Source organism: Papaver somniferum, chromosome 3 (genome assembly GCF_003573695.1).
Source record: "Papaver somniferum cultivar HN1 chromosome 3, ASM357369v1, whole genome shotgun sequence".
In the NCBI taxonomy this organism is placed as follows: domain Eukaryota; kingdom Viridiplantae; phylum Streptophyta; class Magnoliopsida; order Ranunculales; family Papaveraceae; genus Papaver; species Papaver somniferum.
Genome location: NC_039360.1, coordinates 225,185,609 through 225,257,697, shown reverse-complemented (window position 1 = coordinate 225,257,697; position 72,089 = coordinate 225,185,609). Strand labels below are relative to the sequence as shown.

General features: G+C 35.9%; 2 protein-coding genes and 1 long non-coding RNA gene across 3 annotated transcripts; 1 reads left to right on the top strand and 2 right to left on the bottom strand.

Annotated features, from left to right (window-relative positions):
• Positions 1-4,520: 4,520 nt before the first annotated feature.
• Positions 4,521-8,616, bottom strand: LOC113360739. The gene is made up of 6 exons (XM_026604209.1): positions 8,588-8,616; positions 6,793-8,485; positions 5,989-6,614; positions 5,582-5,866; positions 5,400-5,505; positions 4,521-5,171 (listed from the first exon to the last, which is right to left on the bottom strand). The coding sequence occupies exons 1-6, from the start codon at positions 8,614-8,616 to the stop codon at positions 4,521-4,523; spliced, it is 3,390 nt and encodes a 1,129-aa protein (XP_026459994.1).
• A 24,345-nt stretch (positions 8,617-32,961) lies between these two features.
• Positions 32,962-34,073, top strand: LOC113362183. The gene is made up of 2 exons (XR_003365594.1): positions 32,962-33,018; positions 33,583-34,073. It is a non-coding gene; the product is annotated as an uncharacterized LOC113362183 (long non-coding RNA).
• A 12,690-nt stretch (positions 34,074-46,763) lies between these two features.
• On the bottom strand, positions 46,764-48,066 carry LOC113362182 (probable carboxylesterase 15). Its single transcript, XM_026605143.1, has 2 exons — positions 47,284-48,066; positions 46,764-47,211 (listed from the first exon to the last, which is right to left on the bottom strand). The coding sequence occupies exons 1-2, from the start codon at positions 47,940-47,942 to the stop codon at positions 46,902-46,904; spliced, it is 969 nt and encodes a 322-aa protein (XP_026460928.1). The 5' UTR covers positions 47,943-48,066; the 3' UTR covers positions 46,764-46,901.
• Between the last annotated feature and the right edge of the window lie 24,023 nt (positions 48,067-72,089).

Genomic DNA, 72,089 nt, shown 5'->3' with positions numbered 1-72,089 from the left:
CCCAAAATTTGGTGTCAACAACCAAAGTTGATCAATTTCCTTTGTTGACACAATAAGTAAAAAAATACTCCAACTTTTTTGGGCCAACAATGGAAGTTGATCCCAGTGAATGGATCAACAACAGTAATTGATCACATAAAAATGGTGTCAACAACATGAGTTGATCTATTTATTGGATCAACAACAATAGTTGATCCCATAAAAATGGTCAACATTAAAAGTTGATCTCATAAATAGTTGATATCATGCATTGTTGGTGATTTTAGTACCTGGTATATACATAATCCTAAATGTAGTAGTCCCCAAATATACATAATCCCAATGTAGTAGTCCCCAAATCTGCCCGTGAAGCTAAAATAGTTGCAAAATAAGGCACCACCAGCACCTTCACAACATACCACCACCATCATCTCACTACAAAATCATCCATCACCACATCAAAAACTACCACCACGACATCCACCGAATGCAACATCCAAAAACTAAAAAAATTCACCGTATGCCGACATATAATCAGAAACCAGACTATTTTTAGATTAACAAGAATTAATCATGTACATACATCCTCCACCACCGTCGCCACCAGAACCACCACCGTCACCAACATTATCATCATTACTCCCCTCTTCATAATTCCATATATATTCTCTGTAATTCCTACACATTCATCTAATCATTTTAATCACAATCCATTAGAAGCTTCAGATTCGAACACGCCCATTACTTCTCAGCAACAACAGGTTCATCATCTCCAACATATCCTATTGATTCACACAACATAACCATCTCGAAATTCAATTGACCTCGCCTGCATCTCTATGTATTAGTTTTGGCTACGATTTGTTTCTCTAGTTCTACTTCAATCTTCAATCACTCGCACCACAACAATACCCATTCTGTTTTCTTCTTTCTCTTTCGATTCTGCCAAAAATCTTGAGCAATCACCCATCAGACCCACCTCCAATTCCTTCGAAAATCAACCATCCAAGGTTATAACAAGTTCATTCCCATATCAATTTCTTCAACTGAATTCCATCTTCTTGAACTTAATCGCCCACTAAACCCATCTTTACACTGTCTCGGATCAATTTTATCGTAGCATCTCTCAGATCCCCTTTTCTTAATCGAATCGAATCACATCACCATATTCAATGCCAACAGCAACCACCAATCATTCACATACTTTGCTCAAAACTTGATTTTAAAACTTAAAAAATTCAGATCTGGATTTCTTTGGATATGATTTTAAAAATCGATTGTAGAAGAAGAAGAAGGTTTCATATGTTACTGATACTTCTCGATTGTCCGCGACGAATTTGGGAGTATTTGCAGAGGTGGTGACGATGGAGATGCTGGTGTTGGTGATGGAGCGATGGAGATTGATGGTTCGCTGCTAATTAGAAATGAAGAAGAAGGGGAAGTAAGTAGGGATAGATAAAAACGATAGTAGGCAAATTTGGAATAAATAGAACCTTAATGGACCCTTGATGGGCTTGGGGATGGATAGGGGTATTTTATTGTAGGATAAGGGTATTTGTGAAGCCCGTGAAAAGGAGGGACATTTATATAATTACCACTTTTGTAAAAGCTTTTCAAAAAAGAAAAAATCTTTTGTAAGGCAGCCAAACACACCGAGCCTTTTCCCTGAGCAGACCCAGTCTATTCCTCACAATACTTTTATTTTTCTTCATTTGTAACTTGGTATCCGGCTAGACCTATTCCCAGGCAGCCGAATCCACCGAGCTTTTTCCCCTTAGTAGACCCAATCCATTCTCCATAATAAAGTTACAAATATTTACATAAAAGGAATATTTCATGGGATCTCCGATTTTTTGAGCGAAGATTCGATCCGTTAATATCCTACTTGAGAGTCAAGCTCCTGGCCAAGTAGGTTAACTCTAGATGGTTACTATACAGTGCCTTGTATAAAAATCAATTGCTCTGCGTTTTCAAAGAAACATTAACAATAATCAAAGCATGCACTACTAAATTCAAAATAGATAGCCAAAGAAAATAAGTGGAAAGAGAGAATGCTTGGTATACCTGTGTGTTTTATAAAAGCTTTTTTTTTTGTTTGATAATTATAAATTAACAGGTAAAGCAGATAAAATGTAGTCAAATTGTATATGTTAAAATTGTTGCACAAATGAAAGTATCACATGTAGATAATTGATGCATTTTGATTTTTATGTATTGTATTTTTTTATAAAAAACTTATTTTAAAAGCTATTAAAAGGAAAAAGGAAAAAAACGGAAACAAAAAAGTAAAAGATAGAGACCACCAAAATATCTAGAGTGATCCGGTGATGGACATGCATGTGTTGTCTCATTAAAACCTTGACAAGGAAAACTCATAGAAGCAAAACCTTGAAAAGGAAAAAGTACAACGCGATTAGTTCGAAAATAAAAATAATACTCAAACATGTTTCAGTAAAATCTAAACAAAAGTGAGTCTTCAATAAACTAAAAAGTTTCAGTTTTTCTTCTGAGCTCAATGAAAAATCTTTTAATGCTGACTTTTAATGCTGGCAGTATTTACTAGTCATCTGCAAACAAGTTGTGGAACATGAGCGCTTTAGCTCGCGATAGAATTATCAATATGGGTTTCTGCGCCCTTCTAATCACCTCATGAGTGGTAGAAGTGTGGCGACAACATATATAAGAAGGGAGAGTCCTGCCGATGATTGCGGATGGCAGAATTCATTGTCACAATTGAGGATTCGTTTGCTGAGTTTAGAGTTTTTTTTGCAAATAGAACTTATACTTACAATTACTCACTAGGTTTTTTGTGTTTTAAAACCCTGTACCATTAACCTCGTTATTTTATGATTTATTCTAAGTGCTTAGGTGGTATGGACTATGGAACTTGGAAATAAGATCTCCATCATAAGATCTTATATATGCAAAAATCGATCTTGAATTTACGGTGTCCCGGAACGAAATGGAAATGCGACCTTTATATTTGTAAACTCATCATTTGGTAGCAAGGTTATATGTAAAGATCTGAAGAAAAATTAATTTTCAAGCCATCTTATTTCTTAGATGGATGATGAAGACAAATAATTCAATAACTAATCTTATATTGATGAATATGTCGGGTTATAAGCTCATCATTAGTACAATTTTAATACTTAAATGGGTTGTAGGGAACAAAAATTATGGTTACTAAGACCCGGAAAAATTCATGTTTTTCCTATCAAAACTAGTCATAAAAACCTAAGGTGACCAAACTTGTGGTATAAAAACCCCACTCAAATGTTGGGATTTATTAAAACTCCATCGTAAACAAAATTGATACAAAAATTCCAAATTTTTAAAAATTGATACAAAAACCCAAAATTTTAATACTGGTTTCATCAAATTTTATGATAAAACCAATTTAAAATTTGAGATTTTTGTGTTACTTTTGTTTTTTTGGGGTTTTTGTGTTACTTTTGTTTTCATGGGTTTTTTGTGGATGGATACACTACGGGAAAAATATACATCTACAACTGGAGATTTACAACACTTCGCTATACATCGTAGAAAGTCCTATGTTTTACAACTGGTTTCAAAGGAAGAGTTGTCGTATATCATCACTACCAACGCTTAGGAACAAGGGGTTGTGCTAAGAAAACAAACGACAACTCCTTTAGCAAAACTATTGTGACGACATTTAGGTATAACAACTTTGTTTCATAAGTGTAGTGACTTAGTTTATCACAATTCTCACAAGTGTTGTTGAAGAACACAAAAATATGATAATGAAAAATACGTTAGAGGGGAGATTCGAACATGAACCTAATGCATGGATGTATAGCTCATCAACCATCCTTACAGTTTACAAGTTTGGGTTTTTTTTTTTTTAATAGAAACGTATGACGACACTTATAAGTGTTGTTGAAGTTAAAATATAGAATGTAGGAACAAATTAGGTTTGGGGGATTCGACCCTGAGCCTCCTATATGGAAGTCTACACCACTAACCATACCTACACTATCACAAGTTCTGTAAAGTTGGTGGTTCTTTAATATACTATTATGACAACCCTTCATAAGCGTTGTAAAACAAAATATAATGCTCAAAGCCGACTGAGCCGCAAAGAGCGCGAAGCATTCTCTGTAACCATATACATTCTTCTCTGTAAATAATAACATACATTCTATAAGACCACCCGCTTTAAGCAAAGCATGCAACTGGGGAATTATGGCAAAAGTATACCATCAAACAAACAAATATTCTGAAAAACATTACCATCTCCAAACCGATATTCACACACAAATGATGATAACAAAAGCAGCCCTGAATTACCAACAATAGAACATAGAGTTTGATAAGTGATAAATACACAAGCCAATACAGAACTACACACTCAGCTGTAGCAAGAAACTTGAGAATAGCAGGAAACTCATACAGAACTACACACTCAGTTGTAGCAAGAAATTTGAGAATAGCAGTTGAAGTAGATTACTGAGAAGGCAAATAACACCAAATATTGCTAAAGTAAGAATACAATACCGTAAAAATAATAAACTACTAATCTAACTTGTGAACTTCTTTTTCTTCTTCTTTTTGTTCTTCTTCTTTGTCGGAACCACTATGGTATATTCCCCATCTTCTCTTAAGTAACTCTCGTTCTCGTCATCCATTTGGAAACCAAGAGTTGAAGTATCCACTGGTTGGAAATTTGTGTCATGCTTTTCATTGTATTCCTCTAATTCATGGAAACCCCTGGGCGGTGGTTTCACCATCACATACCAGTTAGATGTATTTGACTCTCGAGAATAGAAAACTTGTCGCGCTTGCTCTGCTAAAATGAATGGATCGTTACAGTATTGGTTCTTATGCTGCTTTAAATTGACTAATGTAAATCCATCTTCTACCTTCACACCAAAATTGGTGTGAGCCCAATCACATTTGAATATTGGAATTTGAAACATATGATTGTAGTCCAACAATAGAATTTCTTCTAAAACACCGTAGAACCCACTAGTTTCTGACAATCCTGCAACTAAGGTTGTTGATTCAATTGAAACTCCACTGTTTTGTGTGACTCTCTTAACATCCTTCGTAATAAACCTAGTGTTATTGATAAGCAAGCCTTTATATGATATGCAGTTTTCCAACGGCCCATATGACAACCATTCTACCGTGTGTGATATTGGCATCCCTTGTTCAATTTGCATCTTAACCTACAAATGTATAATCTCAGGACATAAGAATATAACTAAATTTGTTATCTAAGCATAAGAATTTAGATTTATATGATGGTGTGCCGAACATGGATTGTTCCATGTGATAGAATGAAACAAAATCACACGCATTTGTGTTTTTTGTAGTAGTTTTCCACAGCAGCAAAATGTCCAAGTGTCTAAACTATACTAAGATGCATAATCTGACTAAGAGTGGACTAAACATACCTTTTGTTGAAACCAATCTGCAAATGTGTCAGACTGTATGGAATTGAGTTGTTCTTCACTAGTAATTGCCCTCCCAGCAGGAGATTTTAACTCGTCCATATGCATTCTAAGACAAAATTAAAATTAGAAAATGAAGTATTAATTGACATACCATTTTTAATAAACGTGAACATCATACTTACATCATATATGGGTCAATTTCGGGTGTGTTAAAAAGCACATATCTGTGAGCTATCTTTAACTTCTCACTATCCATACGCACTTGGACACCTTTAGAAAGAGGACGTGCTGCCGGTGTGGAACCATTTTGAGTGTTTTCGTTACGCCTTTGCTCTACTCCTATTTCAGCTGCTTGGGCCTTACGAATATCAAAATACCTAACACACTCCATTCCAAGATAACACTCGGCTATACAAGCTTCAGGTTGTGCATAATTCTTTACATATTCTTTGAATGTCTTCATATACCTAGGAAAGTCGAGTATGCAACAGTTACTATTTAATTAAATATTAGTATCTCTAAGATACAAAGGGCATAACTTTCTACACGAAACCAAAAAACAGAAGTAATATAAATTAAATTGGCATACCTTTCAAATGGATACATCCAACGATATTGTACAGGTCCACATAATCGCACTTCTCGAGCTAGGTGAATTTTCAAGTGCATCATGACATCAAAAAGTGACGGAGGGAAGTACCTCTCCAACATACACAAAGTCTCAGAAACTTCTACTTCAAGTTCTATTAATCTATGGAGATCAACTGCCCTTTGGCATATTTCGTGAAAATAAGAACATAACCTGAAAATTGCCTCCCTTGGCCCTACAGGTAAAAGTCCTTGCAAAGCAACGGGTAATATTTGTTGCATAAGAACATGGTAATCATGAGCCTTAAGAACACCTAAGAAACCATCTTTTGAGAAATGCTTTCTAAGATCAGAACTAAAACCATATGGAACCTTTAAATTTCTCATCATATTATACAATATAGCCTTTTCCTTGTCATTTAAACAGTATGGTGCTGGTGGAAGGATCGTTTTTCCATTTATCTCTACTGGATGTAATTCTGGTCTTATTCCCATACTCTTCAGATCATTGCGGGACTTTAGACCGTTTTTTGTTTTGGACTTTATATTCAATATGGTACCAATAATACTCTCGCAAACATTTTTTTCTGTATGCATAACATCAATATTGTGCCGTAGTAATAAATCCTAGGAAGATGGAAAAACCCAACATTAGTAATTAATTCTATAAAGAAATAAAAGATCAGACATTTAATCTATGAAAAAACCCAACATTGATAATGTGAAGTTTAGAGGCTAACATGGTGCAAAGCAGAAGAACCCATAGCCAAATATTAACAAGTAAGTTTGAAGTTATGGAACTAACCTTCCAGTAAGGCAAGTCGAAGAATATTGACCGTTTGTTAAACACCCGAAGTTCAGTTTCATCATCATTTGCACCAGAAATAGCCGCATCAGCAACAACATCCCTTTTCCGCTTCCCACATTTAGAATTACCCACATTTGCACTTGCTGCCGCACTACTCTTGCCCTTATTCTTCTTCTTTTGCTCTTTATTTTTCCTTATCTCCTCCTCGTTCTTCTCCGCTTTCCCAAAATCATTTGTAATACTATTCTGACATTCAAGTGCCGCAGCACCAGACATAACAGGTGGCTTTTCCTTCCTCTCAATCTCTCCATTAAACCAATCTTTTTTCTGCCGAAGAGGATGATTATGACGAAGAAATCTTCTATGATTCAAGTAGACAGTTTTACGACTAAATACCAACCAGTTTGAAAGTGTATTTTCACCGCAAAGAGGACAGGCTACCTTCCCTTTATACGTACATCCAGATAAATTACCATATGCAGGGAAATCGTTTATTGTCCACATTAATAACGCCTTCAAGTTAAAATCTGTTTTAGTAAACGAATCATATACCTGCACCCCTTTCTCCCACAACTCAAAAAGATCATCAATCAAGGGCTGCAAGTATACATCAATGTCATTACCCGGTTTTTTTTTTCCTGGAATCAGCATGCTCAGAATTATGTTGTCACCTTGCATACACAACTGAGGAGGCAAATTATTAACCACGAGCATCACTGGCCAACAACTGTGGGCTGCGGAAAGATCACCAAATGGATTAAATCCATCAGCAGCAAGCCCAAGACGCAAATTACGGGGATCTGAAGCAAACTCGGGATACTTTTTGTCTATGTGCTTCCAAGCCAAAGAATCTGTTGGATGACGCATCTTCCCATCCTTACTCTTGTTCGTCGCGTGCCATATCAACTGCTCATCCAGTGCTGCTGATTGAAACAATCTTCTCAATCTCGGCACAATGGGGAAGTACCTAAGCACCTTCACCGGTATCTTCTTTTGCGGCTTGTCTATCATTTCAGCATCGTCCATGTTAGATGTGTCTGCCTTCCACCTAGAATAATGACATTTAGGACACTCGTCTGCATCTTTCAAATCTTTTCTAAACAAACAACAATCATTAATACAAGCATGTATTTTCTGGTAAGTCAATTGATAAGATTTCAGCAGCTTTTTCACTTCATATGTTGAGCAAGGAAGACAATGATCTGTCGGCAACAAGGAACCGATTGTCTTGAGAAGTTCGTCAAAAGATTTCCTAGATAAACCATTTACTGTCTTGTGCCTATACAATTCAACAATGATGGATAACTTTGTGTGTGTTTTACAATTAGGATATAACGGTGTGTCCGCCTCTTCCACATGGTTTTCCAAACCCTCATCTTGCACAGGTTCATGTCCCTGATCGATATGTGCATCAGCTTCAACAGCAGCATCTATATGATATGATCCCCTTGTTGCTCCCTCTTGGTGTACATCAGTAGAAGTGTGTATAGTCTCCCCGTGAAAAACCCACTCAGTGTATGTAGGATCCCAACCTCGTTTCAGTAAGTGAATATGCACTTCTTGCGGAGGAAGTGGGAAAGTGAGATTCTTACAAACAACACAAGGACAACTGAATTCAGAAGGATTTCCAAGTCTCTGACAAACGGTATCTATGAAATTCTTTAAGGCCTCCTGATATGGAAGATCACCCCTACATGAAAGAACGACGAAATAATTAATCACGGAATAACACAATAAAAGAGGGAAAACCAATGTAAAGAATGTAATATTCTACAGTGAACAACATATTAACCTTGGCCAATGAACCCAATCTTTATTCATAATTTTGAATGACTTGAATCTGCAAATCTGTTCAGTTCTTCAATCCAGTTAAAAAAAACCTTTCAATTTCCCTTCTCAACCAACACCTGGGGTATGATATGGCACCTAGCGCAATCAAAATATGATAACCAACATAAGTAACCACACATTGATGCAATGATGCAAAAAAAAGATTGGAGCAGTAATTCTCTCATATTATCTGGGTGGTAACTTCTTAAATTACATTGATGCAATGATGCATCATTCATTTCATTGATGCACGAATCACTGGCCGTATGAAAATTATATTTAAACTTTTTTCTAATGGGGTGCAACCGGCAGGTCCATATCGTACTGCCTACTTCAATGAAAACCACACATTGATATCTATAATATACATGTGCATCAAACATGTAAGCAAAACAATTGATATCTATAATACACAAATGAAGCAATTGAAAACTCCCTAGAATCATGAAACCTCTTTTCTTCATTACTGTCATGCAAATAAGAAAGGAACAAAAACCTAATTCAAATTTTAATGCAAAAAAGTCACTGAAAAAAACCTAATTCAAAAATCAAAAAAACAATATACCCTAATTGAGCTTTGGTTACAGATCGATCTTCAACTTCGGGAAATTGGTGGAGGTGGTTAGTCGAGATATGGGTTACAGATCGATCTTCAACATTGTGTGGTGATGATGAAGTTGGTGAAGTAATCTCCTGAGATCGATGAAGTTAAAAACGATGGTAATGAACGGAGCTGTTGGAGTCGTTGACGATGAAGTTACCAGTGGTTTGAGTGATGGAGGTGCTGTTGTACCAAAGTGGTTTGAGTGATGGTGGTTTGAGTAATGGTGGTTTGAGGTGAAGTTTCTCCGTCGAACACACTGGGGAGATGCAGTTGGGGGAAAAAAAGAAAAGGATGAGGAAGGAATAGATATGAGAATGATGTTAAACAAAAAAAAAAAAAAATTAACGGCTGTAGATGAAATAGAATTAAAAATTAAATGAATGGGTGGTTATGATGTGATGATATACATAGAATATTCCAAAGGAATATTCCCAGTATATGGTTAGATTCATCGTTCTTATGAAGTCTCTGAGTTAGAGTAGTCCACTCACCGCCAGGTTTCGATCTCGGAGCCATGTTATGTCTCGAAGTTGCCAAAACCGGTCATGTTTAAGGGTTGGAGGAATATTATGAAAGCATGTTACCTATGAATCGACAGATTCATCGTTCTTATGAAGTCTCCGAGTTAGAGCATTCCACTCACCGCCAGGTTTCGATCTCGGAGCCATGTTATGTCTCGAAGTTGCCAAAACCGGTCAGGTTTAAGGGTTGGAGGAATATTATGAAAGCATCTTACCTATGAATCGACAGATTCATCGTTCTTATGAAGTTTCCGAGTTAGAGTAGTCCACTCACCGCCAGGTTTCGATCTCGGAGCCATGTTATGTCTCAATTTGCCAAAACCGGTCAGGTTACGAAGTCTCTGACTTAGAATAGTCCACTTACCAGTTACCGCCAGGTTTTGAGCTCGGAGTCAGGTTATATCTATGTTACTTAGAGCGTCCACAATGGACGACTAAACCCAAGTATAGTGTCCAGTGGATAGGCGCAGTGGGACGGACCATCGATCAAAATTTGATCAAAGACTAAAATCCAGACCAAATTTGGTCGGCGACCAAGATCAAATCCAAATATAGTCGGGCGTTTATATAGTCCACGCCCCATAACCAGGCGGACGTATAGTCCAAGTCCCACCCCAGACGGACATATATAGTCCACGCCCCACACCAGGCGAACGTATAATGCACGCCCGTCTTTTTTTTTTCTTTTTTTTTGTGTGGGGCGGGCTTAATACCTCCGCCCCACTCTTTACAAACTTCAAATGCATGGGGCGGGGATAATACCTCCGCCCCAATTTTTGTTCTTTTTTTTTTCTTTTTTTTTTCTTTTTTTTTTCCTACACCGGGCGATCGTATACTCCCCGCCCCACACCAGGCGTTGGTATATTTTACGCCCCACAAAAGGCGTTCGTATAATGTCCGTCTAACCACTGCAGTTGCTCTTAGAGTGTTACCACGAATTTTTTTTTTTGTAATTTTGTCTAATCCAACGTACCAAAGTTAGGGAAGCAACTGCTACTAAATCTAACGGTGGGAATCTTGTGTTTGTTTGTCAAAAATTGTGTTTCTTTTCCAATCCGTATGCTTTTGCTTAGACCAATCAGAAAATTCCACTTTCCCGCCCCAGATCCCGCCCAAATTTGGTCACGTGTCTGCCCAAGAAATTTTCAGACAATATTTAATGTTTGACCACTGCAACGTGTCCTATCCCATGTTAATTCCCCCCAGTATTTTCACAACGCGCCCAAAATCATTATTCTCTTCACTCTTCACAAAAATAAGAAAACTCTCTCACCAGAAAAAAAGAAAAAAATCTCTCACCTATCGCCATGTCTGCAACTGTGAAGCTCTAACCCTAACAATCTCTTATCGGAAAACCCTAACAATCTCTCATCAGAAAACCCTAAAAATCTCTCATCAGGAAACCCTAACAATCTCTCAATCACTCAAACTCTTCAGAAAACCATAACTATCTATTAATCTCAGAGCTCTTCAACTTCGAAGAAAACCCTAACAAATTTTCAAGAAATGGATTTCACGAAGGGGTAATCTCTCATACTCTCAAATCTTAAGAAAATAAATCTCTTTGTTCCTGTTTTCTATTTTAGTAATTTTGAGTTTTTTTTTTCTTCACATAAATGTTCAGATCTTCACATGCAATTTAGGATTTGTTGTTTCCATGATGAAATTGGTATTGGGTCCTATTTAATTTAGGGAATTTTCGATTTTAGGTCTTTTTATGATGATTTTCATTTCAATGATTATCTCTGCAGCTCATGTTCTAGTTTTTTAGGTCTTTGTTCTGTGTTATAACAAAAAATACCCCCTTTGTTCGATGCATGAAGTATAATTTAGAATTCATAAGAATTTGTGATTTGATAGGTGTAGCCTTATTCTCTTTAGGTGTATGATTTGATTATATTTGTGCCAAAGCATGAAGTTTAGCCACTGTGATTATATTTTTGCAAGGCATAACTGCAATAATGAAGACTAACAAGGAAACAATAAAGAAAAAGCTGGTCAGGGAGTTGTCCATAAAGGTAAAGGATTCTTATCTCAATTTCAGTGTAAATAAATTTATTCACCATATCATTTTAACTAACCTATATGCATTGTTGTTGCAGATGAAAAACAAACAGTCCAAAACTGATAAAGGTTCTCCATCTGCAGAACCATCCCTTCCACCTGAAAGTAGGCGATCATCACCAAGGAACAAGAAGTTTGTGATAAAGGTAATGACTTTTCATCTCAATTTCACAACAAACTACTTACCTTCTCATTTTGACTAAGCTACACTTTTTGCAGATGAAAAATAAGCAGAACACTCAACAGTCCCCAACTGAAAGTGCTTCACTCACTTCAAAGCTGCAAACCCCGACTCAAACCAAGTCTGCAGAACCATCCCTTCCACCTGAAAGTAGGCGATCATCACCAAGGAACAAGAAGTTTGCGATAAAGGTAATGACTTTTCATCTCAATTTCACAAAAAACTACTTACCTTCTCATTTTAACTAAGCTACACTTTTTGCAGATGAAAAACAAGCAGAACACTCAACAGTCCCCAACTGAAAGTGCTTCACTCACTTCAAAGCTGCAAACCCCGACTCAAACAAAGTCCGCAGAACCATCCCTTCCACCTGAAAGTAGGCGATCATCACCAAGGAACAAGAAGTTAGAACCAAGTGCTGCTGTTTCTTCTCTAACTAGATGTGCAACAACTCCAAAGCGTCATCGACAACCTGAAAGTGCTAAAATGTCATCACCAACTACAAAGAGACAGGCTACTAGGAAGAAGAATGTGCAATCTGAAAGTGCTCAACATTCACAGACCACAACTACAAAGTCCCAATCAAAAAGCTCTGAAGGAGATACTGAAAAATCTGGAGTGGGGCGAAAGAATGTAAAGCGAAAACTTGGCACAAGCAGCACGGGCCCATGTCTGAATGTTCAACTTAGGGATCCACACGACACTCTCGCAGATTTTCAAGATGAAGAAGAAGAGGAAGAGGAGGAGGAAGCTGTGGAAGAGGATAAATCTGATCATGTGGAGCCTGATGTGGAAGAAGAGAATGATAATGGTAATGGTGATGAGCCTGAATTGGAAGAAGAAAATGATAGTGGTAATGATGATAATAAGGAAGGTGAAGAAGGAAAAGAAGCAAAGAAAAGAAAATATGTTCCACGTGGTCCAACCCAGATGTATGCACTGAAGTTAGATTCTGCTGATCCGAAAAGAACAATTTCCTTCAACGCTAATGAACAACCGATTGGTGATCCATCTGTGCAACTTGCCAGTGTGCTAGGGGTGCTTGTTCGGAAACTTCCATTAACGTACAAGGATTGGAGACTTGTACCTTATGAAGCCAAAGAAAACATATGGAAGATAGTCTCGGTTCGCAATTGATAACTCTTTAACTCTTTTCATTCGTCAATAATTATTTAAGTCATAGTCAACAATTATTTAATTCATAGCGTATTCTAATTCAATTATTTAAATTTATTTGTAGAACCGATTCATTGTGCCTGAGTATTACAAAGACTATTATTTCAGCAAGATGGGAACTTATCTTAGAGAAGCAAGGTCAAGGAAAGCTGGTTTGGTACTCGACGCTTTGGATCGGCTACAAGGGGAAGAACAAAAGAAACGGCTGGAGAAGTTAATGCCCAGGACCATGACAGTTAGGGAGTGGGAAGAGTTTGTGAAACATGTAGACTCTATTGAATTCAGAGTAAGTAATTTCTATTATATAGAATGCTTATATATGTATATATATATTTGTATTAAAAACTTTAAAGTCTGTCAAATGATTTTTTTACTTTTCTATTCAGGTCAGAAGAATAAAAATGCAAGAAAATCGTTCAAAACACACCACCCCACATACCATAAGTCGAGAAGGTTACGCCCGATTGGAGGTGAAATTGGTATGTTCTACAGTCTTGATATTCACCATGTGAAAGCTATTGCATCGTTAAAAATATAATTGTTTGAAGTTCTCTACAAAGTTTTATCTTAGAAATATTCTGAGATAATACCATGTTGTTATGCTATTCTTGATGACTCATGTATTGATACATTTATTTGGCAGCAAAAAGAGCAAAATACAACCAAAGAGATTGATAGAGCTATAATCTGGAAAGTTGGTCATAAACAGCGCAAAGGAAAGAAACCACATCCTGGTGTTGTAGAAGCTTTGGTAAGAAATCTTCTCATGTTACTTTTTTTTATTTGTGTGTGCTTGAAAAAGTCAAAAATATCTGATGTTTTACACGCGTACACAGGAAAAACTTGAAAAAGCTCGAGAAAAGTATCATGCTGACTGTGGATCATCCGTGACAGATGATATTCTTGCAAAGGCCTTTGGTGAGGACAAGAAAACTAAAGGGAGACTTAAAGGAATTGGTTTTGGAGCGACACGTAAAAAGGTTGTTGCGCAGTTCCACTATAAGATGATGATTAAAGAGTGTCAAGAATCCTATAAAGCATTGAGTGATCGAGTGGTGCAGCTAGAGGTGAGAATTTAACTTGTCTTTTATTAGGTCTCCTTTTCTTGATAAACTCAAACTCGATAATACCCCTCATACTGCTGATTGGTCTTAATATAGGGAACGAAATCAAAATGTGTATGCAATGGAGTCTTACCCTCTCACATGTTAAGTCCCAGCAACAATCATGAGGCTAGCACTAGCAGAAATGTTATCTGTAATGAAAGAGTCTCAACTGATACCACTCCAAGTCATGTCAGGAAGCAAAATGAGGTTCAAGTGCCAAAGAGATTCCAAGTTTGCAAGTTGTTAAGCTGGTACAAGGAGGACGAGGTGGTTGCAGAGGCTGAAATTGCTGAAACAGATCCAAGTAAGCAGATACATGGAAAACCAATCGGTCTTGGAGCTTACACTGTATGTGTGAAGGTTTCTTATGTGGATGATGCTATTGTCTACCAAGCTACTTCAGAAGTCAGAACTGTTCATGATGTTGTTTCAAATTTTATCACATGGCCCAAAGATAGAATAATCTACCAATAGACTTCTTAATCTTCTGTGATCTTTTTGGAGACTTAACTTTTGGTAACAAACATATCACTGCCACTTTTTTGTATGTTTTGTGTATATCACATTGGTATGTGAATGCTTTAACTCTGGGTTTGGTTTAATTTGAATGAATCTTTCAGTTTAATCCAATTGTTTATTTACTTTTCAGTTTAATCTAGTTGTTTCTTTACATTTCACAAATAGTAGTGACAAAAGTGAAATATATATTCTGAAATATGGGTTTGATTTTATTCACAAGTATTGTAAAATAGTTTATTTACAATCATAGCTATGTGTTGTCCAAGATAGTCCTACTACACATAGTATAGTTGTATCAAGGTACTTCTACAATGCTAACAAGTGTACTGACTGTAATATTCACAATACTAATAAGTGTTGTGTTAACAATTTCTGCTACACATGACAATAATTGTAAAAACAAATGTTCTACAATGCTAACAAGTGTACTGACTGTAATATTCACAATACAAGTAAGTGTTGTGTTAACAATTTCTACTTCATAACACAATCATTGTAAAATGAAATCTTGCAACATCAGCAGGTGTTGTTCAGAATAGTTATACAACTCAAGGAAGTGTAGTGAGAGTAGCATTCACAACACTAATAGACATCGTGAAAAGGTTTTCAACTACATAAAATAGATATTGTGAAACAGTTAGTTTACAACATATGTTTGTGTTGTCCAAGATTGTTCGACAATTCATACAGGTATTGTGCAAATATTATTCATAATACTGGTAATTGTTGTGGCATGTGTTTCTACGACATGCTACTCATGTTGTCCACGATTGTTCTACAATACAAGCAAGAGTTGTGTTAGGTTATCAAAAAAAATCGAAAGAGAATCACAACATCGACAAACTATTGTCGAACCATGAATCACATCACCCGTTACAACACTTGTCATCCATTGTAGAAAAACTTGGACTTTCTACAATACCCCCGTTCCACAATGCATGAAATGGAGTTGTCGTAGGGGTACTGCAACTCTTATCTTGTGTCGTCAATGATGATTTTTCCCGTAGTGATAGTGACACCTTTAAGATTATAACTCACAGACCGTTTTCCTATAATAAATATAATATCTTGAAATTTTCTAACTTAAGGCCCTGCGTAAAGTGGTCTTTGGTGGACCCTTCAGTAATGTGGCCCAATGGGAAAATCCGCATGGCCTCAGGGCCATCGTTGTATTTTATAGGCCAGATTCATCTAAATCAACTAAGAAGTTTGTAGTAAAGACGGTCTTAATTATGGTTTAACTTTTGCAAAGGAACTACTCCCTCCGTTCCTTTTTAAAAGGCTGGTTTTTATAGATAAATGTTTCAAAAAATTGGCTGGTTTCCTAATTAGGAAAGTCAAATGTTACTTTAATTTTTTGGGACCACTTTTCTCTTAACTTCTTTTGATGACAAGTGTCATGTGGACCATTTCACTTTACTTCTTTTACTGACAAGTGTCATAGAGACTATTTCACTTCACTTCTTTTATTGACAAGTGTCATGATGACCACTTTCAATGATTAGTTCTTTTAATTTTCTTAAATTTCTCTAAAAACAAACCAGCATATTAAAAAGGAACGGAGGGAGTAATATTTTGTGGAAAAAAAGAAGAAGAGGAAACTAGGGACCCCTCACAGTGATGACACCTAAAAAAAAAGAACCTATTAGTTATTATCAATTGCAGCATTCTGTATCTAAATCAAAATACTCAAAGAGTATCCCTCAAAGAAACAAGTGTGTATAAACCAAATTAAATTTGTACAATTGACTGAAATTATTAGTTTATCCGAGGTTCTTCTCTGGTTTCCATAAATTCATTTCTCTTACTCCAAATGTCTTTGTCTAGACTTTCAAAGTAGTTTGTGACTGTTTTCCAAGCTCTTGTAATGGCACAATTCTCTTCAGAAGTGTAGGGAGTCATGGTTTTCTCATCTTTTCCTCTTGGATGATGAATAAATGAGAAGGAGAAGAGAAGGTTGATAATTATGGTGTTGGTAAGGAAGAGGTGAGATATAGGTCTGTATTTATAGAATTGAACGAGCCAACTGCCTCAACCACATTTGGTAGAGTTTAATTCCCCAATAAATGCTAGTTGTATCTTGAGTCATTAATATGTTACATTTACAACTAAACGACTCTTAGAGTCTCTATATTACGTCGTCAGGTTGGACATATAGAACTGAACGACTTTAGAAGAAAACTTAGCAGAATGGTGTATATATGTTAGTCCAGAGTCGTTAGTTTATGTTTGGAGTCGTCAAATGATCTTAAAGTGTCGGAAATTCACGTTTTAGCAGATTGACGACACTTGTATAATGCTCATATTTCTGTCATAAAAGTCGTTAATCTGCAAAAGATTGGTTAACGATTCAATATGGTGTCAACAACCTTCAAATAATTATATTTATAAACTCATCATTTGGCAACAAGGTTATATGTAAAGATCTGAAGAAAAATTAACTTTCAAGCCATCTTATTTCTTAGATGGATGATGAAGACAAATAATTCGATAACTAATTTTATATTGATGAATATGTCGGGTTATAAGCTCATCATTAGTACAATTTCAATACAGGGTTGTAGGGAACAAAAGTTATGGTTACTGTATTAAGACTCGGAAAAATTCATGTTTTTCCTATCAAAACTAGTCATAAAAACTCAAGGTGACCAAATTTGTGGTACAAAAACCCACTCAAATGTTGGGATCCATTAAAACACCATCGTAAACAAAATTAATATAAAAACCCCAAATTTGAATATTGGTTTCATCAAATTTTATGATGAAACCAAAATAAAATTTGATGAAACCAGTATTAAAATTTGGGGTTTTTGTTTTACTTTTGTTTTTTTTTGGGTTTTTGTATTACTTTTGTTTTCATAGATTTTTTGTGGATGGATAGTGACACCTTTGGGGTTATAACTCACGGACCGTTTTCCTATATTAAGTATAATATCTTGAAATTTTCTAACTTAAGACCCTGCGTGAAGTGGTCTTAGGTGGCCCCTTTAATAATGTGGCCCAATGGGAAAATCCGCATGGCCTCAGGGCCATCGTTGTATTTTATAGTCCAGATTCATCTAAACCAACTAACAAGTTTGTAGGAAAGACGGTCTTAATTATGGTTTAACTTTTGCAAAGGAACTACTCCCTCCGTTCCTTTTTAAAAGGATGGTTTTTATAGATAAATGTTTCAAAAAATAGGTTGGTTTCCTAATTGGGAAAGTCAAATGTTACTTTAATTTTTTGGGACCACTTTTCTCTTAACTTCTTTTGATGACAAGTGTCATGTGGACCATTTCACTTTACTTCTTTTACTGACAAGTGTCATAAGGACTATTTCACTTCACTTCTTTTATTGACAAGTGTCATGAGGACCACTTCTAATGATTAGTTCTCTTAATTTCGTTAAATTTCTCAAAAAATAAAATCAGCCTATTAAAAAGGAATGAAGGGAGTAATATTTTGTGATAAAAAAGAAAAAATGGAAACTAGGGACCCCTCACAGTGATGACACCTAAAAAAAAACCTATTAGTTATTATCAATTGCAGCATTCTGTATATAAATCAAAATACTCAAAGAGTATCCTCGAAGAAACAAGTGTGTATAAACCAATTTAAATTTGTACAATTGACTGAAATTATTAGTTGATCCAAGGTTCTTCTCTGGTTTCCATAAATTCATTTCTCTCACTCCAAATTCTGTACCAAATAACAAATGATAAGAGGTCGGATTGAACTTAACACGTTCAGAAAACACTCACACTATCCCAAAACTATCAAGAATATGATTTCACAGCTTTTGAGTCTTACGGCATTGTATGAATAAATGGATATTTGTTTCAATACATGAGCCACACATTAAACGAAGATTACATTTACTCTTACCTGCTATCGTCAAAATATCCAACGTTGGTACACCAATATAACATAATGCCCAAACAAGAAAGGAGATCTTCAATGGAACTAGGGGTGAGATTTTAGTTGGTTGGTCGGGTTAGAAGGTTTGGCAGAGCCCGACCTGATCTAAAAATCCTTTGCCCAAATTTCCAATCGAACCTGTGGCACCCATAGAGGTGCAAGTTAGGTTGATCCAAGTTTGAATAGACATAACAGAAATGACAATTGTGTTAATAAAAGGTAGAAGTTCCCGACCATGTCAATCAATTCCTAAGTTTAGTCAAATTTGTTTCGAAATGAAAAACTTAAATGATAGCTTGTTGATAACAGTCGTTACACCCATTATAATTCTTTGCAACACAAAAATTATGGGATAGTTACAAAAGAAACTACAGTCAACAAGGGTTCAATTAACTATCCTCTTTCATTCTAAGTAACTTAATATTATTTATGATGATATAAATTTTTTTCAAATTTGATTATTAATGAGATAGATATAATTTATATTTTCATTATTATATTTGAATATAATAGTTAAAATTACTCTAAATATTTGATAATACTAATTATATAAATATTTTATGTAATCATATTGTATTCTTTCGGATTGGATGGGTTGTTTGGGTTAGAGATATACGTTCCCATGCTTACCAATTTAACTAAGACTTATAAAATTTGTGCCTAAACTTATCCAAAGTTTTGAAATACATTTCCCATGCCCGCCCAACGTTCATGTTCCTTATGAATTGGTGGGTTAGACCCACCCAAGTCCCACCCCTAAGTGGAACTTTTGAATTCTGCAACTGCTTACGTGGGAATGGAATAAATCTTTCAATATCAAGAGAAAAATACACATTAGCTACAAAAAAGCTCTGCACCCAATTCCTATTGTCTGTCTAGTATCCTCAATGTGTGAAGAAGCAATATCGCGATGACATTTCACGTAGTTATTAAAGTTACAGAACAATCTCTTCCAATTCAATATCATTATGATTTCTGCTAAAACCAAAATTCCGAACACCTTATGCATACCATCTCTCGGATAGTACAGTAATTCTTTCAATTTTTTTGGTCGCTGACACATGCATTTGAAACATAAAAGGAATAGATAGGTAAGCCTCTAATAATGCTAGTTGCCATTACCATTCTTTGACCCTTACATAAGTATCTTCTCTTCCATGTGCTAAGTTTCTGTTGGGTTTTCTCAATGATGCTATTCCATGCAGCTTTGCACTTTGATTTACTTTCCAGCGGAATTCCTAAATAATTAAATGTAAACGTATGTAGCAAGTTCACATCCAAAAGTAGCAGCGAAACTTTTACCGTTGTGATCCTCTCCAATTCCAACCATTATGATCCTCTCCAATTCCTACCGTTGTTGTTCTTAAATATTATTTTTAACCTAGAAGTTAATTCAGAAGCAACCCGAATATTCTTAAGGTTATTTATTTACTCTTTAGAATTATATAATGAGGAAGGATCCGTTGACTTGGTCTTATTTGACAATTTTTAACAGTCTCATTTTAACCATTGGATGATGAAATACTGACGGTCCTGATGTTTACATTAAATCCCGGTTACCCGATTATTCAAATGAGATGTTGTTTTGTTTCTTTTCCCAACTTTCCATCCCCCTCTTCTGCTTCTAGCATACAAATCGATGTTATTTTCTCTAGCCAAGGCGAGAGGGGTTTAGAATTAAATCAATATATTTTGAAACATGTTCTGAAAATTTTGTCTAAAAATTAATAGAAAGGGGTAACATCGAGTAAGGGTTTCTGTATTTTGACACAAAATCATTAGGTGCGATTCAAATTTTAGGGGAAAAATATAACTTGATCAGTGATACCAACAGTTTGATCCGGACTTTGTTCTTTTGGGGATAATCATGTTACTGTATTTCAGATCAAGAGTGATTAAAAAAAGCCCCAAACTGATTAAAAATCTCCTTCAAATCTCTTCATGAAAACCAAGATTTGCACAAGAACAAACCCTAATTTTTGGGAATTTTATTTTTGTTTTTAGTCAACGAAACCTAAATGAGTATAATCAATATCTAAGTAATAGAATACAAACTTGGCCTTTTGTGATTAATTTGTTGATATAATCTTATGTTTTCAGCTTGGAAAACGATCATTATTTGCATAAATTGTTAGTTTTCGTTCTGTGAAGTCAAGATGGTGAAAATTCATTGTTCGTAATTATTTATCACTATACCTTGTCTCATCAATCAGAAGCTCTTAATGTTCTTTGTATAAAGGGAAAGAGGGGCAGGGCCGACCCCATAAGGTAAGCAGGAAAAGACCCACTTCGGGGCAGCAAGACCCGGGGCCAGCAAAAGCCTAAGTTTGTCATAGAGTGTATTTTAAAAATAAAGTATATTTAAGGACTTAATATTGAAAGCACACAAATAATCTGGAATTACTTATTTATGAATCTCTTTAAACTCGTTAATATTTGGGGACTTATTTAAGAATCTTCATTCTAGTTTTCTCTGGACAATTTTGTTTTGTACTCTTTGAGTTTTAAATGTCGATTGGAAAATGTATCTCAATAATTCATGTGTATCTCCCCATTTTTCTATTTCTAACACATGTAGAAAGATAATATTTAGAATTTATATTTTAGCGAGAAGATGTTGGAGTTTTTCATCAATCTATGTTTCATAATTAATTCAAAAGTTATTTAGGACTTATGAAAGAGCTTACAGATGGTGTTTAGTTCATTGATTTTGGTGTTCTTTTTTTTTGTAAATGTTAAAACTTTGAAAATTTAGAATTTAGGATTTTGAAGAACAAACAATTAGATTTTACTCCGTAGATTTTATCATCAGAGTTGTGTAAGAAAAAGTTTGGGGCATAATTTTTTTTTTTTGCCTCAGGCAAAATTTTCTCAGGAGCGGCCGCAAAGAGGGGTTAGAGAGAGAAGACGCTGAATGAGTAGCAAAAGAAAAGAGGTTGGAAAAGAAATTTGGATTACCGATCATCTTTTATACCCAGATTCAATATATTTATAATTGATGAAATCTAGTCTGTTTATTCATCACAATCTAACGTTCCGAAGGTCTTGTTAGATATTGTAAAAATGGGGCATGTCGTATCCTTCCTCTTATATAACAAAACTATTAAATCACCTACATACCGCAAGTGACTAATAACAGTGTAAAAAGGCGAAAACCTAATTGGACTATGCGTGTTTGACCGTTTGGCCATCACCCGGTTTAAAACGACCTAATTTTAACCTTTAAGAAAAGTAACTAATTGGACTATGTATTTGATGACTATTTGACCATCACATTATATGAGACGGCCAACTTAAAGCATCAGTTAGAATCGAGCCAAGATATCCAGTCATACCAAACCCGTACATGGAAAACAGATCATTCGTACTAATATTGATATAACAATATATTAATACAACGACGATATACAACGTCTACAAGTTTGTGTGGCTGATAGGTTGCAGAAGGACGAAGGTGCATGGCTAGTGGATGCCTTTTTATATATGCGGGATAAGGTAAGAAGACACCAATAGGCTAAAGTGTGCATGATTCCAACATCATAATATTTGTATATAGTGGTTCGTGAGAAGGCATGTATAATAAGTATTAATTGTTGCAGATTCGTAGGATTCCACATCTAAATATGGGTTGGGCAGTAGCGGTAGTAGGTGCATCTTTTTTCTTTCATTTGAAGGTGGCAAATCTAATTCCATACTCGTATAGTTTTGGATGCACTTGCATGTGCTGTTAACAGTGATGGCGTTAGTCTTAACGAGATTCTGATGTTTATAGGTGCCCTGTTTTTTCTCAACACTGATAATGGGTGTACCGGTTCACCTGAGAAGTGCACCAACATTAATATAAGATAAACCGGGGAATGCTCTATTTTATATAGATTTTAACACCCTTCACAGAGAAATGGTACCTTCAGTTTAGTAATCATGTTCTTTCTTTGATTATAACGCAAGTTCTCGAAACTTTGAAAGTATTATCAAAACGTACTATCAAAACTTATAACACCGAACAAAAATAGAGGGATGTTGAATTACTATCTTTTAAGCTCATCTGTCGTGCACTTGTGATCAGTTTAAGTGATTAATTTTGTTAATCCAAGTGATTAAGTTGGTAACTAGTAACGTAGTTGCCTTTCTCATTAGTGGTTGTGGCCTGGTGGAATCTACCTAACTTTCTTCTTCTTCGTTTTAAGTTTTATATTTAAATCACGTTTGACTAGAAAATGAAAATACTAATCAGTTCTTTAGGTTTATTCGTACTAGTGAGTGGAAAATAAGAGGCATTAAGGATAAGATCACATGAAAGAAAGTAATGCATGATATGGGGAAGCCAGTTAGATTTATTAGAAAAAGATTTTCCATCTACATCAAGATTGCTGATAGGACGTACCGATTTACCTAGGGTGTACCAAATTATCTTATACCTTTGGAAGGGTATACCCCAAACCAGCTATACCCCTGTTAGCTGCCATGAACAATAGAAAAGAAAGCAACAACCGTGCACCATGTACACAACAATAACCAGTAGGAAAAAAATGGATGCAAACTATGGGCAGTCACTATATTTTCTTGCCATTCAAGCCCATGTAAAATTATTAATTATTACTACATCCCTTTCTAGAAAAGTGTTAAACTGAAAAAGTGAAAATAACACTTTTCCAGAAACGGAGGTAGTATTACCTTTTTCTTTGGAATCATAATTTCGGACATACACAAAAATTCAAAGTCATACATTTTGATTATCTAATCTAGAATGGGTGACATGGGGTGCTTAAGGGTTGGGTTAGTTACTAGGTTACCTTTGATTCGCTTAATTTATAAAAAAAAGCCAAAAAAACCTAATTTTTTCTAGAGAAAAAGAAATTGAAGAAGAAGAACAAGGACTTGATGGCAAAATCTTGATTAAACCAAGTGAAGTAGGAGAGCGAAATCAAAAACTTATTGCTCGCCCTGCCTTTTTTTACTAAAATTCTACAATCCTTCTTTTTTTGTTGTATCCGATTTATAAATTAGGTTTGAAACGGTAGAAGCATTTTATTTTATTTTTGCTGAGTCACAACATTCAGTTCGGTCGTCCTTTTTTTTGCTCGAATCAGACCAAACCTGATGTTATTCTTTGCAATGAAGAAGAAAGGTAAGTTAGGTTGATGAACTTATCAGTCTAACTTAGGTGTGTTTCCAAAAATCTAGGTTCGTCCGACAAGTCTTCAGCCGAACATAAGGGTGTTTGAGAAAACTTAGGTTCAGTTGACACATTATTAACCCAACCCAGATATCTTTTTTTTCAAAAAAAACTTCGGTGCGGCTTTTTTTTATTGGTTAAATTGTTCATATGATCAGCCAATTCTAGGTTGTACAATTCAAATTTTAAATGAATTCAACCTGTATTAAACATTTATTTTATATTATGAGTTTGAAGATTCACATTCACTTGAATCACAATAATCTAAAAAGAAAGACAAGTCTTTCGTCACTTGTTTTTTTTTTCTTCTTCAATAAAACCCTAGCTAAGTCTCTCTAAAAAAATCTCTTAAAAACCAAATACTAATACAAAGTTTTATAATTCATTAACAACTTATCATTGATATCAACCACTAATCATTAACACGAACACTATAACACTAACACTAATACAATAAGGGAATTGTTGTTGTTAACACAAACCTACGGATAAGGAGTTTTTAGTTTTAATTACTATTAATAAGTCTATTTTTCCTTATTCAGTATAACTTCGAGTTTTTTTGTATGTCCCCAATTAGGGTTCTTTCCTTTTGGGGGAACATAAAGGTAAATCCCACATTTTTTTATTTTTCTTCGCCCAAGTCCTAGGTAATTTCAAAGTATTCTTAGGTCCATAATTTTTGAATTATGAAACGAGAGGAATAAGACACAAGTAGATTTAACATGTCTTATGGGCACAACCAATAAATATCGGATTTTTTCTTTCTCCTTAGTAAGGTGGTTGCATAATTCGTCATCCATTCACTTTAAAAAAAAATTCGAGTATATAATTGTCAAGCAAACTAAAATATTACATGTATCAATAAATCATAAGCTGAAAATTTATAAATTTTATCTCATTGGAAAGGTTTCAAAAAGATCTACACAACGACTACAAATAACTATATGGAATTTATCTTTTTAGGAAATGTCGGAAGTGATTACATATCTACGCATATATGTCCAATAGTGGATGCATAATTTATTATACGTCCATTTCATCAACTGCATATAAAAGATTATGGCAGCACTTCTAAAAAGAACGCATATAATTACAATACTTTAAGAAAAGATGCATAGCGATGCATAACAAAAATATGAAGCCGCCGTAAAGTTAATGTATGTAGTTTCAACATTCAAAATATAAATAAAAATGCGTAGCAAATACGAATGCAACACAAAGGATGATTCATTACAATTTTTGCAGCCACGGTTTGTTGGATTCTTGCAACAATGAATAACAACGGAAGTAATATAAGAATATCGAAAAAAATTAACTCTACCACAAACAACTTGACTCCTGAATCACAGGTTTAACAAGTTATCTTTATCACATTAGTTCGCAGGCATATTCAAGAATGAGCAATTCTAAACCCCTTCAGCGAAGAAGTATCTAGGATAAGACTCCCCGATATAGCTTGTATAAGCACAATACAAGCTACCCACCCTCCGAACTTAGCAACAAGGATTAGAATGGAAGTCAACAATAATGCACAAAACAAAGCAATGAGAGGTGAAAAGAAGTCGGGATAGTAGTCGCTTCTGGACGCAAGTTCAAATGTGAAATTCGTTTTCTTTTATTGGGATTTGAATTTCTTGTAAAATAAGTTTTTAGTTATTTTGTAAAACAATTGAAGATAAATACGAAAAAGAAATTCTCCTATAAGAAATATTTTGTAAAACTATCTCATTAAGAAATACTAAATATATTTTCGGGGTACTGCAAAAGTTTTAATTTTTCAATGCCAAATGGCCTAGCAAAATTTCCTCGCCACTATGGTACAACGACTGAGCGGCTGAGGTATATCGAGCGATGGAGAGTCGAATTTCGATCGCCAATTATTGGACGCTTATAAATGTAAACTTCTCCTCTTATTTCTTCACACCTACCCCACATTTACTCACCGCACCCGCCCCTCGCGCCCCACCCCCCCACACCCCCCCCCCCCCCCCCCCCCCCCCCCCCCCAGAAGAGTAATCCAAGAGTAAAAAAACAACTGAAAAGAAAAACATATAAGCATCAGTCCACTGAGTTGATTAACTTGGGGGCAGAATAAAAACAGGAGTTCGATATCCCTAAAAGATGGTCATAGTGTACTCCCTACACATGGATCTAGCCTTGTTGAGCGATTAATTCAACTAGACTAAGAGGTAGTGGTATGAGTCTGCTGTTAAAAAATAGTTCAATTATATCCATGGTGACGCATTTATTTTGTAAGACCTAAAAACCGTAAGACCGAAATTTTTCAGTTTATATTAGAACGTTGTTGGAAAATCACAAATACGTTCTGATAGACACATTTTTGTGTCTAATTTGATCTCAATACTATATATTGTTGGCACTCGATTTTGTACTAATTTTGTTATTTTATGTATTTGTAGGTATTTTTTGGAAATAAACATTTTTGGAAAATTCTGCTCGAAAAGTTGATTTTGTCACCCGGAGGACAAGTGTTGTTCGGACTCTCGCTTTTGGATAAGGGGTAACCTAATTACTAAGGGGCACCCCCAGGTCACCCCAAGGCAGCTGCTATTCGCACCCAAGTTCTGGTTAGGGGGAGGACACCTTCTTCCCAAATTCAAAAAAACAAAATTGGCGGGAAAAAATTGTTATCAACTGGCAGATTTAGGGTTGGAAGTTTGGACGGGATTAAAGGAGATTCAATGGCCCAAATTAAATGGGTTTGTTCCTAGGGCCTAGATAGAGCTGGTATGGGTGTTGGATTCGGTCAAAATTGGTTAGATAACCGGTGGTAATCAAATCAGGGAAGATATTCTAAAATAAGAAAAATATTCTATTCTTGGAATTCTTAGATGGAAGAGACGTGCATGGGTTGATTTTATTGGCTGGAAACAATCCCTACAGCTCAAGGAACGCGTGAGAAGAGATAAAACATGGAACAATCCGTAACAAATCAGAGAATTAAAGAAAAAAATATCGGGAATATTTTCATTCACTGCCGAGTAATGGGAAGATTTTTTGGATTAATGGAGGAGATTCAATGGTTCAATTACGTATAAATATGTTCCTAATGTGCTACAGAGAGGCTGTCGAGAGTTGGGAGAAGAGAGGAGAGCCACAGACGCAGAAATCAAGAGTTGATCAAACTCTTCTGCTGCTGCTGCTGCTGATGAAGAACACCAAGAACACGAAGAACGGACTCGCAGCAGCAGTCGTTTATCAACAGTGAAAATGACTCACGTCCGTGGGTCGTAGGTGTGGGTCGTAGCATTTCAGCGACAACAGCACCTCAGCTTTGTCGTTAATTTTGGACGCCTTCTGTGGGTCGCATAATCCTGTTTTAGAACATTTACTTATCTTTCTCTTTATTGTAAACATCAATTGAGCTTAATAAAATATTTTGAGAGGTTTTCCAACATGATGAGTTAATTCCCTCGTAACCAAGGCAATGGAGGAAGCTATTCACGCAACATAAATGGGTAACTATTTCATTTAATTATATAATTCACCTAATCGCTGCTTTTGCAGAGTTTTAAATTGTTTGAATGATTGTCTTAATTATTTGTTATTCAGTTTGATAGGTTATGCTTGGTTTAATCTCTTGATAATCTATGCTTAAGGTTTACAAATAATATTTGAGAATTTGTATGATTGATAGTGAATTAAAGATAAAAGAGGACTTAAGAATTGAATAGAGTTTTGAAATATTTATCATTCAATCTTGCGTAGTAGTGGAATCTAGTGTCTTGGTTACCTCTCGCCCAAAATTGTTAATATTTTGTATATATATTTTTATAAGTCTAAAAAAATCCTTTACCTTCACAAGTCTTAGAGTTCGAACCTTTATTACTACAACCCACGAAAAATTATAATCATTTTGGCGCCGCCGACGCGGAATTGTGTTTAGGTAGAATTTTTTTTTTTAGATTTATTTTTCTTTGTTCTTTTTTACGTTCTTTGGGTATTTGTCTATGTGATACAGGTTTAAAGGCTTGGATCGAAAAGAAAAAAGAAGAAGAAGTTGTCAAAGATTTTTGGCGATTTCATAAAGACTAGGAGCAAAGCTTAAAGCAAAAAAGAACGGAAAGAAGACGAAGGACTTTTTTTATTATAATTTTTTTTTTTAGATATTTTTTTTTAGATATTTTTTTTTAGAAACTGTAATTAAAGTTTTTATTTTTGTAATCTTTTATTTTTGGACATTATTTTTTTTTCCCGGACATTGAACACTGGACATTTTTTTTAAAACCCTACGGAAGGGTTATATAATTAAAAAAAAAATATTATATAAACTGTGTGCAGGGAAGGACGACGATTACTATATCGTCTCGGCCCCTCGGGTTCGCACACGGCATAGGAGTCGTGGCCCGAGTCGACGACAACGGTTCATCGCCCGTCTGGTACGGGAGGTAAGTCCAATCGAAACACCCGCGAATCTCCTGCAAGCGGGTTACTGTCTGCCTTAAGGTGATAATTGTTTGAGGACGAACCGGACTGTCTTTATTTTCCTAGTAAAGGGCAAGGCCTGGCCTAAACAAGATAAGGGTTCGGATTTCATCACCGCTCCCTTCTTGCCCGCCTTAGGAAAACGAAACCGAACGCGAACCTAAGCTTTAAAATTTGGAATAGAACGAGACCGATAGGGTAACGAGCTTAATAGGAAACTCGTTCGAAAAATATTGGTTGCTCTTTAAGCACACTCCAAAGTTCATGACGGTTTCTGTGAGTTGAATGCGTGACTGCGCCGCCTTGTGATAGCGGTGAGGCCTTGGGTATCAAAGCTCCACTGAGCTTCCCTCGCCTCAATTCAACTTACTTTGACTCGGATTGATTCCAGAGGGGTTTGCTCAAATTGCAACGAATTCCCTTTCGAAAGATAGAAGCTGGTCTAGAAACAATCTAAGTGGAGCCATCATGCTTTTTGTTTGCTAGAAATCTTTAGGTTTGCTTTGGTGGAGTCGAGTCGGCCTTGTTTGTGGTTGTGTAGAATTCCCTTGCAATTAAGAATGTCGAACTGGTATGATAGAAGCCAATACAATGAGTATCGACCTGATTTTGATTATGGACATCATCCTTTTTATGACCATGTTGGGAATAGTGGTTGGGAACGCCATCCTTTGGAAGGATATGGGTCATACCCTGGTGAGCCCAATTACTATCCACACATGCATCAGTCTTACGAGCAAGAAGATTATAGTACTAGTTCTTCGTCTCTAGAGGATACAATCAAACTATTGAAAAGTAGTCCTTTTTATGATCCTTCTGATAATTCCTCTTTATTAGAGTCAACACGTAAGTTAGCTGAGTCGACGCGTAAGTTAGCTGAGATGAATAGTATAATTATAGACGAAAGAACTACAATAATGAGTGAACCTTCTTTAGAAGACCACCTCAAGCGGATAGCTGAGACGAATGAAAGAATTGCTCGAAATTACTTGAATTGCCAATATAGTGTATCCAATAATACCCTTGAGAATGAAGATAGTTATTTACACAATCAAGAGAACGAGGTTATAATTGGTAACACTACTTATTTAGATAAGGTTCAATCATCTTCGTACTATTATGATGATGAGGATAGTAGTGATGAAGAATCTGAAATATGTAGGCATAGTGATCAGGAATCTAGTAATCCAATTGAGCTTTATAGTGATTATATTATTTCTACTTCAAATCCAAATAATTTTTATGATTATTCACCTATTCAAGAGGACGAGGATTTGATTATGAATACCACCGTTTTAGACGATGTAGTATTTCCTTTTGATTACGAAGCCGATAGTGGTTTAGAGGAACGGGTTTATTCTGAAAATGCTGTTTTAGAGTCTAGCGACTTAGAAACAATAATCTTGAATGAAGAACATAGACTCGTAGAGATGAGTAAAGATGCACTACCTGATAATAAATTAGAAGAATCAATTGACCATTTTCAAGAATCTAATGATCCAGAAATTAGGGAGATTGTAACTAGTCTATCTAGAGACACTAAAAACTCTAAGTTTGGGGGTGATTATCACCTTTATAGTGCCTTACCTTTAACTCTCAGAAAGTCCCTTCACTTAGGACTTGATATCTCTGCCTCGACAATTTTACAAGATTACCTTCATACTCGTTTTCCCGAACCTAATGATGTCCTGAAAAAGGTTCAGTCGTTAGAAACCCATCCTCTGGTCGATGTGGTTTGCCCAGGCTATGATACCCAGATTGACTTTGTTTTCCCACCAAATAGTTTTCTTCCAATTGTGGGAACGTATAGATTTCAAATGTGTCACTTATTAAGTTCTGAGACTAAGCCTAAGTACTTTAGGAAATTAGAATCGACACATTTGCTTCAGAATGACCACTACTCTGACTGTGGTCAACTTTGTAAGTCATACCTAATTGACTTAGAGGATACTAAATTATTTAGGTTATTTTGTGACTCCAAGTTCTTATCTGAGTTTTTCCAAGCTCTAGGACCTAATAATTTGGATCCTACCTATGAGGAAATGCATCCGAGGAAAATAGTTTATTTAGACCCCTTCATAGAACCTGAACCTGAACCGCAATTAGCGATAGTTATCAGGAAACTAGGTAAGGGCATGCTAGTCTTGTACATTTTCTTGGTTCACTGCAGTTTCCTTTTGTCAGCTCTTTTTGGTTTTAAAGACCCACAGTTATTCCGGCTACTTTTATACGGTTCGAGTTGACTAAACCTTTCCTACGTCTGGCTGAAGACTTTAAACTTAGCACTTCTTGGGAGGTAACCCAATATTCTTGCGACATGGTAATATCCTTCCTTATCTCTTTTGCTTCAAGTGGTAACAATTTCTCCTTGTTCATGCTTTTAGTTTCATCTTTAGAACATTGAGGACAATGTTAGATTTAAGTTTGGGGGTATGGGAGAAACTTTTTAGTTGCAATAAATAAACTCCAGAGCCTAGAAATTTATGCGTATTAAGGATAGCACTAACCAATCTAAGTGGATGGAAACATTTTTGTTTTAGGAGTTGAGGAACCAATCTGACTAGATGGAAACATCTATAGAGTCTATTCATAAAAGCACAGAGCTCAGGTGTTAGAAATAACATGATAGTTTCGCCATATCTTGTCGAGTCCTTTTCACTTTCTATTTTTAGTTTCTTTTGTTTCAAGTGATTTGGTGGGGCACACGATTCAAGTTGTTACCTTTGCTAGGGTGAAATAGAGTGACTGAGTTACCTTTTTCAAAAAAAAAAAAAAAAAAAAAAAAAAAAAGACCGGACCAGTTAGACCAATCGGAATAAGTATTAACACTTGGATAGCAATATGCGTGTGTTCTCCCTGTTTCCGTCGCCTAAGCAAGCGTGGAATGCAGGACCCGTGGGAACTATCGTGTAATCTGCTGACAAGAAGCATGCGCTTGGATCCAAAAGATCTATTCATGCCGTTAAGTTACAAAAAAAAAAAAAAAAAAAAAAAAGGTTATTGTTATGTGTAGTCAACTGCTGGTTCCCTTGTATTTGCCAGTTTGTTGATCTAGATTTAAGTTATTGACCACTGGTTCCCTTGTATATGCCAGTGTGTTAATATTAGTCAGACCGGTATCTCAGTCATTTAGGTTAGGTTCACCTTGGCAGAGGCCTTCAGACAGATATGGGAAACACCGTTCACTTTTCAACCATCTACATTTTTCTTTTTCCATCTTCTTAATCTTTTCATGTGATTAGTCTGACTCCGAGTATGATGTCCATCGTGAAACTATCTTAGTAGAGCTCTGTCACTTATATGAATTTTAGTATGCTTGAGTGCAAACTCGTGTACAACAATTGGAATTTCGCATCAGGGTTCTTCCTCTTAGAGTCAATAATTGTATGCCAACCAAGGAGGTTCTTTAGTGCTTTCCAAGGTTCTGCGTAGATAGCTAGGGTCTGGAGTATTGGTTTTTGTGGGTACACCTCTGATAAACCCACCCGAGATTAACTCGGTCACTTTTCAAGAATAAATTTTGCTCGAGGACTAGCAAATAATAAGTTTGGGGGTATTTGATAGACACATTTTTGTGTCTAATTTGATCTCAATACTATATATTGTTGGCACTCGATTTTGTACTAATTTTTATTTATGTATTTGTAGGTATTTTTTGGAAATAAACATTTTTGGAAAATTCTGCTCGAAAAGTTGATTTTGTCACCCGGAGGACAAGTGTTGTTCGGACTCTCGCTTTTGGATAAGGGGTAACCTAATTACTAAGGGGCACCCCCAGGTCACCCCAAGGCAGCTGCTATTCGCACCCAAGTTCTGGTTAGGGGGAGGACACCTTCTTCCCAAATTCAAAAAAACAAAATTGGCGGGAAAAAAATGTTATCAACTGGCAGATTTAGGGTTGGAAGTTTGGACGGGATTAAAGGAGATTCAATGGCCCAAATTAAATGGGTTGTTCCTAGGGCCTAGATAGAGCTGGTAGGGTGTTGGATTCGGTCAAAATTGGTTAGATAACCGGTGGTAATCAAATCAGGGAAGATATTCTAAAATAAGAAAAATATTCTATTCTTGGAATTCTTAGATGGAAGAGACGTGCATGGGTTGATTTTATTGGCTGGAAACAATCCCTACAGCTCAAGGATGACGCGTGAGAAGAGATAAAACATGGAACAATCCGTAACAAATCAGAGAATTAAAGAAGAAAATATTCGGAAAATATTTTCTTTAAACACCGAGTAATGAAGATTATATGGAGTAATTGAGGGAGATTCAACGAGCTGTATGTGTATAAATATGTTCCCTGGGAGTACTAGAGAGGCTGTCGAGAGTTGGGAGAAGAGAGGAGAGCCACAGACGCAGAAATCAAGAGTTGATCAAACTCTGCTGCTGCTGATGAAGAACACCAAGAACACGAAGAACGGACTCGCAGCAGCAGTCGTTTATCAACAGTGAAAATGACTCACACCCGTGGGTCGTAGGTGTGGGTCTTAGCATTTCAGCGACAACAGCACCTCAGCTTTGTCGTTAATTTTTGGACGCCTTCTGTTGGTCGCAGAATCCTTTTTTAGAACATTTACTTATCTTTCTCTTTATTGTAAACATCAATTGAGCTTAATAAAATATTTTGAGAGGTTTTCCAACATGATGAGTTAATTCCCTCGTAACCAAGGCAATGGAGGAAGCTATTCACGCAACATAAATGGGTAACTATTTCATTTAATTATATAATTCACCTAATCGCTGCTTTTGCAGAGTTTTAAATTGTTTGAATGATTGTCTTAATTATTTGTTATTCAGTTTGATAGGTTATGCTTGGTTTAATCTCTTGATAATCTATGCTTAAGGTTTACAAATAATATTTGAGAATTTGTATGATTGATAGTGAATTAAAGATAAAAGAGGACTTAAGAATTGAATAGAGTTTTGAAATATTTATCATTCAATCTTGCGTAGTAGTGGAATCTAGTGTCTTGGTTACCTCTCGCCCAAAATTGTTAATATTTTGTATATATATTTTTATAAGTCTAAAAAAATCCTTTACCTTCACAAGTCTTAGAGTTCGAACCTTTATTACTACAACCCACGAAAAATTTATAATCACGTTCTATTTCAAGGATTTTGAATGCAGTAAGTTTGTTTTTGTCTAATTCCTTTGGATTCAGATGTTAGTTTTATTTGATTATGAGCATGTTGTTTATGGGGGTTGCACCGTTAGATATGTACATGTTGCTAGAAATTATATCTGAGGGATTTGGTTACATTTGCAGGTGAAGTGGGAATCTCGGGGAATATGGCAAGAACGACTTCCATTATTCTCCGATGATGGGATTAAGGGTGTCTAGGTGAAGAGTTTTTTAAAGTATTATTATAATAAAATAAAATAAACAGATGGAGATAGAAACATCAATATTTTCATTTTGATGAGCTCAAAATAGTGTTTGTATTATACGTACTCGGTCAGTGTCTATTTCCAAATGATAGCTTAGTGACGTTTCATGGTTTTCTCGAACCCTTAGAGGATTGAAAATGAGCACCAACACTAAACCGGGCGTCTGAAATTCTATATGAACTGAACATAATCCTCGGTGCATACTCGGACTCTAAATCAAGCCTAAATGGTTTTTAGAGAGCTTCAGAGATAAAAACCACAATTCATTCATATCCTTTATTTATATTTATTTTCATTTTTGAAATGATAATGTAACGCCAATGTTATTATCTTTAGTACAAGTGGTATACTTACTTTCGTGTTGGTGAACCATCACTTCGCAAAATATGTAATTTTTCCAGTCATAAAGAAGTAAGCAGATAATTGGGTGCCAGGTCGGGTTGATGATGTCCAAAACGTTTCCATGGTTCAGGGGATTCAACAACCGCGTAGAACAATCCATAACATTGTTCACATGTATTATGAGAACATTGATAAGTATCATAGTTTGGAATCCCAAAAGATGCTAGTTCTAATTAAGACTAAAGAGGATTATGTTATTCGGTTACATTTCAGATAAAGGATTTTGATACTTCTGTGAAAGACACCTTCTTCAGCTACAAGAAAAAAATTAGTAATAAACATCAACCCCCAATTAAAAGGAGAGATTTATCTTGATGATTGGTTGTACTTGATGAAGAATGAGTAACCTTGGGAAGAACATGAATAGTTGATCCGGGTGTCTAGAGATGAATCTGAGTATCTTGATTAATTTAACAAGATTTTCAAGTGTAATATTAGTATGCAACCAAAAAATTTGGGTGGCATGGATATTCCAGATTTAGGTAGGATTCCATTTGTTGATCATTATCTTCCTTACAAAACTCCACCACCAACGCCCACTGCCTTTTCGTATCGAAATATTCAAACAACTCCATCGTCAGTTATTCTAGAGTTTACTTGGGATGTATAGACAATACCTAGTTGCCGACTGAGAGACTATTACATTTCCAATTATTTATTAAGGCCTCGACCGGAGTAATTCATATAAGGGGGTACATGATACACATGAGGGATATTTGGACATGTTGAATATTTTTGAATATTCTGCATACAAATTAAAATTACTTCAATTGCATGAGATGAACAAAATGAGGGATAACCTGATGTTTGGAATATCTACTCCAGTTTCTTCCACTCATGGTGGTGGTCATGGTAGTGCATGTTTTTATTTTTGTGGGTGGTGTTGGTTCTACCTTTGGTTATAGTAGTAATGGTGGTTCAAGTTCTTCTTTTGGTGGTAGTGGAGGTGGAGTTATCCTTCTAATTATACTCTTGGAAGGTACAAAAGTATGAGAAGTCAAGGAAGTCATCATTGTACCCCATATATTGTGCAAGATACTGAAATACTACTAAATGATGAGTGAGGCTAATGCACTAAAGCCCGCATCTTGGCTAGAAACTTCTTTCGGTGGATTTGACGTTGAAAGCTGGGAAATTTAATATTTATATCCCAATTACCACAGCGCATCAGCATTTAAGCCATTTCAAACTAAATAATGTCAAGAATCCTACCGTTTTCCGTCCTCACGTATGATCCGTTCAAGTTACTTCTCAAGATTTAAGTTTTAGGATATGATCCTATTGATTCTACTCGACTACTGCCATCTCAGACTCAACCTCTATTATGTTGAACACCACTTTGGATCTACAAAACCTGGATGGATGGATCTTTAATAGTCAGGAAAATCATTGGATTAAAGATGTAATCTAATTTCAAACATTTGACGCAATTTTTCTCTTTTATTAATGAAATTTATATTAAAAGTAATAAGCAAATCCAAATCGGTTTTACATTTCATTAAATAACACTTAATCATCTTCGAATCTGAAAGAGTTCATAGCATTAGTCATAATTAAATTATGTGCCACTGACTTCAAAAAAATTAGTACGCACGCGTGCCATAGTGTTCTTAAAATAAAGATAAAATGACTGTAATTAACTAAAAATGATTCGAAATAATTGATTAGAAATGTTTTTAAGATAGTCACTCATTTTTTGATGAACAATCCTAGATGATCTTGGTTAATTATCAACAAAATTTTCGGAAAATTTCTCACAAGATCTTTGATGATGGAAAATCTTACTTCAGGTTCTTCCTGGTTTTTGAATTTTGATTACCTGGTAACACGATAAACCTTTGAAATACAGTTTACATAAATTAAAATTTGTAGAATTTATACTTTCATTTCTTGCAATTAATATCCAAACATTAATCAGACCAACATTATCTTCTCGAGTGAAGCAAGCCCTTTCGAATGAGAGGTGTAGAAAAGGTGTGAGTCCGATTGTATGAGAGATTGAATACTTATAAATGATTAGTTTATATCCGTTGGATGAGGAAACACCAAGTGAGGTAAATACCACCGAGTGACCAATTTTACGTTGCTGACAACATTTACTTGACCAATCGACGTAGCCTTTATCGAGTGGTCCAGCTATATAGATGGGCTAAGTGGAAAATTTGCCTCTTAACCAGTTCCATAGTGGACTCAAAAGTAACAAATTCATTAGAAACGCGCCTACTGAGATAAACTTCATCAAATTCCGACGTACAGTTTGTTTGATATGTTATACTTTAATTTGTTATTACACAATTATAACGAAAAATATATTTTCATCTCCTGTTACACAATGAATTTTTCGAAATTATGGGTTTTGGAGTAGGAAAAACTAAAGAAAATGGGTTATAAGTACTCGAGTTGTATATTGAGATGCCTATAAGGTAAGCGTTACAAAGAAGGGTCATTTCCAAGAATTGTTTCAAAGTTCATCAAGTTATGTTCAACGACTACGATCTGATAATGTGATAGTTAGAAAAACTAAAAAAACTTACAACTATATAAATATAAATCTCAAAAATGCTTGATGATTTAAACTTATGCCCCTGATACGTAACTTGCTGAAAGAAGACCGATTCTACGATGAAAGATAATGAATGATCAAATGTTACTCTTCAGGCACACCGGGGTATTTTTTCGTTTTTTTTCCTTACTAGAAAGACGACCTCCAGCAAAGGTGGGTCGTAAGTCCAGATAATCGTAACGGTGTTTTACGACCTTTGAATATTCAAAGAGCCGTGTAATGTAGTGTGTGCACACTATTTTTTTGTCAAAAAGTCACTAAATGTTTTTTTTTCCGGTACAACTCTTATTAAAAAGATTTGGCACTAAAAATATTTGACGACATTTTAGAAGATAAGAGTAATAATAATTATAAAATTTTGCTGACTTATATAAAAACCATCGGGAACCAACAATATCAAAAATGATTTTTCCAGTGCTGATAACAGTTTTGAAAATATTAACACCATGCCAAACAATTCTACGAACCGTTTTATGCAAAACAGAACCGAAATAGTTCGATATAAAACCGTTAACAATATAAAAATTATTAATCTTTATAGGTTCCAAATACAACAGTCCAATATTTAAATAATAAACTTGTTTTATCAATAATCAAATCCAATGCTTAAAAAAAATATAATCAAATCCTAAACTTGTTTGCACTTGTGATTATTTTAATTTCAAAACCTCAAAAGCTACCACACATGCATGAAACACTAGCACATTAGAGGGAAAAAATGAACAGTCCAATAACTAATATATGTGTTTTGTTATCTTCTGCATTCATACACAAGATAAGAGCCAATCATTTGGCATAGGAAAGTGTAAAACACAATAAAATATATGAGAGAGAATGATTTTTTTCATTGGAGAATCCTTATATTATTTAGTTAAAAGCTACGCAAATGCACATTAATTTTCCCTTGCAAGCATGCTCGTGAAGAATTATGCAGCTAACTTAGCTTCCACACCGTTCCAAACTTACCCGTATCCGCTAAAGGGTATAAGACCATTAGGCCAAGGCTAATGCATTCTTGTATGCATCACTGGCTCTGTCTCAACGTAGGGAATTCATCACTGAGTTTTCTATCTAGCTGAGCAACCGTCAGACCGCCAAGTCTTGTCCATGCATAAGGCATAAGCCTTGGACTTAGGCATACGCCTCTCCAATCCTATTGCAATTTCCGTACTGTACTTACGCACTCTGTGTAGCTTGATAGGAAGTATGAGCATCCACATGCTGGCATGAAACTACGCCTCATCAAGCATGGACACAATCATCTCTTGCATCGAGCTACCGAGCTTAGATGATATGAGGGGCCAACATGCTGGACTGACAATGTTGCAACTCATTGTGGCTGCCTACGACCGTTCCCCACTATAAAGGGATCAAGCACAGACCTTAGTTTATCTATGAAGGGACAAGCAACTTAAGCCAAACTTGTTTTCAAGTCCATGGCCAAGCATTAGTGGCAAAGGCCGTTCCGTAAAAATGCATAAATGGTATGCATCGTCGAGCCCATGGCATGGCATAGTGATGCCATGATTAACATGCTCCATTGGAGAGGATATGCAGTTATAAATGAGGCCTAAGCACCATTTTTTCCGTCCCGGCTAAGCTATGAAGCTTACCTGGTGCATGGTCCGCATATGCACCTTCAAACAACTACCCCTACCTATATATGTTAACTTTCAATTTCTAAAACTTTGGAAAGGAGATCTAAATGACTTCACAAAATACCAAAGCCGTGATGGGTACACATGACTCCCCTGGACAAATGCAATGTACGGCCGTGATGGATGTACATTTAGTTTTGGCCCACATGCCAGTTCCAATGTCCGGCCATAATGGCTGAACACTTCATGAGCCAGGTCCCGTGAAGGGCCGTGATGGTTGTATTTCCGGCTTTGGCCCATAGGCCACTCCAATGTCTATTCGTGATGGTCGTACATATCCAATGCTATCTTACTTGGTGCATGATCCATATATGCACCTTCAACCAAGTAACTCTCTTTATATATGTTAACTTGACATTTTTACAACTTTGATTAGGGGAGGAAAAATCATTCACCAAGTCCCACTTTTACTATTCATGGACGTTGATATATATTTCTGAATAACCGTCCAAGATGGTTGTTCACTGTCAATGCCAACTCCGATGTCCATCCATGATGGTTGTCCGCTGCCAACCCGATGTCCATCCATGATGGTTGTGCGCTGCCAACCCGATGTCCAGCCATGATGCATGTCCGCTGCCAACCCGATGTCTATCCATGATGGTTGTGCACTTCCAAACCGATGTTCATCCATGATGGCTGAACGTTGTCAACGCATTGTCCAAGAGCCAATGTTCCTTTTCCTACGCCAACTGAAGCTTTGGATGAAACTTCATCTCGGGGCATGGCGCATCTTTTGGCATGCTCCATGCTAAAATTCGGGATTTTATAATATTCACTCCTTTAAAGAATTTCGTCCCCGAAATTCAAAACAAAACTATTGTGGACTAATTCTTCGGTTTAGATTTCCTGAGCAAAAATCTCATACCATATGCTCAGAAATCACGGGTTTCTTCAGTTTGTATGGAGCATCAATTAGGAACTTCTGAGAAAACGTCCCATACTGCATACTCAGGAATCCAAAAAGAGTCCACAACTTTACAAGAATCTCAGTTTGCCAGTTGCCAAAAGGATATCTCAACAAGGTATCCTAAATTTGCATCCCATACTACATACTCAGGAGTCCCTAAGGTTTACAAAGTTGGTGCCAACAATTTTGTAGTACTGTGTGGAACAGGATCTAGTTTCCTACCATCCTTGACGATCATCCAGGTTGCCAATCGTAAGTGGGATGCTAGCCGGGCCTGACAACGCACACCATTGGCCAGTTGCCAACGTGTGAGGATGATAAATCCCATTGTCTACCCACCGTATCAGACGGTCTTTCGGATATGCACTCGTAAGTTGGGTGCCACTTAGGCAAGGAAAACTCACATCACTCAAACAAGATCAACTCGATTCGCCTGGGTGCGCAGGCCATAACTTCCATGATTCCCATCGATGAAGCTACAGTCCGGGCCTTAAAGCTATGCAAATTCACGTTCATTTTCCCTTGCAAGCATGCTTGTGGAGCATTATGCAGCTAACTTAACTTACACATCGTTCCAAACTTACCTTTATCCGCTAAAGGGTATAAGACCATTAGGCCAAGGACAATGCATTCTTTCCTGCATCACTGGCTGTTACCTTAACGTAAGAAATTCATCACTGAATTTCCTATCTAGCTGAGCAACCGTCATACCGCCGAGTCATGTCCATGTATAAGGAATAATCCTTGGACTTAGGCATATGCCTCCCTAATCCTATTGTAATTTCCCTACTGCACTTGCCAAATCTATGTAGATTGATAGGAAGTATGAGCATCCACTTGCTGGCATGCAACTAAGCCTCATCAAGCTTGGCCACAAATCATCTCTTGCATCGAGCTTAGATGATATGATGGGATAACGTGTTGGATCGTAAATGCTGCAACTCATTGTGGCTGACTACATATGCTTCCATACTATAAAAGGATTAAGAACAGACCATAGTTCATCATCGAAGGGACGAGCAACTTAAGCCAAACTTGTTTTCAAGGTCGTGGCCAAGCATTAGTGGCAAAAGCCGAGTCCGTGTAGGACGTTCTGTCAAAATGCATAAAGGGTATGCATCGTCGATACCATGGCATGGCATAGTAATACCCATGCTTAACATGCTCCATTGGCGAGGCTACGCAACTATAAATGAGGCTAAGCATCATTTACACCGTTCCGACTAAGCTATGAAGCTTACTTGGTGCATGGTTCGCATATGCACCTTCAACCAGCTACCCTTACCTATATATGTTAACTTGCAATTTCTAAAACTTTGCAGAAGACCTCTTGTTCATATGGTAGATACCTGTTTCTCTTTTTTTTGTTAAGCTTTTGGGTGTTTTCCGACAGTTTTTTGGAGCAGTTTTCATCTATACTTCTAAAACTAATGGTTTTTTTTGGAAGTGATGGTAGTGATTCTCTCCAATTTGTTGTTGATGTGTTTTGGTTTGGATTGAAAGTGGTTTTTATTTATAGTTATCAGTGGTGATGTTGGTGGTGGTCTAACTGATGGTGCAACTTTGCGACTTTTGTAAAGCAATTGTTTTTCTGCCTCTATGGGAGCGATACAAGTGCTGGTAGCTAAAGGTTGTCTTGAAAATCTTGATGAAAGTTGTATCGGTACATGGTGATGGTAGTTCTCCTCTCTGTGATGATGCAGCGGTGGCGGCTAGGGTTTATCTTTAGGGGTGGTGTTGTGTCTGTCTGGGTCTAATTTTCTAAGATAAGAGTTGGACTTGGGCTTGTTTGTTGTGACGTTAGACCTTGTTTGTGATACTATATGAGACTAGTGTTAGATGTATCGTTTGGTATTTTGTATTGGGTTACCATGTGAATTTCAATTGGCCTCATTGGTATGCTCTGGGGAATTTCAGTTGTTGTTCACTGAAGGTTTATCGATGTGTTGGTCACTAGTACGGTCTCATTTGTCATGTACGTCGTCCTATAATCGGGGTATGTGATAGTTCTTGGGAGCTTTAATTAATGAATATCCCCAATGTTAAAAAAAAAACAAACAACTCATCCGTTTTTATGTGCGCGGATGTCCAACGATATGTCGATAGACTGGACGCAGATGCATTGGATCATTCGTTTTGAAAGCGTTATAGGATTTCTTAGTTTTGTTTTTAATCTGAAATATATTAATTATAAAATAAAATTCACTAGATCATCCGCCCAATCTATCCATTCATGTATACATTGGTTGCGAATCCGTTAGATGCTGGACTAGAGTGAATGCTAAATTTGAAATCCGTCATGTATTGAATTAGATACTTATATGGTGAAAACCAGTCCAGGCCAGACCATGCTCACCCCTAGTAACAGATACATACTTACATTATAGAGTAAACAAACACATGTACATACAGACTTACATTTGCCCAGTTGGCCAGGAATTATACTCCCAGTCTATAAGTTGCGGGAAGGGCTGCATACCGGTCGGTCGGTTCGGTTTTCAGGCAAAAACGCCGACCAAACTGAACAGGGTACGGTTCTACTATTGAAACTGAAACTGAATTGTTCATGTATCAGTTCGGTTTTTAACCGCACCGGCACAGTTTGGTTTTATTTCGGTTTTTAACCGAAACCGAACTTCTTTACTCACCTGTACCTGTACAACCATTACATTCTTTGTAATAGACTCATAATAAACTACAACTAAAGTATTGAAGTTCAAAACAAGTAGATATTAATAAACTGATAAACAAAGTCTAACAAGTCTGAAATTCAAAACCAAGTCTTAAACTGCTTCAACATGAAAACCAAGTAATACTTCAAAAAACAAGTCTTAAGCAAAATAAAGAAATCATGAAAACTAAAGCAAAACAACGTCAACTGGCAAGTAAAAGATTGCATTTCATCTCTTTAATCTTCAACCTTCAGATCACTGCATCAGCATGAGCTTTAAAAGTAAAAGACTGCAGTCCATCTCTTTAATCTTTAACCTTCAGATCTTTGGCAAAGGGCCCAAAACATCTGCAATAAACATTTTAAGTCAATATAAAGAACAAAGAAGTACATATAAGAAAAGAAAGAGAATGAAAAATTGAAAATCAATAAGGAAAGATAGTTCATTACCATCCTCAATGCTAGTACTATCATCTGGCACATATTCAGATATAAAATCAAGAGCAATAGGTCGTTGTAACCAGCTTTGCGCACAGATAAGTGCCTCAACTGTCCTGGAATATAATGACCTTCTCCATGGAGTAAGAATACGCTTTCCTGTACTGAATGCAGATTCAGATGCAACCTTTAAGAGACTGGTATTGCCAAAATATCCTTCGCCATGAGTGACAATACCCTATACTTGGTACTATTAGCCTGCCACCAAGAAAAAATACCAAAATCCTTGGTAGATGCTTCACATTCATCCCTCAAATACCTTTCAATTTCTGATCTTGGCTGAGTACAATTAACATTCATTCTTTGCTTTTTCTTCCTTGACTCAAGCGTATCCTCAATACTTACTTCTTGCACACAAAATACAACATCATCTGCACCTGCAACAGTTGTAGACCCAACATCTTCATCTGCACTGGCATTTGAATACATGGTCTTGTACTCTTCATAGAGATTTCCCATATATTGTTTAACATCTTTCAAAACAGTTCCAACCCTGTACTCATCTTGCTCATACAAATATTCAAGATCAAATTTCAAACCAGCCTCCTTCTCTCGAGGATCAAGTAACTTAGTAAAAAAACAAAACAGAGTTTATGTCTTCATACTATCCCCAATAATTATTGTGCTTTTGAAACATCAAATCATCCATCCTAGAAATATGTGTATTTCCTTTAGTTTGTCTCAGACGAACAAGTTGTTCATGAATCAAAGCTAATTGCCATAATAATTCATGTGTGGTGACTTGTGTTGAAGCCGAGAACTTAACAGTAGAATCAAAGAAAATTTCAAACATTTCACAAGACATTTAGCATATGACCAATCTGCAGCATATGGAGCATGGTGACGGGGCTTGTTGTTGTTCTTCTTCTTGTTAGTTACAACAGCAACATCACATTCAAACTCACTAGATGAAGAATCATCAAAATAATCATCACTATCAATTATAAGTACAACATCAGTATCAGGTAAAGCCTCATCAACATTTTCCTTGAAAATGTATTTATTTCTGAAGCTCTTATCCTCCCTTTCTAACCTCTTAATAGCCATTTCATATGGAATTGCAGCTTCAAGCATTAGAAAAGTGCTATTCCACCGGGTATTCACATCTAAGAATACCATTTTCTTACACTCAATCTTCTCTAAAGAAGCACGACATTTTTCGAAATTTAGGTAACCTAGAAGGAGAACCAGTCACATGCTTTATTACTGACTTTATCCTGCTAATCGACTTGTGATACAATAGGACTGCATCTTTAAAAACAAGCAAAATAACATGCGCAGCACACCTCACCTGATAAGAATGAAACAAAACATTAATAACATATCAGAAAACATTGACAACATATCATAAAGAAAGAACTCCAAATTATGTTATCAATATGAAAACATCTATCCAAAAGCTAACAATGAAAAGCAATCTAACCTGCATGTATTGAGATTGAACTGATGCTCCTATCCAATTGATGACACTGGTTTGAAGATATTCGATTGCCACATTATTTGCACTGACATTGTCCAAAGTCACAGAAAAAACATCTTCTAAACCACAATCCAGCAAACATCTCTCTAGCATTTTTCCAATATTCAGTCCACTATGACCCCTGACTTGGTAAAACAAAATGATTCTCTTTTGCACCTTCCAATTAACATCAACAAAATGCACTGTCACAAACATATAATTAAAGTTATTGGGAGAAGTCCATGTATCTATTGTGAGAGATACTCTTTGTTTGCAGTCCTTGAAATACTTCTTCAGCAAATCTTTCTCTTCTTTGTAGATGACTAAAACATCTTGGTATATTGTCATACGACTTGGCACCTTGAATCTAGGTTCTAACACTTGACAAAATGCTTTGAACCCTTTTCCTTTTACCAATATGAAAGGTAGCTCATCTTTTATCACAAACTCAGCCAATCTCCTTCTACACAAATCTTTATTATAATTAAGAGAAACTAGTTGGGAAGATTTCCAAGTTTTTGGTATTGGAAACACCAAGCTTTGATGTCCTTTATTCTTCTTGTTAGGATTATCAGAACATCTGGTCAGATGTGCCAACATGTTGGAAGTTCCATTTCCTTGAGTTCTGGCCTTCATTTTCTTCTTATAGTGGTTACACTCAGCTTCTTTAGGACTCAGCCTAGTAAAATTCTCTCATACTATGGATGTAGCTCTACCCTTCTTCTTTGGCTTTGGTTCACTTTCAGGTGTAGGTTCTTGAGTAGGTTGCTGCGCTCCTTGTGTGGCAACAACTTCAGGTGTTGGTGTTGCAGAAGGCGTCACAGAAGGTGTCACTTCAGACCCAGCTGCTAGGGATAGAGAGGCTGGAGATGCAGTTGACATCTTGCTCTCTTGCTTGATACATAAACAGAACTTGTTCCAACCATTAGCAGTTACAACACCTGTATAATGAAAATAAAATGAATCAATCAAGAGAACGTCTACTATGCATTAGATAACAAATTGACAAGTTCATATTAACAAATTAAATATAAAAGAACAAAATCATATATAACATATTAAATCCAACAGAGTATGAACAACAAATGTCCAGAAATCAACCAACAGTTAAGGACATTGAATTCAACACACATAAATTGAACTGAACAAACTTAGCTCAATAAGACACTTTTTTAAGTTGGATATTAGACTAAGAAAGTACCCAAAAATTGATCAAATTTAAGCTTTCAATTTCAATTGAAACTAACAAAATTAAGAAGTTCTAAAGATTTAAACAAACCCACATTGTTTACTGTTCTCTGCAAATTATATCAACAGAATTGAAACAGAAAAAAAGACTGTAATGGAAAATATGAACCAAATAGGGACCTCAAAAACAACTCAAAAAGAAACCATGAACAAAAGTACAATATAATACTAGTATACTACTTTAATAGTGGACTCAAGAGAATACATGTATACTCAAATCATAATCTCTCAACAGTATCAGGAAGAAATTGAACCTCTCCAACATCATAATCTCTTAACAGTATTACTAAATCAGTATTAGTTCATGGCTCTTATCAAAGTTCATGGGTCTTACATAGATTTCTATTAGAAACTAAAACTCAAAGAAACCCTAATAAAAATTTCAAACAAATGGGTCTTCTTCTATACTTTACAGGACATAAGTCACACAAAGCAAAATCTCGGAAACAAAACAAAGAGCGAAAATAAGAAACATTAGTTACCTGCATACAACTCCAGTCTCTCAACACAACTTTATTTGATGGAAAGCTCCAATTTCCTGCTGCTCCTCTCAGTCTTCTGCATAAAAAAAGAGAAAAAAAAAAGGAAAAGATAATCAAAACCCTAAAAAAAATCGATTGACAAACATAAACTAAACCATATTGAGGTGGTGAAATCATATGTTTGATTGCAATCAAAATAAACCCTAAGAAAAGAATAAATCTGGAAACCTTAGAAATTGAAAATATAAAAATCAATCTATATCAGAGATTCAGAAACGAGAAGAAGAGAAATAGAAGAGGAACTACTTACTAAGTTACTAAGTTACTAGGTAGAGCCGTAGAGGTAGTGGTGCTCTCGATGGATATGGAGAAGTGGTGGTCCTATTGATGGCTAGGGTTTCTGAAGAAGTGATGGTGGAGGCGACAGTGGTGAGTGAAGATCTGAAAAAAAAAAAAAAAAAGAGTTTCTGGAGAAGAAATGAGACTCGGTTGAGTTTAAGTAGTTAGGGTTATAAGAATCAATGACTAAGATTGATTAGGGTTAATAAAAATCAAGGGTCTATATTAATCGGTTACTCGGTTCTGTTTCGGTCGGTTTCTGTTGTCAAACCGTAAACTGAGCCGAGAAATCAACAATTCTGGTTTTAAAAACTGAGGCCGACCGTTGGATGTTCGATGTGGTTTCGATTCGGTTCGACTCGGTTCTGTGCGACCCTAGTTGCGGTTCCAATTCCTGCTACAGATGGATTAAAAAAATAGAAAACAAGAGGAAGCAAAAAAAAAAAAAACAACAAGAGGAAGCGGGTTCAATTCACAAATGGATGCGAAAATATCCAAGTTTCTAATTTTCTACTGCAACATAGTTATTGCACTAATTTATATGCACTAATTTATATGCTGATGCAACACCTAGTGATTGCGCTAATTGATTATCTGCCGACGCAATCCTTGCATAGCTATTAAACGTGTCATGCCCATAGAACTGTCATCTGCATTGCAGATTCTCTAGGATACACCAATATCCTAGTGATTTGTCTATAAAAAAAATGGGTAAGGGGAAGATTCAGTTCTCTTGCTAGAATCGCAGCAAAGCAGAATTTGATTATAAAAGGGTATACTTGGGGGAAAATAACATTTACTTATAAATTACTGAAAATCCAAGTATAACTGACCATAACACTTCTTTTTATCATTTGATGCAATCTAACCATAACATTTCAGAAGTCATAAATAGACATGATAATCTGCATATTATTTTTGATCTGCATATATAGGATTTGCCTTTGTGCTCGCTTGTCCAACTCAACTAGCCGGAACATTGAACCAACATGAAGTGTTTGATTACTTGCATCAACTTATTTGAATCTTCGGAATTAGGATTGATTGTGAAGAACCCATGTTGCATTCCTTCAAACTCAACGTACTCTACTCTCTTTCCATACTCTTTCAGTTTTTCTGCGTAGTACTTGGCCCGATCTTTCAACAAGTCGCTACCACCAACAACTACCAGAATCGGGGCAAGAGACACTAGCTCAAGATCTTTACTTTCCGGTCCAAATGGGTTCACTAACGGGTGATCTGTTGTAGCCTCTTCTGGTATTGATAGCCTCCAGAACCTACAAATTATCTGAATCATTCAATGTACGACGAAATTTTGCTAATTTAACAAGGTAGGGGCGACCTCATACCTGTCAATGAGCTCCAAATTCAAGAAGGCTTCCACTGGTCCTTCCGCTTCGGACTTGGACCTTACCGTACCGCCAAAAAATGGTGCTAGAAGGATGTAACCTCGTACATGAACCGGTTTCAGTTCGGCAGCTTCGGCACCAAAACGAACTGCCAAATTATGAGCAATATTCCCACCAGCGGAGTCACCAGAGAAAAAAACTTGTTCAAAATTCGCTACATCGGTGAGCCAAGTATCAGGATTCTCGGATGCAGCTTGCTTCTGTAGCCACTTAATAGCGGAGTAACCATCTTCAATTGCAGCTGGAAGCCTATTCTCTGGGGCAAGACGATAATCCGGCGAGATAATTATGGCTTGAAGCTGAGACGCAAGACGGAAACAATAGTTTTGGCAATTCGGCCAAGAACGTGAGCCTATACAGAAACCACCACCGTGGATGTAGTAAAATATGGGGAGTTTTTTTGCTGATGTGGAAGCAGAAACTGGTTTGTAGAGACGGAGAGAAAGATTATTAGTTGAATCAAAAACAACATCTTTCCACACAACTGAACCATCGTCATCGATTGGTACATCGAAACTCGGCTTGGTTGATCGAACGATTGAACCGTCGCTGTATATCCGGAGGACTCCTCTTACCTCTTCTACTTCAACTGGACTCATGGTTAAAGACTTTGAAGAAATGAAATGGGAAGAAATAGGGAAAGATGGAGAAGCCAAATGAATTTGAAAATGACTGATTTTTTCTTTTGTGTTTTGTAATTTTCTGAATTTTGTTCTTCATGCAGTTGTCTTGTAATGTTGAAATACTACCTACTTGTAGTTATTGTTATTCTCTAAGACTCTACTACAGCTTACTTATGATGACGTGAATAATTTGTTCCTCTTCAGCATTTCTTGCGCTAGTACCATCAAAATCCAACAATTGGGCCTGCATTTCCCATTCAGTAGGCGGACCTGCGGTTAGGGGTGAGCATGGGCCGGTATGGACCGGTTTTTACCTCATCCGCATCCAATCCAATTAATTACGGATTTCAAATTTGGCATCCGCATCCAATCCAACATCCAACGGATTTGCATTCAATAGATGCACGGATAAACGGATTGGGTAAGGATAATTCAATGGATTTATTTTAATCAGAATTTATAATGAAAAAATAAAACCAACATAGACGATTTCTTATAGAACCTACATATTCTATATATGTATATAAATATAAGAGTGTCATGAACAATAATCCAAGCAAACACCTTAAGAATTCCTAAACTATCTATATATCTTCTAAAAACCATATAATATCCTTAATCTAACGGTTATGGATGTCCAACGGATTTTCAAGATTGCATCCAGACCCAATCCGTAATCTGTTGGATTCCAAAAATCACATCCGCATCCAATCCATTAGCGAACTGTTCGGGCATCCATCCGCAAAAATGCGGTTGGTCCCGGTTAAATCTGCGGATTACGGGCCAAATGCTCAACCCTACCTGCGGTTACATCTTACGTTGTCTACTAGCGATGTTAGGCTTGATTCTTCTCAAGGTCACGGATTCTTGTCCAACGCCAAGACGCTTCGTTAGGATTAGGAGGTAGGGGTGAGCATTTTATCCGTAATCTGCGGATTTAACCGGGACCAACCGTATTTTGACGGATGGATGACCGGACCGTTCGTTAATGGGTTGGACGCGGATGAGATTTTTGAAATCCAACGGATTACGGATTGGGCACGGATGCAACTTTGAAAACCCGTTGGACATCCATATCCGTTAGATTAAGGACATTTATATAGTTTCTAGAAAATATATAGATACTTTGGAATTTTTAAGGTGTTTGCTTGGAGTGTTGTCAATGGCAATTCTATATTTATATACGTATATAAAATGTGTAGGTAAGAAGTCATCTATATTGGTTTTATTTTTTCATTATAAATTTTAACTAACACAAATCCATTGGATTATCTGCACCCAATCAGTTCATCCGTGTATCCATTGGATGCAAATCCGTTGGATGCGGATGCCAAATTTGAAATCCGTGATAAATTGGATTGGATACGGACGAGGTAAAAACAGGTCCATGCTCACACCTACCAGGAGGATTCATGTGCCAGAAAATCTTCCTTGATCGAAGCCCAAAATGTTCTTAAGTAAAAAAGGCTTGAGGATTGGGCCCAGCACCAAAGTGTTGCTCTTCAAAGGGTTTACTTCAAGGCCTGCTTTCATTACCACCGTCAAGCCATCCTCTAAGAGTGTAATAAATAAGTAATTTGAGGGTTATGGATGAAGACTGAAATGTCTTAGATTAAACCTAGAAATGCATATGGGTCGGTTAGGTCGGATTTCGCCTAAAATCATCGACTGGTATCTTGGCTTTACGACGGATTAGAACCAATCCTGCCCGATCTATTTTCGGTACCGATTTAAATTGCCCCTATTCAGGTCGGTTTGTTTTGGTTCCAATGCAAGTTAACCCGGTTAAGGTTCTAGCAAAAAAAAAAAAAAATGCACTCGTCATATGTTTTTCGGCATGACTATTTTAATATTTCCTACCATTTTTTAACCTCTCTAATGTCTATATGTACCAGTCATATATTCAAAGGATCAGCATCCATCCATACACATGTTTTAAAGGTTAAATATACTTTTTAATGTGTATATTTATACAGAAATAATTTAGGTCCCGATTTATGTTAGAAAGTATTGTATTTAAGACTTTTGGGTTCCGTTTCCTTCTTTTTTGCACATTTTGGTTAGGAAGTAACCTCTAGTAGAAGTTTGTAATTCTCTTCTTTCTTAATATATTGTGTGTTTCTTAGGAATTTTTTCTTTTCGGTCCCGAAATTTTTTCCTGAAACTTCTCCCGCAACACACAAAGTGGTGGGACTAAGAACCCTCCCACCCTATAATTCATCAGTGGGCCCCAGGGGTTGTGTGTATCGGGATTTCTCGGGATAAAATGCTCGGTCAGTATAGCATTCCCCATATTTATATTTAGAGGGATATAATTAATTTTCATGAATGGTTGTAACTATGGGTTCACTGCGCAGAGTTCAATCGGTTTTAACGTCAAACCCAAAAACCTAACCATCCATATTGGGTATTTAGATTTATAACTGAAAACACTGGGTACCAAAATACACTACCAACTTTTTCGTAGGCAATCTATATGGACTAACTCGACACAACTCCGAGAGTTAAAACTCAATCAAGGAAAGTATCTAGATTTTATCTCTCTCTTTCTCTCTCTCTCTTGTAGTTAGAACGTTTACAGAACTGAACCCATGAACCCAACTACCAAGAGAGTTCTTGGACGGTACCAAAGACCAACATCCAAGAATCAATCAAGTCTTATCCAACAAACAAGGTCAGACCTATCTACTGTGATTGATCAACACACAACCTATGATATTTCAATTATAAAGATAAACAACATAATTCAGAAAAAGAAATAATACAGACACCGGAAATTTTGTTATTGAGGAAACCGCAAATGCAGAATAACCCCGGGACCTAGTCCAGATTGAACAACAAACTATAATAAGCCTACCACCAATAAACTTCAGTCTGAATGTAGTTGTGCCGAACTTTGTTCTCCTACTGATTCATGTACAGTCGCGCTCCTTACGCCTCTTGAATCCCAGCAGTACTCCGTGCAATTGATTCCCTTGTACGGTCTTACACCAACTAAGAGTTGCTTCAAATCATTTAAAGACATTAAACAAAATATGCTTCCCACATATTAAGCATGTGATTGATTTCCTGATTTACAATCTAAAAGGATGATCAGATCAAATGAAAGATCCAGGTGATGGAAATTGATAGCAACTTGAAAAAAGTCTGGCCATCCTCAAAATCCGGACGTATGCAACCTTAAGTGCAACCTAAATTATTATTCACCTCACAAGTATAAAACTTGCAAAATCAACAAAGTCTGAGACGAAGAGAACTTTGATGATTACTATCTATCTTGATCGTTGGAGCGAGCTCTACAAACAATCAAGATCAGGATGCTCGAGTTATCAAGATAAAAGATAACCAAATCTGTCTTCACTAATCCCAATGAAATATTTGAAGTCGCTAAACCCTAAAAGGGTTTTTAGAGAGGACGAATCTAGATACAACTAGGACACACCAAAAAGTAGTGTCAGGATTCAAGGATCTCAGTTTCCAAGAGTTCCCCTTATATATAGACTTCAAAGCATAGGTTGCTTCAGGTTTAAGATAAGATAGCTTTGGAACCAAGTAAAAAATATTCATCGTTAGATGAAATCTTTGAATCTTCACACATACAAGATATACACTTTGGTTAGGTAAACCGTGTATAAAGACTATATCCAATTTGGTTAGCTGAAACTGCCGATTTGAACTTTAGAAGCTTAACACTCATTTTCATGTTCACTAAGACATTAATCTTGAGTCACAATCATGTGATCAAATGAGTCTAGTGTTAATTACAGAATTGATCAAAGGAAAATCATTTCATAGAAATAATTTAATTACAATTGAATCATAATCGACATAGTTGGTAAATATACAAGGTACAATTACTTGAGTCGTTTGTGAGTATGCTGAGTAATATTACGCGAACCACTTTTCAAACTTATAAGAAATAACCGAGTTCCGGAGTTAACAGAACTTTTTCAGTTCACCTACCGGTTTGCAAACTTAGGTGCAACTCAAAGATCCGAAGTTGACAGAACTTTTTCAGTTCACGTACTGGTTTGCAAACTTAAGGCTTTTACCGGTTCCGAAGTTCACTAAACATTTTCAGTTCACCTACCTGTTTGGATACTAAACTGGTCCTAGAACATAGAAATGTATTGGATCGCATATCGGTTTGATTAACTTAACCTGGTTCCATTACCACAGTTCCAAAATGGTTTGTATATAAATATACATACCTATCTGGATCATGAAACAAACATATTTTCTTATGATGTACATTCGAATATGTATATCACACAAATTTAAAAGTCGATATATAGCTACTCCGCTACGTGTACAAGTACATGTAATATGGCTTCATACATATCACAATGTTCTCGGTTTGTATGACTGATAACACTGCCTTGTGTTCCGAATATAGTAGTTCTATATTTTTCGAAATCAATTCGAAACATTCATGAATAACATCAATGACACATATCACTGTTCCAGGCTATTTTCGAATGATAAACTTGAATCATGATTTGCTTCCGAACAATAAATTGTTCTTCACCGAAATTTGATCAAGTATGAACAAATGTTCATTAAGCTTAGTAATTATATTTCGATAATTTCGTAAACTAAATAATTAATTCTCGACTCGAAATTCTTGTATATCTAAGCTAGTCTAATTATTTATGCGACAATCTTCTCAAGACTAGAAAGATGAATATAAATTGAGAAATTAGTGGTTCAGTCTTCACTTACCTTTTTTTGATGAAGTTTTCCAAAAGCTTCGGTTTATCTTGCCTTTATACGGTAAAACGTAAATGATTACTGGTTCGCTTCTCAACTACCTTTATCCTAGACCGATACTTAACTAATTGTAGACTAGAAATCAAGATATAGTTCTGAAAACTAAATTTTACAACAAGCTTGATATAGCAACATTTGTGAGTTTGACCGATCAATGATCTAACAATCTTCACCTTTGTCAATTTTAGTGAAAAAACAATTTAATACATATGTATTACAAAAATAAAGCTTCGAAAAACTCCTCGATCCATCATACCTTGATTTCCTTGGTTTCTTCAACTCTTCTTAAACTCTTCGTTGTTCCAAATTGCAATGATTCTGAACGTGTTCAACTCAACAACGTTGTTGTTGAAGATCCGTAACTATAACAACTCTCGTCGTTATACAGAAACATAATATTATTATCTTCTCTCCAAAGTTCAATTGTATCTCAAGTTTGAAGTAATAGTATGGTGATATGTTGCTCCCCTTTAATTAATACTTACATCTTTTGTATAATAGTAAACCTATTGCTTAAATGATTCACTCTCCCTTACATAATTATCCGTAAACCATATGTACGTAGTATGAAATTATTAAATAATTTCCCCATTTTGTCAATAAAATTAACAAAGGTACGAAAATCGAGGGATCGTAATGAATACAACTAAAAAATATCTTCAAGCTTTAAGGAAGATGGAGATACTACATAATAACATAGTTAAAATGCAACTCATCATATCAGCTTATTTTAGATGATTGCACATAGTAATAAATACTTAGCGTTCATCCTAGGAGATTAAAAAGATACAAGCATCCCCTTTATAAATCCACAGCCACACTCCCCACAAAGATATAACAATTAAGCACAAGTTCATTTAAGAACTCTCCCCCATAAAATGTCATTCCCAAGATAACAAACATAAGTGACCTTACTTTTGTTGCAAAAGAAGGATTTTGGTGGACATTAATCTCAAGGCCAGATATGAACAATGAGACAATTTTACTCGATTTTACTCAACATGAGAGAATCTTACGGAGTGTGTCAAGAGGAAAAACACAAAAGTGTGATCACAAAAAGATCAATACTGTGAGAAAAATCTCAAAGAGTTTGTTCTATTTTCCGTTTATAAAAACATAATAGATTTAACTTCTGAGCATATATTGAATATTAGATCGATTCACGAGAACGTAAAATCACAAATATTTCATAAGATCTTCGCAATATTTAAACCAATAATGATTACATACTGCAAGTTCATCTTCCAACAACTCTAGAATTTAAATAAATAAATCTAAAAACATGCAAGATGAAAAAATGTTGGAAATAGCTATGTGTAATCACAATCTTTGCTATACCAAATCCTAGTTTTTCATCTCAAGAATAAAATCCTCAAAAGAAGTTTCCTAGATAAAAAAAAGAAAGAAAAATACTCACAAGATTATTCATGTTCTTCATCGTTGGAATCACCCATAAAAGCTTGAATCTTGTCTATTAATTTCGTCCTTGATGTCGGGATTTTTTTTAACAATCACACATAATTGTTTTTGCATACCTTTTACCTTGGAGTTGATCTTGCAAACATCCTTGTGAATTGTTTGAAGAAGACTCAAGGTTGTTGGATCACAAGAACCGTCAAGAGGTGAAATACAACCCCCTTTTATTTTGTTCTCGTTCGTTCTTATACGTTTGAATTACTTTCACGAACTAGAATGGGAGATTCAATGAAGTTCCCAATTGGATCAATGACGAATTCTTCACAAACACGTCCAATGAGACAGGTAAACCCCAATATCTTCTTGGATATCATTATTGATACCATTTGATAAATGATCAACCCACATATGTCAAGATTTTGAGTTCCCGTTTTAAGAAAATAAACTAACTATGCAAAATCATGACTCCAACATGCATCCCCAATTGTAGATGGACAAATATTAGGGATACCTAACTTACCAAATACCTTAAGAGGCATGCTAAGATCTGACGTATGAATCTTCCCATATTTCCAACCAACATTCTTTCAACAAATCTCAAGAGAAATGGTTTCAATGGAGGTTTTTCTTCTTTAGGTCTTGGAAGTTGAAAATTACCAAGAGGAATATTTGTGAGTTCCGAGATAAAATCTCGCAACAATTTTCCCTCCCCCAATCATTGATTTAGAGCTCACCTTATCGAGATCCACATCATACATGTTCGCATAAAATACTCTAGTAAGAAGATCAAAACCTCTCCCAAAGCCACCAAAGATGTTTCCTAGTTCATATTCATCAAAACAGGCTATATCTTACATTTTAACATAACCTTCTTCTAATTTCTTTCCTAGATTGATTTCTCTAGTTGCAATTCTTTCAAAAGTCTCATTACAGTCCGTGTTAATAAAAAGGACCCTAGGTTCATCCTTAAGATTGGGTTCAAGGTTTTTCTTAGGAATGGGTCTTTAATAACTCCTTTAGTTTTTTCGATAAAACACAAATAAAAAATATTTGATTTTACTTGAATAGCTCTTTTTGAAGATGATTGCTTGATTTTCTCCTTCTTGATACTCTTTCTTTAAAAATTGCAAATAACAACTCAAATCATGAAGAAATCACACCGGTTCAGAAACTCTAACCTCAACTTCTAATCCCATTCGTGAGCTCAGGAAGAAGAATGAGTAGGGGAGTACGCGTGCTATTTAATAAAGCCTTAATGGGCTTGGCCGGGTTCAGGTGCGGAACTTCAAAAAAAAAAATGTTCCATTGGGAGATACAATCATACCAAATTTTTGATTCCGGGTCAATTCAGAAATTGATAAAATTATCAATTTTAATAAGACGATTAATCTTATTCTTATCTCAATGAATATTTACAAAGCACAAGATGACAGATTGACACTCACGGAAATACAAGACCTGTAATTTATATTGATCTTATAACATCGTGAAATTGGACCCAACTCAACAATGCGTGATGTTAATTATGATCATGATTTGTCACGAAAATCTTCCTTTACCATGGATCAGATATGATCACTGATAGACACATTTTTGTGTCTAATTTGTCCTCAATGTCCGTATTGTTGGAACTCTATTTTTGTACTAATATTGTGTTTTTATGTATTTTTAGGAAATAAACATTTTTTGGAAAATTCGGCTCGAAAAGTTGATTTTGGCACCCGGAGGAAAAGTGTTATTCGGACTCTCTCTTTTGGATAAGGGTAACCTAATTACTAAGGGGCACCCCCATGTCTCCCCCAAGGCAGCTGTTATTCGCACCCCTACTCTGGATAGGGGACTACCAGTTTCTTCCCCATTTGAAACGATTTTGGCGGGAAATTTCTAAACAGTTCTGGCAGAATTTCGATCGTTAAAATGAAAGGGTTATGGGTCGATTCAATGGCTGAAATTTGGCATAGAGATGTGATATAGGTTAAGGAACATAGTATGGGTGACATGATCGATCAAATTTGGATGGAATTTTCGGTATGATTCACACACCCAAAACAGAGCACGTGTACTGTAACACGAGCAAAATTGAAGTTCTTGTGTATATGGGGGAGTTCTGCTGGCGTTGGAAGAGTGTTGAGGCGTGAATAAGTCGAATGGGAGCGTGCAGGAAGCAAGTTGACGTGAGAAAATTCTTTAAATGGCAATTATTCTCTATTTTTGGCACCGAGGAATAATCGAATTAAAGAGAGTATATACGCAATCAATGGTCGGATTTTTGGCCTCAATTAACTATAAATACACGTACAATTGAAGTGAGCCAGGGGTCGAGAGTTTGGGGTCGAGAGGAGGTCCAGAGAAGCAGAAATCAAGAGTTGATGAAACTCTGTTGCTGCTGCTGCTGATGATGAAGAACACCAAGAGCACGAAGAACGGACTCGCAAGAACAATCGTTTATCAACAGTGTCTAAGACGCACATCCGTGGGTTGCAGTGCAGTCTAAACAGCAGCAACACTTGTCTTTTATCGTTCATTCTGTGACGCTTTTTGTGCGTCGCAGATTATAGCTTTACACCATTTTCTCCTTTTCTCTCCATTGTAAACACCATTTGAGCTATAAAAATATATTTTGAGCGTGTTTTCATCATGATGAGTTAAACCCCAACACTGGGACGGCGAAGGAGGTCGAATTTCATCCATGTGGTAATTTCATTAATTCTTTTATTTACTTTTTGCACTAATTTTAATTGAATTAAGATTTTAAATTAATTACTTGTGATTTGATTTGATGGAGTATGCTTAATCCTAGGGATTTTTGATATGCCATGCTTAAGAAATACAAGTAATATTTTATAAAATCTATCTTGGCAATAAACTAGAGTTAATATTTGTTTTTTTTTTTGAACTATAATTGCTAGAATTAATTTCTGAACTTTTTGAAGAAAAAAAAAACGGCTGAATCTTTAGTCCCAATACTCTTGCCCATATTATTAATATTTTTTGTATATATTTATTTTATATTAAGTCTAAAAAATTATCCTTCACAAGTCCGAGAGTTTGAACCTCACTACTACAGCCCACGAAAAATAGTAAATCATTTTGGCGCCGCCGACGCGGATTTGTGCTTAGGTAGAATTTTTAGGTTTTTATTATTTTTTTACTATTATTTGTTCCTTTTTACGTTTCTTTTTGTGTATTTGATTTACAGGTTCGAAGTGGAATACTAAGGACTTGGGAACAAAAAGCTTAAAGCTAAAAGCTAAAAGAGAAGGAAAAAAAAAAGACATAATTTTTTTTTAGGATTTGTAAATAGGCTTTATTTTTCATAATTTTTGTAATTTTTGGACTTTTTATTTGGACTTTATTCTAGACAATTGGACTTTATTTTTTTTAACCCTACGGAAGGGTATTATTATTAAAAAAAAATTATATAAACTGTGTGCAGGGAAGGACGACGATTACTATATCGTCTCGGCCCCTCGGGTTCGTACATGACATAGGAGTCGTGGCCCGAGTCGACTTCAACGGTTCATCCCCCGTCTGGTACGGGAGGTAAGTCCATCGAAACACTCGCGAATATCCTGTAAGCGAGTTACTGTATTCCTTAAGGTGATTCATTGATTGAGCACGAATTTGGACTGTTTTTAAATTCCTAGTATAGGGCAAGGCCTGGCCAATACAAGATAAGGGTTCGGATTTCATCACCGCTCCCTTCTTGCCCGCCTTAGGAAAACGAAACCTAACGCGAACCCAAGCTTAAAATTGACTAGAACGAGACCGATAGGGTAACGAGCTTTAGGAAAATTTCGAAATATTGGTTACTCTTTTAGCATACTTCGAAGTTCATGATGGTTTCTGTGAGTTGAATGCGTGACTGCGCCGCCTTGTGATAGCGGTAGGCCTTGGGTATCAAAGCTCCACTGAGCTTCCCTCGCCTCAATTCAACTTACTTTGACTCGGATTGATTCCAGAGGGGTTTGCTTAAATTGTAACGAATTCCCTTCGAAGATTAGAAGCTGTCTAGAAACAATCTAAGTGGAGCCATCATGCTTGTTGTTTGCTAGATTTTATAGGTTTGATTTGGTCGAGCAGCCTTGTTTGTGATTGTGTAGAATTCCCTTGCAATTAAGAATGTCGAACTGGTATGATAGAAGCCAATACAATGATTATCGACCTGAATTTGAATATGGACATCATCCTTTTATGACCATGTTGGGAATAGTGGTTGGGAACGCCATCCTTTGGAAGGATATGGTCATACCCTGGTGAGCCCAATTACTATCCACACATGCATCAGTCTTACGAGCAAGAAGATTATAGTACTAGTTCTTCGTCTCTAGAGGATACAATCAAACTATTGAAAAGTAGTCCTTTTTATGATCCCTCTGTTCCTATTCCTCCTTTAGAAGAGTCCCTCAGGGAGTTAGCTGAGTCGACGCGTAAGTTAGCTGAGATGAATAGTGTAATTATAGACGAAAGAACTACAATAATGAGTGAACTTTCTATAGAGGAATCCCTCAAGCTGATGGCTGAGACGAACGAAAGACTTGCTCGAAATAATCTTACTTTCCAATATAGTGTTTCCAATAATACCCTTAAAAATGAGGATAGTTATTTTCATAATCAAGATGACGGTTAGAATTGGTAGCACTACTTGTTTTGATGAGGTTCGATCTTTTTCATGTTATTATGATGAGGATAGTGTTGATGGAGAATCATACTTATGTAGGAATAGTGATCAGGAAATGGTTACTCCAATTGAGCTTTACAATGATAATATTATTTCTAGTTCAAATCCAAATAATTTTAATAATTATTCACCTATTCAAAAGGATGAGGATTTGACTAGAGATACCCTCGTTTTAGACGATGTAGTATTTCCTGTTTACAAAGCCGATAATGATTTAGAGGAACGAGTTTATTTTGAGAATAATGTTTTAGAGTCTAGCGATTTAGAAACAATAGTCTTAGACGAAGAAGATGAACTCGTAGAGATGAGTGAGGATGAACCTGACTTAGAAGAATCAATTGACCATTTCCAGGAATCTGATGACCTAGAAATTAGGGAATTTGTGACTAGTCTTTCTAGAGACACGAAAAACTCTAAGTTTGGGGGTGATTATCATTCTCCGTGTGATTTAACTCTTAGAAAGAACCCTCCTGTAGGACTTGACATTTGTGCCTCAACCATCTTACAAGATTATCTTCATACACGTTTACCCGAACCTAATGATGTCCAGAAAAAAGCTCAGTTGTTAGAAACCCATCCTCTGGTTGATGTGGTTACCCAGGCTATGATACCAAGATTGACTTTGTTTTCCCACCAAAAACTTTTCAACCAATTGTGGGAACTTTTGATTTTAAGATGTGTCGGTTATTAAGTTATGAGACTAAACCTAATCACTTTAGGATATTAGGGTCGACACATTTTCATAAGGAAGACCACCTCTTTCATTGTGGTCAGCTGTGTAAGTCAAATCTTATTGACTTAGAGGATCCTCAGTTATTTAGGTTATTATTGTGCGCTTCTAAGATCATATTTGAGTTTTTCCAGACTCTAGGACCTAATTATTCGGACCTAATGATTCGCAGCCAATGAAAATTTTCTATTTAGACCCTTTCATAGAACCTGAACCTGAACCACAATTAGATATAAATTTCTTAATCAGGAAACTAAGTAAGGGCATGCTAGTCTTGTTCACTTTCTTGGTTCATTGCAGTTTCCTTTGGTCAGCTTTATTTAGTTTTGAAGACCCACAGTTATTTCGACTGTTATTTTATGGTTCGAGTTGACTAATCCTTTCCTAAGTCTGGTTGAAGACTTTAAACTTAGCACTTCTTGGGAGGTATCCCATGCTCATGCAACACGGTAATATCTTTTCTTAACTCTTCCGCTTCAAATGGTAACAGTTTCTCTTTGTTCATGCTTTTAGTTTCATCTTTAGAAAATTGAGGACAATGTTAGATTTAAGTTTGGGGGTATGGGAGAAACTTTTTAGTTGCAATAAATAAACTCCAGAGCCTAGAAATTTATGCGTATTTAGGATTGCACTAACCAATCTAAGTGGATGGGAACATCTTGGTTGTACGAGCTGAGGAACCAATCTGATTAGATGGAAACATCGAAAGAGTCTATTCATAAAAGCACAGAGCTCAGGTGTTAGAAATAACATGATAGTTGCACCATATCTCGTTGAGTCCTTTTCATTTCTTTTTTTCATTTTATTTTTTCATTTTAAACTATGTTTCTCTAAGTGATTAGGTGGGGCACACGATTAAAGTTGTTACCACTTCTAGGATGAATTAGAGTGATTGAGTTACTAAAAAAAAAGAGACTGGACCAGTTAGACCAATCAGAATAAGTATTAACACTTGGATAACAATATGCGTGTGTTCTCCTTGTTTCCGTCGCCTAAGCAAGCGTGGAATGCAGGACCCGTGGGAACTATCGTGTAATCTGCTGACAAGAAGCATGCGCTTGGATCAAAAAGATCTATTCATGCCGTTAAGTTAAAAAAAAAATTGTTATTGTTTTGTGTAGTCAACTGCTGGTTCCCTTGTATTTGCCAGTTTGTTGATCTAGATTTAAGTTATTGACCACTGGTTCCCTTGTATATGCCAGTTGTGTTAATATTAGTCAGACCGGTATCTCAGTCCATTAGGATAGGTTCATTCTGGCAGTGGCCTTCAGACAGATATGTGAAACATCGATCATTTGGTTAACATCAAAACCATCTACATTTTTCTATTTCCATCTCCTTTTTCTATCCATATGATTAGTTTGACTCCGAATATGATGTCCATAGTGCAACTATCTGAGTAGAGCTCTGTCACTTTATATGAATTTTAGTATGCTTGAGTGAAAACTCGTGTACAACAATTGGAATTTCGCATCAGGGTACTTCCTCCTATAGTCAATAAGTATGCCAACCAAGGAGATTCTTTAGTGCCTTCCAAGGTTCTGCATAGATAAGCTAGGGTCTGGAGTAATGGTTTTGTGGGCACACCTTTGATAAACCCTCCCGAGATTAACTCGGTTTTATTTATTTTTTATTAGTTTTGCTCGAGGACTAGCAAATAATAAGTTTGGGGGTATTTGATAGACACATTTTTGTGTTTAATTTGTCCTCAATGTCCATATTGTTGGAACTCTATTTTTGTACTAATATTGTGTTTTTATGTATTTTTAGGAAATAAACATTTTTGGAAAATTCGGCTCGAAAAGTTGATTTTGGCACCCGGAGGACAAGTGTTATTCGAACTCTCGCTTTTGGATAAGGGGTAACCTAATTACTAAGGGGCACCCCAGGTCACCCCCAAGGCAGCTGCTATTCGCACCCCTACTCTGGATAGGGGACTACCAGTTTCTTCCCCATTTGAAACGATTTTGGCGGGAAATTTCTAAACAGTTCTGGCATAATTTCGATCGTTAAAATGAAGGGGTTATGGGTCGATTCAATGGCTAAAATTTGGTATAGAGATGTGATATAGGTCAAGGAACATAGTATGGGTGACATGATCGATCAAATTTGGCTGGAATTTTCGGTATGATTCACACACCCAAAACAGAGCACGTGTACCGTAACACGAGCAAAATTGAAGTTCTTGTGTACATGGGGGAGTTCTGCTGGCATTGGAAGAGTGTGAGGCGTGAATAAGTCGAATGGGAGCGTGCAGGAAGCAAGTTGACGTGAGAAAATTCTTTAAATGACAATTATTCTCTATTTTTGGCAGCGAGGAATAATCGAATTAAAGAGAGTATATACGCAATCAATGGTCGGATTTTTGGCCTCAAGTCACTATAAATACACGTACAATTGAAGTGAGCCAGGGGTCGAGAGTTTGGGGTCGAGAGGAGGTCCAGAGAAGCAGAAATCAAGAGTTGATGAAACTCTGTTGCTGCTGTTGCTGCTGATGAAGAACACCAAGAACACGGAGAACGGACTCGCAAGAACAATCGTTTATCAACAGTGTCTAAGACGCACATCCGTGGGTTGCAGTGCAGTCTAAACAGCAGCAACACTTGTCTTTTATCGTTCATTCTGTGACGCTTTTTGTGCGTCGCAGATTACAGTTTTACACCATTTGAGCTATAAAAATATATTTTGAGTGTGTTTTCATCATGATGAGTTAAACCCCAACACTGGGACGGCGGAGGAGGTCGAATTTCATCCATGTGGTAATTTCATTAATTCTTTTATTTACTTTTTGCACTAATTTTAATTGAATTAAGATTTTAAATTAATTACTTGTGATTTCATTTGATGGAGTATGCTTAGTCCTAGGGATTTTTGATATGCCATGCTTAAGAAATACAAGTAATATTTTATAAAATCTATCTTGGCAATAAACTAGAGTTAATATTTGTTTTGTTTTTGAACTATAATTGCAAGAATTAATTTCTGAACCATTTGAAGGAAAAAAACGGCCGAATCTTTAGTCCCAGTACTCTTTCCCATATTGTTAATATTTTTTGTATATATTTATTTTCTATTAAGTCTAAAAAATTATCCTTCACAAGTACGAGAGTTTGAACCTCATTACTACAACCCACGAAAAATAGTAAATCAATCACGAATTCAAACACTTGATAGATATAACACGGAATATAAAATACAACCACAAACAAACCCCTACTACTACTTCCCCCATCTCAAAGGAATACATGATGGGGTGAAGCCAGAATCTTTCTAACAAAGAGGTTGAGCAAGAAGCTCACAAACCAATCTGGCGTGATAGTCTTTAGGTTTAATTTTTTTATCCTCATGGTGATCAAGAGATGATATACCTAAATCATAAGGAGTAGTTAAAATTGTAGCGATGTGTAAGTTTTTCCATCATTCCCAGGTTTCCCATAATCATAACAAGTTTTTTCAGAGACAGAAACACGAATAGGCACCTCTTTACTTATGATCAGTGCAATGTATTCCAAGAACTGAAATATTTTTTGAAAAGCCATAAAAAGATCTTCGTCAACAGAACCTCTTACATTGCATTCCTCAAACAAACAGTTTAACAGTCCTTTAAGACAGCGAAGGTTTTTACTCTTAACAGGTCGTTTCTTATTTTTAACAATTTCATAGGAATCTATGATTTTTCCTCTTGATTTTTCAGAATCACTCAAGGTTTTTGAAATCTTGGGTGAGTCAAGAGAATCCTGTGAGACACTAAATCTTGAGGAAAATAGACTCTGAAGAATCGTTAAGGAATTTTGATGTACGTCTATAGAGATTTCGTCTCTTTCCATAAAGTCAGACTGCTTCAAACACTGACTTTTTAGGTCTTAACGTGTTTTCCTGCTCTGATACCAATTGAAAACACTGGAGGTACCAAAACACACCACTAAATTTTCCAAAGGCAATATGTATGGACTAACTCAACAAAACTCCGAGAGTTAAAACTCAATCAAGGAGAATGTCTAGAGTTATAGCTCTCTCTCCCTCTCCCTCTCTTTATATTTCTCTCTTTCTCCTATTGTTAGAACGTTTACAAAACTGAATCCGTGAACCAAACTACAAAGAGAGTTCTTGGATGGTACTAAAGACCAATATCCATGGATCAATTAAATCTTATCCAACATACAAGATCAGACCTATCTATTGTGATTGATCAACGCACAACCGGTGATATTTCAACTATAAAGATAAACAATATAATGCGGAAAAATAAATAACACAGACACCAAAAAATTTGTTAACGAGGAAACCTCAAATCCCGAAAATCCTAGGACCTAGTCCAGAATGAACACCAAACTGTATTAAGCCACTACATATACTAGCCTATTACCAATTAGCTTATGTCTGGAATGTAGTTAATCCCGAACTTAGTCTCCAACTGATTCAGGTAAAGTCGCACTCCTTACGCCTCTTGAATCCCAAAAGGACTCCGCGCAATTGATTCCCTTAGAAGGTATCACACCAACTAAGAGTTGCTTCAACTCAATTGAAGACTTTAAACCAAATCTGCCTCCCACAGATTAAGCATATGATTGACTTCATGATTTACGATCTAAACGGATGATCATATCAAATGAAAGATCCAGGTAATAGAAATCGATAGCAACTTGAAAAAATTATGGCTATCCTCAAAATACAGACTTATGCAACCTAAAGTGCAGCCTAGATTATTATTAACCTCACAAGTATAAATTTGCGGAATCAACAAAGTATGAGACTAATAGAACTTTGATGATTATTATCTATATTGATCGTTGGAGCGAGCTCTACAAATAATCAAGATCAGGATATTCGAGTTATCAAGATAAAAGATAACTTGACCTGGATTCACGAATCCCAATGAAGTTTTTGTAGTCGTTAAATCCTAAAACGGTTTTTGGAGAGGACGACCCTAGATACAACTAGGACACACTAAAAAGTAGTGTCAGGATTCAAAGATCCCAGTTCCCAAGAGTTCCCCTTATATAGACTTCAATGCGTAGGTTGCTTTAGGTTTAGCTAAGATATCTTTGGAACCAAGCAAACAATATTCATTGTTAAATGGAGTCTTTGAATCTTATTCAAATATATATGGTATACACTCTAGTTAGATAAACCTTAACCGAACCGTGTATAAAGACTATGTCCAACCAGGTTAGCCGAAACTAGCCGATTTGGACTTTAGAAGCTTAACACTCATTTTCATGTTCACTAAGACATTAAACTTGAGTCACAATCATGTGATCAAATGAGTCTAGCGTTAATTAGAGAATTGATCGAAAGAAAATCATTTCATAAAAATAATTTAATTGCAATTGAATCATAATCATCATAGTTGGTAAATGTACAAGGTACAATTACTTGAGTCGTTCGTGAGTCGGATGAGTCAAAATATACGAACCGGTTTACAGACTTATAAGCAATAACCGAGTTCTGGAGTTAACTGAAATTTTTCCGTTCACGTACAGTTTTGCAAACTTAGGTGCAACTCAAAGAATCGGAGTTGACAGAACTTTTTCAGTTCACGTACCGGTTTGCAAACTTAAGACCCTTACCGATTCCGGAGTTCATAGAATATTTTCAGTTCACGTACCGGATTGGGTACTAAACTGGTTCTAGAAAATAAAATCTGTATTGGCTCGCATACCGGTTTTATTAACTTAAACTGGTTCCCTTACCACAGTTCCAAAAATGGTTTGGATACAAATATGCATACCTATCTGGATCACGAAACAAACATATTTTCCCACGATGTACATGCGAATATGCATATCACACAAATCTAAAAGTCGATATATAGATACTCCGTTACGTGTATAAGTACATGTAATACGACTTCGGACATATAACAGTTTTCTTAGTTTGTAAGACCGATAACACTGTCTTGTATTCCGAGTATAGTAGTTCTATATTTCTCTAAATCAATTCGAAATATTCCGTAGTAACATCAATGACACATATCACTGTTCCTGGCTATTTTTGAATGATAAACTTGAATCATGATTTGGTTCCAAACGATAAATTGTTCCTCGCCGAAATTTGATCAAGTATAAACAAATGTTCATTAAGCTTATTCATTATATTTCGAGAAATTCATAAACTAAATAATTAGCTCTCGACTCGACATTGTTGTCTATGCAAGCTAGTCTAATGAGTTATGCGACAATCATCTCAAGGATATAAAGGTAAATATAACTTGAGAAATAGGTGGTTCAGTCTTCACTTAACTTTTGTTTATGAAGTTCTCTAAAAGCTTCGGTTGGTCTTCGCCTTCAAACGGTAGAACGCAAATGATGGCCGGTTCGTTTCTCAACTACCTCTATCATATATCGAGACTTAACTAATTGTAAACTAGAAATAAAGATATAGTTTTGACAACTAAATTTGACAACAAGCTTGATATAGCAACACTTTGTGAGTTTGACCGAGAAATACTCTAACAATAACGGTAAACCATGCCGCTACAGGCGGGTTTGGTTTAGATGCCCACGGTTTCATCGGGTGTGGGAGGGTTCGGATTGATGAGTCGGTTCCTATGCCGTTCTAATTAAACCTGATTTGTCAAAATATATGATGACAACTCGTACGATTGGGAAGTCTAAAAACTCACAACTAAACAAAATTTCCTGCATATGGATGTCTTGTATTTTGTGGCGAGTGTTCCCGTTATAGGCATTTAGAATAACTTCCATGTGTTGTTTTAATGGCTTTACTTATATATCATTAATATGTTTGAATATTCTATTTTATCTTTAGTGTTTGAATTGTATATTAAAAAATAGCGGCGACTAAATATTACCCATATTTGTGTTAAATACAACCAAATTCTATTTTCTTTTTTTTATTTTATTTTTTAAATTTCAGGAATAGACACAACTTAAAAGTTATGTCAAAGTTTAAATTCTTCTTATAACCATAAATAACTTTAAGAGCTTATTTAAGTACTATTGGTGTTATTTTCTTCTTCCCCAAATCGATTATTATTGAAACCTAACCGTGACAATTATTTTCTTCTTCCCCAAAGCTCCTCATCTTTCACCGAGTTCTCAATGATCGATGATTCATAAAAATAAGGAGATGAACAAAATATTTAATAGTGAAGATTAAGAACTGCATTGCCTTTTCATAACTATTTCAAACAAACAAAAAGAAAAAAAACATAATTGAATCCTTGGTTGAATTCAAGAACTGTTTAATTTTCAAGGCAAGAAGCATGATTAGGTAATTTTCTCATTATTGTTTAGTTCACAACACAGTACAAGTAAAACAATATCGGGGGTTTGACTATCATTACTTATAAAATCTCAACATAAGTTGGAGAGGGTTCTAAAATGATTTTTACAAACAAGACTTTTCGAAAAATAACTATATCCCAATGTCTTCATGAAGGAAAGTAAGGAGGTTTAATAAAAGTTTGGATTTTTTTAAAATATCTGGATTGGAATAAACAATCAACTTTATCTTGGGTTGTATATAAATGATCCTAAAATGTTGATGAAGAGAGATTTAAGGAAAATGAATATATTATCTTATTACTCTTGTTTGTGTTTTATTAATGATATTTTTAATAAAAAATAATGAATTTTTGGATTTAATATTTTAGTTAGGAGATTTTCGTAAAGGTAGAAGATACACTGGGAAACAAGTTTTTGACATTTTTATTAAGTTTAGGTTTTGTTTTGGGTTGGATTGGGGGGGGGGGGGGGGGATTTATCTATATAAGAGCTCCCAAAATGAAAATTAAGAGACTCTTTGATTAATTAATTATGTACTTGATGTTAAACTTTGTTTAACTTTATTTTGTTTTTTAAATAATTATCTTATCCATAGTTGTGATTTTTCCGGGTTACGAGGTATGGATTATTGGTTCACAGTCGTTATTCGTAAGATTAATTTGAGGTCTGAACAATCTATCAGTTACTTTTATCAATTATTATTCTGCTGCGACTTTATCAAATTTATATGCTTATGATCTGCATCAGTTTGAACCTGGCTCTGATACCAAACTAGTGCAGATCTAAGCGTTTGGTATCAGTACCCTAAGTAGCAAACCTGCTAAATTCTCTTAATATTTCCGCCACTACCAAAATTAAAAGAAGAAATTAGGTTAAGGAGATGCACTACCTTGGAAATTTCATCATCTTTTAGATTTATACATAATGCCATGTTCCAATTCGTGTCTATGTTGTTGACATCCATCATATCATCAATAGTAGCATCTTGCATCCTACTGATTCTAAACATTGTAATATTTTTCCATTCAACCATTGATCTTTCCAAAAAAAAAATTTTATTCCCGAATTAACTTACAATGTTGTCTCCCATCTTCACAACTCTTAAGTATGTCTGTGCTTAAACCTCCCCTTTTAACCTACAATGTTTATTTTGTCTTATATCTTCACAACTCTTAAGTATGCCAGTCCATAAGCTCTTGCACACAAGTTTTTTGTTGAGTCATCAACGAAAGTTTTGTACTATTTTCACTAAATTTTTAGTTTGTAACTTCTCTCTATAAAACATGTTTTTTATTTCCATGTCGCCCTTTATTTCCTTATCTCTAAATCCACTTGGCATGCATGGCCTTAACTTCTTTATTCCCACCCTACCACCTTCTCTAAGCAAACTTAATTTCTTCTAATCAACCCAACTCCTTTTATGTTTTGATTTAAAGCACCTCATAGAAACAGATGCATAACTATTTCCATTCATTTTTATACCAAGGCCAGAATCTAAAATAATGATAGATTGTAAATGGGCAGACTACAAAGTACATTTTGTATTACCATTAGTCGGCCTCCTTTGAAAGATATTTCCTTGCCATACACATAGCTTATTTTTAAATTTTTATAGTATCAAATTCGATGCTATGGCATATCTAGACTTACTTCCCAATGGAATCTCAAGATATTTCACTGGAAACGAACCGGTGGGACATCCAAAAGAGTCTCCAATCTCAACCGCGTTTTCTGCATTTTGCGCAGCTATCAAACTACTCTTTCTGTAATTAACTTTGGCGCCAGAAATGAGCTCAAAAGCTAGCAGAACATGCTTGAAATTTTTTGGAGGAGTGTACTTGGAATTTTTTTCTCTCTCTCTTCTCTCGAATAGTGCTATTCTTCTTTTCTTCTCCAGAAAAAAAATCAAAACTTTCTTTTCTCTTCGGCCATGGATGAGTAGATTTTAAAGCAATCCTTTGGGGATTAGTTAGTCCATGAGCTAGGAGGAACGGGTCTATTGATTTCAACATGCTTAGATGTGATTTTTTTTTTAGAATCTAGATTGAGAGAGGAAGTTGCTGTAGGTTTCTCTAATACAGAACTTTCTTTGGATCTTACTTAAATGTTTTTTCTTTCTTTAATTTGTTTTCATACCTGTCTTCCCCTCTGTTAGGTTGATGTTTGGTATTGGTGGATTTGATACAACATCAATAGGGGTTTTTGGCTCTCCAGGTGCTCTTTGTTCTAATCCAGAGAACAACTTAGGTTTGGGTAGGGATATTTTGAAGTAAACTTTGACTTTCAAATTTAAATGGGATTTCAATCTAACTAATTTTCATTAGGGATTGTATTTCAAATGGGTGTTATCAAAATTTAAAAATTGTTTTAACTAAATTTCTTAGGGCCTCAATACTGATGTTGATCGTATTGAAGTGTCAAAATCTTGTTCATTAAATTAGTTTTAAAAGTATTGATTTAGGTCTCATTACAGATGCTGATTGTAGTGATGGACCTATGGTTTCTCTAAAGGTTTAATTAGGGGTTGTAATTCAAATGACCTTGTTGGGTTCTGAAATGGGTAGCTCTAGCATTTATGTTATCACAGTAATGTAAAAAATGTTTTAACAAAATTCTCTTAGGGTCTCAATACCGACGTTGATCGTATTGAAATGTCAAAAATTGTGCTGTTTCCTTTGGTTTCTATTCAAGTTTATTAGTGCTTGATCCCTCTATGTTTACTATTCAAGTTTATTAGTGCTTGATCCCTCTATGTTTACTGTTAGTTAAATGCTTACTTATTCCTTATAAACCTTTGATCCATATAGTTTAGAATAGGAAAACTTCAGGACACCAGCAACAACTTCTCTAGGAATTTAACAGCCTCCTTCTTATACAGTGGTTTTCTAGCTCTTAATTGTCTTTCATTATTTTAGATTCTTTTCAAGTTCTAGAATAGGCTTTCTTTGCTGTTTTTATTTGTTTCTGTATTATTAGCCATCTGCCTTTTTTAGTTAATCCGTAACATGTTTTTTCTCTTCTCGTTCAAGGTTAGATTATCTAGCCTTAAGCTGGTTATCCCTTCTCTTATGTATTGTATTTTGTATTTGAAGTTAAGTAGTATAATGTTAGCATCCCCATCTAATATGATCTATGATTCTTCATCTTTGATTAGGCAAATGAAAGCTCCTTTGAAATAACATGGTGCTGAAATCAGTACTAGATGTGTTACTACGACTATTTCTTTTAGTAGATTAAACTCAAGGGATGGTAATCCTAGAGGCTGTATTCTTTCGAAGACACAACCTCAACAATCGCCGACAGAAACCTCGATTGTGGCAACGACTTAACCGTCTTCCTCAATCATCTTGATAGTTATATCTCGAGCAGGGATGCTCTTATCTCACAACTTATTTGTGAAAAATTACATAATGCCAGTATTAAAAGACAGTTCATTGGGTACCGATGGAGAATGAAGATTTCTTAGATTAGTAAAGAAGTATAAAAAATTTCGTTATCTTGGCACTTTAATTTTAGGTTTGTTTTTAGGACTTATCGCGTTGTACTTTTTTACATGGCAAGGTTTTGTTCCTATGTATTTTCTTTGTCGAGGTTTTAATGAGGCAACATATACGAGTCCACCACCGCATCATTTCATTTCATTTAGGGATGCCGGTGGTTTCACAATTTACTGCTTTAGTTTGTTTTTCTTCATTTTCCTTTCATTTGAAAACTCTATGTAATTGGGTTCATCCACTAAATTTGTCTAGTATCAAACCAAAAAAAAAAAAAAAATTGAAAATTTTGACTTGCTCTACGTCGTCATCAAATAACATTAAAAGATGATCCACAAATTACGAATGATTAATATTAGGCGCATCAGGTGCTGGTGTAGATCCAACCAATAAGTTCAAAGAAGAAGCTTTTTTTATCAGCAGGGGCCGGTCTCTCTTCTTTTAGTTCAATCTGATTTTCATTCCAAGACATTTATCCTAAGAAATACAACCCACATTTCAAAAGATAAATAAAAATACAACGCACATTCATATCGCTATATCTACACAACCACCCGCACCCCTTGAAGGCTTAATCTCCTGCATCAAATTTCAATTCTAGAAAAGATTGATACGAAGAATAAAGAAAAACGGCATCCTTTATTAAAACAAAATGGGTGGAAATTGATGATTCCCCCACTCATAAGCTACACAACAACCAACAGATCCAATCATTAAAATTCAACTTAAAAGCGAAGGCAAAATGTATATCTGCTGCCTATTTAAAAACCAATAAGTTTGCACAACTAGTATGGGTTGGTAGATCAGCAAGCCAAGTAGCTAACGGGATGTATGGGGATGCAATCTGGATAGCTGACGTGATGCGACTTAAAACGATAATATGCTTGTAAGACCAACATTTGATGCTTAAAAAAAAAAAAAAAAAAGATTCATCAAAACATCTTGGACAAAATTTGGATTCCCATCAGCCTTTATAGACTACATTATGCTTTGCGTCACAACAGTTACGTATTCAATCAAAATAAATGGTACACCGCATGGATATCACCCCAAGTAGAGGGATTAGACAAAGAGACCCACTATCTTCCTATATTTTTATCATATGTGCTGAAATCCTATCTACAAACCTGGAAAACCTTCAAAACCAAAAATTAATTCCAGGACTTAACATGTCATAAAAAGCACCGCCCATAATTCATCTAATGTATGCAGATGATCTTCTGATTACCTATAAAGCTTCAGATCAGAGTAACCAACACCTTAAAATCCTCCTCCAAGCCTATAGCTCCTCTGCAGGGCAAGTAATTAATACTACCAAATCGGTAATCATTCATCACCCTAATTTAGACCCAATCAAAATAAATAATCTTCAGCAATTCTTCAATATGCCGACCACATCAAAACCTCCAATCTATCTAGGCATTCAGTTTAAACAAGGAAGAGCATCAAATCAAACTTTCACTCCCCTCCTACAAAGATTAGCCAGAAAAGCAAAAGGATGGATGACAAAATGCCTAACTCCAGCCGGAAGATTAGTGCTCATCAAAACCTCCATAACCCCAACCTCCAATCACATACTGCAAACACAAAACCTACCCAAAAATATACACAGACAAATAGATCGTATCACCAGGAATTTTTTCTGGGGACATGACTCAACAATCAAAAAACTACACCCTATAGGATGAGATAAAGCAACAAAACAATTAGCCGAAGGCGAATTAGGAATAAGGAAAAGCAGTGATAATAATAAGGCTCTTCTAATGAAGAGAATCTGGAACT

Bases quoted from the DNA above. Each gene is read 5' to 3' on its own strand.
- LOC113360739 (XM_026604209.1), bottom strand. From the start codon at position 8,616: ATGAATAAAGATTGGGTTCATTGGCCAAG. The intron at 8,486-8,587 runs GTTAATATGTTG...TCTTTCATGTAG, and splicing joins GATTGGGTTCATTGGCCAAG to GGGTGATCTTCCATATCAGG. The intron at 5,506-5,581 runs GTAAGTATGATG...ATTTTGTCTTAG, and splicing joins GAAATTGACCCATATATGAT to AATGCATATGGACGAGTTAA.
- LOC113362182 (XM_026605143.1), bottom strand. From the start codon at position 47,942: ATGAGTCCAGTTGAAGTAGAAGAGGTAAGAGGAGTCCTCCGGATATAC. The intron at 47,212-47,283 runs GTATGAGGTCGC...GATAATTTGTAG, and splicing joins AATTTGGAGCTCATTGACAG to GTTCTGGAGGCTATCAATAC.